The sequence below is a fragment of the Cyprinodon tularosa genome, unplaced genomic scaffold (assembly GCF_016077235.1).
Source record: "Cyprinodon tularosa strain WSP-4 unplaced genomic scaffold, ASM1607723v1 ctg889, whole genome shotgun sequence".
Classification (NCBI taxonomy): Eukaryota; Metazoa; Chordata; class Actinopteri; order Cyprinodontiformes; family Cyprinodontidae; genus Cyprinodon; species Cyprinodon tularosa.
The window spans coordinates 90,965-163,053 of record NW_024039661.1 but is presented as its reverse complement, the minus strand read 5'-3'; the positions used below and the strand labels follow the sequence as shown (position 1 = coordinate 163,053).

Below are 72,089 nucleotides of genomic sequence, written 5' to 3'. Positions count from 1 at the left end.
CAACCTAAAATGTAGTCTAAATCTAGACCTACCGCTCCCTCCACATCAGTTCAGACTAGAGACTGACACAGGAGTGGATTTTCACTCCTGTCCCGTCCCACTCCCTCAGAAAAAAATTGTGTCCTGTCCCAATCAGAGTAGAAAATAAAAGTGCTGTCCCGTCCCACTCCTGGTATAATTACTTGCACTCCCATTCACAATGACTCCCGCTCCTGCACCACTCCCATTCTTGTTGCCTTTAAGATTTCTAGCAATACACTGAACCTGATTTTCTTATTTAAGTTCCTGTTTTTTGGCTGTAGTAAAAGCCAGTTAAAGTTAGTGGAATAATGATAAATAATAATAATAATAAAAGTAAAAAAAAAACAAGGAAACAGACCATGCCTAGCTTAGTTTAATAAAAAAAGTAAATGTTGCCTTTTACTAATTTATTAAGTCATTGTTTCACATAAACAATAAAGTTACTTTTATGTTACAAATTTTTGAAACTAACTACTTAATTAATAAAGTGCATAAAGGCAATACTTTCATAATTTAGATAATGTACTTCATTAGCTCAAAAACTCAGTTTTGTAAAAGAAAAAGTTCAATATTGTACAAGCATATTAGTATTTGTACTTTTGCAAGAAATATCCACAAACTAATTAGGGTTTACTATCAGAACCAATACTTCCACCAAACATTAAACACATTCTTGGACAGACCTCTCAGCTTTTATCAAAAATTCAGAGTGAAATGAAGCTCTAGCGGAAGTTCAATTGAAGAAACTCTGACTTACCTCCATCAATCAGAAGCCGATCCGTCTCTGAAGCGAGCCAATCAGCTTCGAACTACTCCACCACGAAGCCCAATCAGCGTCCTGCTTCCACTTTATAAACTCCCTCAAATCTCACCACAGCCGCTATCCTGCAATCGCAATGTCGGATTTCGATTCAGACGACAATCCAATTTTCCCTGCTCGGAGAAGCTCCCGTCTAGCCGCTCTCATCTCCTTCTTCCGCGTTACACTCCAAGGGTATATTGCCAGGCTCCGACCTAGACTCTGCTCAGATGTCTTAACGAGCCTCCCTCTTGCCTCCTCGTGATTCATCTCCCTCGCCTTCCGCTCTTCAATCTGCTCCGATTCCTGGCCGCAAAAGACATGCAAGTCCTCCGCTCCCCTCGCCAGGCGCAGAAGGCCTCCCGGATCTGTCCCAGCAGCAGTCACCGCTGCGCCCGCTCCTTCTCATCGTTTCGATGCAGCCTTGGACCTTCTTCAGCTTCCTGATTCATAGCAGCTCCCCCGTCTAGCCCTTCTGGCGTTTAACAGCTCTCAGCCTCCCTCCGCTCCACCGGATTCTCTCACTCAATCCGTTTGACGCTGTCCGCACGCTCCAAACTTGGAAATCCCTGCACTGCCACGTCATCCCTGTCGCTGTCTGCTCAGACGGACCTCCCCCTCCCCTCATTCACATTAGGGAACGCCCGTCGGGCCAGCCTTAGGGTAAGACGTATTCAACCATGTTTTTATTCATAATTTTCTATCTATTTGAGTTCGCTCTTTATGCTTTGTCTGCCTCTTATTCAGGCATACCTTATTTTAACATGCATGCTGATATTTCCACTAGCCTCGTTCTAAATTATTCAGGGGAAATATTTTAATTTAGTCTTCTTATTCTTCCCTCCCCTGAAGTCGATCAGCAGGTCGCATCAGCAGGTGACGTCACAGTTTTCCTTAAATCATCCGATCTCCGTCTATTCAGAGATCCTCTATTGGCAATTTCCTGCCGCATTCAGCATCTATCGCATGACCATAGCTTCCGCAGGAGGCCCATTCAATATCAGTCTATCCCCGCCGTGCACGCTTCACATAATTGTACCTCAGTCTTAGCAGCCCGTCATCTACCACCCCTTATTATTTTTCTGATTATCGTCTTGTCTCCTCATAATCTGTCGTTTGATAATAATATAATAATAAGAATAATGATAATAATAATAATAATAATAATAATAATAATAATAATAATAAAAAAAAGAAAAAATACAAAAAAAAATGTTCTCCATCAGTCATTTCTAAATGCCAATTGCGCTCCTTGCTAGGTCAGCTAATTTGCCATGCGCTTATTTCTCAAGGCCGCTCTTTCATTCCCAGTTGCTTGATCCGGTAATTTCCGTCCCTCTCCTTGGTCAGATTACTGAACGTAGGCTGCCGTTCGGATCTCCTGGTCAGACTGCTTCTAAATTGGAACAAAATTTCTTTTCTATGTCGACATTATCTATCTCCTGCCATGCTTCAAAAATTTTACGGATGCTGCATCCGTAGGTTTTGGGGGGTTCTTCAGGACAGGTGGTTCACGGGTTCATGGCCTCTTTTATTCACACCCATTATGCTTGTGTGAGGTCTACCCTTAGCTAGCTTGCCATCGTGGGGCTTTGGGAAGGAATCGCGTCCGCCCACTGCGATAACTTCGTAGTAGTTGAAGCCACTAATAAGTCACTCCTCCTCCCAGTCTCTCATGCCTTCATCAGAAGCATCACTGGCAGCAGTCACTAATGTTTCATCATCTCGGCGCGTCATGATTCAGGCATTCAAGCACTTTCATTCGCCCAAGGGTTACCCTACGTCCACTCATGGTTCTTCACCACCTCAGGATACTCTTAGAATCATGTGGCCTTCCCTCTAGTAGGTAATCTGGGCATTCGTTCTGGACCGAGCAGCTGCATTGCAGCTACTCGCGGGGTTCTGAGGCTTCCCTCAGCTCTGGGCCGATGGTTCACCAGCCTATACCTCATTCATCCGCCCAGAACTCTCACCAATTCTCTCAGCTCAGTGCTCTCTCTGCCTCTAGGTAACTCTATTACAAATACTGGTGGTGGTTCAACTCATTTTCATAATTTTCTGACCTAATCACGACCATCCTCTAACTCATTTTCTACTCCCACTCCTTATCAGTTTTCTTCATTATTCCCTGCTTCATGCAGTCTTCCATGCTGTCTCCTTGCTATATTCATGCTGTCTTCATTCTGGCTCGCATTCATGCAATCTCACCTTTATGACAGGCATTTATATGCATTCTCCTGTGTGTCACGTCACGTCTGGTCTGTGTCTCGTCATGCATCCTTGACACCATTTAGCATGCATTCCCTAATGCATCAATTCTTCATATATGTTACCATCCGCAAGAATCATCCGCAAGATTCATTATCAGACTCATCCGCAAGATTCATTATCAGACTCATCCGCAAGATTCATTATCAGACTCATCCGCAAGATTCATTATCAGACTCATCCGCAAGATTCATTCCCTAATGCATCACATGCTCCCTATCTGTGTCTCGTCGTGTCTCGTCATGCATCCCTTACGCCATTTTGCTTGCATTTCCAATGCATCAATATGCACCATGTCTGCGTCTCGTCATGTGTCTGTATCCCGTCATGTTATATGTTCTATATGGACTCATCCGCAAGATTCATTATCAGACTCATCCGCAAGATTCATTATCAGACTCATCCGCAAGATTCATTATCAGACTCATCCGCAAGATTCATTATCAGACTCATCCGCAAGATTCATTATCAGACTCATCCGCAAGATTCATTATCATCGTCATCATAATGGGATGCATCATCATCATCATCATCATCATCCGCAGGATTCATCATCATCCGCAGGATTCATCATCATCATCCGCAGGATTCATCGTCATCATAATGGGATGCATCATCGTCATCATCATCATCGTCATCCGCAGTATTCATCATCATCATCGTCATCCGCAGGATTCATCACCATCATTATCGTCATCCGCAAGATTCATCGTCATCATCTTGGGTAAGTCATCATCATCATCATGGGTAAATCATCATCGTCATCATCATCATCATCATCATCATCATCATCATCGTCATCGTCATCATCATCGTCTTCATCATGGGATCGTCATCATCATGGGATTATCGTCATCATGGGATCATCATCATCATCATGGGATCATCATCATCATCATGGGTTCATCATCATCATCATCATCATGGGTAAATCATCATCTGTAAGTTTTCGGCGTCTACCGTGGTCGCCATCCTCATCAACAACCTGGCTCGGTAAGTTGTTCGCAAACCTTCTCAGCATTTCATTACGCATTCTTTATTCTGTCCCTAGCGTATGCCCTACGAGCATACGGACTCTCCGGCCTCGACCTCGGCTTTTTGGGGGGAACATCCCTATTCACATTCATCTACTCATGCATGTTAAAGCATAATTCAGCATGAATGTTCCTGCCGAGGTCTGAGCGCCAAAGACTATACTTTCTTATCAATAAATTCTTCTAATTATCTTTTCTCTCTGTGTGAGTTTTTCAGATTGAAATTAAGCTCTAGCGGAAGTTCAATTGAAGAAACTCTGACTTACCTCCATCAATCAGAAGCCGATCCGTCTCTGAAGCGAGCCAATCAGCTTCGAACTACTCCACCACGAAGCCTAATCAGCGTCCTGCATCCACTTTATAAACTCCCTCAAATCTCACCACAGCCGCTATCCTGCAATCGCAATGTCGGATTTCGATTCAGACGACAATTCACCCACCTCCATCCCCTTCTCCACCATCGCAGCTGAATCGTCCTCCATGACACAACTTCACCTCAACCTCATCAGAGAGTATTAATCCCAGTTGTCACCATCCCTCGTCTCATCGCATTGGTCCGGCAGAAGACCACCATGTTGAGCCCGGTTCTGCCAGAGGTTTCTTCCCAAAGGGGAGTTTTTCCTCTCCACTGTCGCTTCATGCTTGCTCATCATGGACAGTTCACGGTACCTGCATCACCGAGCAGGACCTCTATATCCCGAGTCTGAGTGAAGCCCCGGCGTCAGCTCCCTCAGTCTTCTAGTCCCACAATTCTGCCCAGCAGATCACCTTGTCAACCAGCTCGGATTAAACCACCACCAGTTTCAGGCCCGGGGGGAACATCCCTATTCACATTCATCTACTCATGCATGTTAAAGCATAATTCAGCATGAATGTTCCTGCCGAGGTCTGAGCGCCAAAGACTATACTTCTTATCAATAAATTCTTCTAATTATCTTTTCTCTCTGTGTGAGTTTTTCAGATTGAAATTATGTTAATTCCGGGGACTGGAAAGAGCTGGTCCAGTCAGCTCTGTCTCATTTTTATCCGACCAGACATTAAAAAGTGAAAGAGAAGTGTTAAGATGTTGTTCAGTTAGTGAGTTAAAACAGAAAAAATAACACAACTGTTCAAATAATACTGAAGAAAATAATAAAGTAGTTTTAAGTTATTGGCCGTATTATTACACTGTTGCACATTGGATAATGATTCCAGGAAACACGTTTTACAAGCAGGTACTGAATGTTAACACCGTTACATTCAACTCTAGCCAAGTTTAATATTTGCAACTTTCCAGTCAGCTCTGTGATTTAATAGATAAGTCCTTATTTCTGCGTTGCAAATCCAACTTTTCCAGGTTGAGTTCGCGCGTAGCGGTTAATCCCACCCCCCACCCCCTTTCTTTGGTATGAGCGAGCGGAAAACATAGACCGGAAGCACTGTTGGCTTCTGGGTCGTGTAGTTCTTTTGACTTGCATTATAGTTTAGGTTTCTTGGAAAAAAACTATAAAATGGCGGCGGCGACTCTACAATTTCTTTTTTTCTATTTTATTTTTAAGCATCGATCCTAGTTTATTGTACCTGCTATTGGTTTACTCCCGCTCCCGTTGATATTTAGTCCTGTACCGTCCCAATCACGTGATATTCATGTTGACTCCCATCCCATGGGAAAACACTAAATATACGACTCTGGTTAATTCACCGACCAAATCTTCGTTTCTTTGAATAAAAGTGTTCTATGAAATCGTATTTACAGAAATAACTTAGCTTACCCGAAAATCTCAAGTCCTCCAATCTTCACAAAGGCGTGGGAAAAAGGCTGCGCTCTTGCAGAAAGGGATAGGAAACCCCGTACCGTAGTAGGCGTGTCCATGAAAATGAGCAGTGCGCATGCTCATGAGTTTACAGTTGAGGGAACTCAAAAAATCTTGTATAGGCGATTTAAAACTCCTTGTTAAACCAACTTCTGAGAATTTGAGTCGGGCAACCATGTATTTATTTGTTAGATGTTAAATTTATATTTCTGAGTCAGATTACAATACAATTGTGTGTTAGGACAACAATTGCCATTTACTTTTTTAACAGTGCATCTATTTCATACTTTTCCTTCCACTTCTGCAAGAATTTTAAATTACTTGGATCAATCTGACACAAACTTTTCATCCCCTTTATGATCTTCCCTTTATTCTTTCCTGAACCCATCCTTTTTAATTCTTTTAACTCTTGCACTCTTTAGTTATTTTATCCTTAAGTTCTATTATTTTTTTGGGAATTAAGGCATCCCTCAAACCCATATTTTTTAATCCATCTATTTAAGTGTTAATTTTTGGTTAGATCCTGCGCTTCTAAAAACTTCCATTCATAGATTTTAAACTATCCCTGAATTTACTTTGACCTTTGAATTTAGTCCAGTACAAACACCTAGGGTATTCTACGCACTGGATGTTTATTCAATAGGACAGTGCCCAAAATAGTGTTATATAAGGAACTCAGACTTGCAGTCTCAGTAAACGTGTCCTCTAAATTCAGGGTTCAGTCAAAGTTTAAGCTGTTGAAGCTGTTCACCAAAGTTCAGCAGGTTTAGTGCTGCTCGTACATCAATCACAACCTCCCCAAAAGCAAATCTACAAATTACAGTATACCTCAGAAAAGGTGGCTATGAAAACATGCACATAGCACACAGCTTTATAGATGATAACACTACACAGATACATTTATATACAATTATTCTAACACTATACAAGAGAGGATTGCAGTACTGAAATAGAGCGACTGCATGAGAGCATTAACAGACAGTAAAAAAAAGCCAATGAAAAAATCAAATTTTGACAGAAAAATATAAAAATGTCGTGTTTTAACAAGCAACAACTTTTTGATAAAATTAAATAAACATTAAACATTAAAACTCTTAGCCTTTAAATAAAAAGACAAAGAGGACAGGCAACTATTTCAAAAATTCAAGGACATGCTTCTAAGTATCATACTAAGAGAAATCACACTACAACAATTGCTGTTTCTGTGAATAAGCTGTGAGAATGCTCTGAAGTACCCATCTGCTGGATCTGTCAAGTTCACAGACAAAGGAAGAATCCATTATTAGATGTTCATTAGAAACTTGTCAATAGATAACCATAAATTGGAACTTTAAAAAAAATCAAGAGCATAAACAAAGCATTTTGACCCAATTCAAACATTTGGTCAAGCTTTATTATTAATGTCTGCAAATAAACATTGTCAATCTTTTGATTTCAAAAAACGAAAGATACGAGCAAAATAGTGCAGAATAATCTTATTTATAACAGACTAAAATTTCTGGATCAGAGTTCAGCTTTGAGATTTATAAGGATTTTAAACTTGTAGTGGTTGCCCCCTGGTGGTTAACTGGCAGGTGACCATGCAGCCGATTTCATTATGTTTTGTTCTTTCTTTTAAAACTAAAATTAAGCTTTAGACACAGATTTAAAAAATCTTGTAATTCTTCAGAATTTTTATCTGTCATCAATGTTGTGGTTTTGAAATACTGAAGATGTTTGTTGCCAAAATTGTGTCTAAACAAAATTAAGCAAATAACTAGACAAATTACCAATTAAAAAATGTATTCTTCTATATCTAGTAATAATGTATACAGGGATTTCTATACGTCATCTTTGTTTTCAGCCTGTTGATACCAGGCAGGACATCTCTGACCTCAAAGAAGGAACAACAGCTCCAGTCAGTGGACTCTTTCCGAGTCCAAGTCTGTGCCCAGTGTTGTGAGCATTGGATATTAGCTGTGTCTCACTCTTCTTCTGTTCTGACTCTTGAAGGAGGTGGTTGCATTTTCCTGCTGCTCCTGCACCTCCCTGCCTCCATCAGCAGTGCTGTGTCTGTCTCCCTGCCAGCCCCCAGATCAGCTTATCTGATTGGTTGATGTGGCGCATCCAGGAGCTAAAGTTTTAACTTTTCCAACTCCGGCAGCTGCTGCTTCTGACACGTGTCTCGCGCCTCAGATGCTTCAACTGCTCAGACACGCTGCAGGGCCTTTTGCTGCTCCTTGATGCTTGTCAGCCATTGCCTTTGCATGTAAACCAGCTGCTTCTGCTGCTTGCGGTCTGAACGTAGCATTACAGCAAAGTGGCTGTCTGGCATGCATGTAAAAACGCAACTCCACACAGCTTCTGTAGGAAAGAAAATATAACATGCTGGGTCCAACACATCTACTTTTATCCACCACCTGAAAAAACACAATTAGTCACTGTGTAAGCTTTTTCGTACTTTAATGCACAGGTGTAACTCGTGTAGACATGTCCCCACCAATAATTTCCAGTTTTTTTCCCTTTTCCCGCTCATTTCCTAAGGTAACAGACGTTGGGTTCAGCTATCAGTGTCCGTGTTTTTTTTCCTCTCTTCCTGCTGCTCCCGTGTCCCGCCTCTCGGTGTGACATCATCAGATCTGTCACTTTGAGTCATCTGATTTGTGGTTGCATTTCACTGCCTAGAGAGTAGCTACATGGTTGGAGGAGAGACACAGCAGCACTCAGTGATTATTAACCAGCAGCTAGTTTGATGTTTAAGTTAAAGTTAGGAGACAAGTTGCTTAAAATAATTAGAGATGCCACCGAAAAATCTGTTGGTTAGATATAAGGAGCTTTTTCAGCTAAAAATGGCAACAGATTATAAGTTTATACAAGTTAGTATTATAATGCAGGAAGCTTGAAAACATAGTTTTTTCTTTACTAGTTAAAAATCTTGTCTTCTCAGAGGACCATGACTCCCAGTTCCAGGTTAACATGTTTTCTTATTGAACAGAGAATCAGACTGCAGAGCTTCAACAGATCTAGAAATGTAGTTTCTAGCATCATTATATTAGTAAAGTGGTTCATAAATCTTTTTAAACAGAGAGAAGCAGGGAGAGCTGCAGATTTAAAGGAGAAACAGATTTACTGGGATATGCAACATGCAATAAAATATATCTTCAATTTTACCAGAAAATTTCAAAGAAAAAATATGCTATGCTATGTGCTGATATGCAGAATGCATTCAATAGTAGTTCCGGATATGCCCACTAGATGGATCTATTGAGTTATGAATACAACGTCAACTACTGGAGTAAGGCAGTAGAACTAGAGAGGTGGAACATGTAAGACGGCAATATTGATGCTTGTTGAATAAAGTTAAGTGCCTGCTCATGGTGGATTCTGCCTTGTTTAATGAAATATGCTATATTTAAAATCCAGCATATCCATATTTTTCTAGATAGATGGAATTTAAATTGTTTTACTAGTGATGCATGATTTATCGATTTTGGCATCAGAACCGGCTGTTATTTTTTATACATTAATATTTTTGGGCTGTAAATACATCTCTAACATCTATCAGTGTATTCTGGTTCTCTTGTGTTCTCAACAATATGAAAGAATTCAATCAATAGATGTTTGAGTTCGATGTTGGAAAATACAAAAACCTGATGAAAACAATCAGGTCGAATAACTGTAGGTCTTTCTGCCCCCCAACCTTAACTCGCCCCCACACTTAGAGCACCTCCACCTTTAAAGCACCTCCACCCTTAGAGCGCCCCCAGCTTTAGAGTACCTCCCTCCTTATTGCGCCTCCACCCTTAGAGTGCCCCCACCTTAGAGCGAGTGCCTCCACCCTTAGAGCACCCCCACCCTAGAGCGATTACTTTCAAGTCTGAGGAGTTGGGATCTGTATTTGTGTTTCATGCATAACAACACATAAAATGACTCCTCAGACTTGAAAGAGATCTCTGCGTGACCGTGTCTAGCATAAGGCCAAGAATGCGGCAGCTCTGTTAAAAAAAGGTACAGAAAAACATCTCTGCTTTTGACCAGGAAGTTATTTTTTATGCTTAAGCTCATGTTTTTCTGTACCTTTTTTGAACAGAGCTGCCGCATTCTTGTCACAGTCACGCAAAGATCACTCTCAAGTCTGAGGAGTCGGGATCTGTATTTGTGTTTCATGCATGTCAACACATAAAATGACTTCTTACACAGATATGAGGATGCAAAAGGAAATGGTGCATCAGTTACATCTTTTGACAGTGCTGCGTTCCCCCTTTGCTACTGACGACCAGAACTCGTATAACTCGAACGCCAGGAAAGCAGTCTGTGATCAGAGGAGAGCTCTGATAATAGGATAGGTCAGTGGTTCCCAAAGTGTGGGGCGCGCCCCCTAGGGGGGGGCGCAATGCCATTGCAGGGGGGGCGCAGGAAGCGGTATGGATGAATGAAGAAAAAAAAAAAAAAAAAAAACAGCGCTTGCTTGACTGAGCATAATGGACAGTTGTGACACTGCAACCCAGATTTGAGAAGATCTACAGCAAAAAGCAGGCTCACTACAGCCACTGAAAAGATGGGAGGATTAAAGTACAAAGAAAAAACTCTCAGGGAGCTGTACAATGTTTTCACTCCATTTTGCACAGAGGCTTTTTTAATGTATAGATTATAGCAAAGTTAAATATTGTTACAAATAAAAAAAAAAGAAATATGTTTAAAATAACACAGACAACAAAGAATCCTCTTCTAATCTACAGTATAGAACTATGAAAAAAATACAGTTACACAAAAGTGTTCCACTGTAAAGATGGTGTAGTTGGTTTTGTTGCAACCTGAAGTGTGAAATAAACTTCAGTGGAGTTTGAAAACAAAATATGTGTAGAGATTTATTATATCTGGTTGAACGATGTGTGTGCCCAGTTGATTTTTTTTTTTTTGGGGGGTCGGGGGGTTATGGGGGGTTCGGGGGGGGGGGGGGGGGGGGGGGGGGGGGGGGGCATTTTATTGTAATCCAAAGGGGGGCCCAGAAGAAAATCTTTGGGAACCACTGGGATAGGTGATGAGGGTGATGAAAGGCCTATCCAGTCATACTTTTTAGACATGTCATAATTCAGGAAGTACTTTTGAGAAATTAAAGCAGGCTCCTAAGGTGAGAGGCAGTTTCTTTCATATTTTGAATGGTTATGTTGTAAATCTCCCTAACGTCTTCCAGCTCTGGGAACATGTGAACACTTCCTCCACCCACTCATACAGCCAAACTGCCTGGACATTCCTTCTAAAATTCCTCCCCATCACCATTACTGCAATATCCTAAATAAATACAGACTCCTCAGTTTAGATCAATCTGTTCCACAACAACAAGTGCCCCGTTCTGCTTATTGTAGTTTGTTCTCTAATGTGTTTATAATTGTGTGTACTTTCCAGGGGACTATGGATGGAAACTAAAAATAGCTAACTCTGGTACAACATCTCTTCTTTTAAGAGCATCCCTACAGTTAACATATCAGATGACTTCTTTCTAAATAAGACATCTTTATTACATTTTGCTGCTTTACTACTTGCTTAATTTCACTTCACCAGGAGGAAAAGAACAGTGATGGGACTAACGGCGTTGAAAGTAATGGCGTTACTAACGCCGTTACCTTGTTTTAGTAACGAGTAATCTAACTAATTACTTTGACTTTAACTATAACGCAGTTGCTATTGCAGACACCCCGTTACTGCACGTTACTCAGGTCGCACAATGAACCTTTTTTCATGACAGGACTCGTGCGTGCCTTGTCATGTGAGAGGGGAGGATGAGAATGGCTGATGTATAGTGAGATTCCGTCTGTCAGTTGGGTAGGTGGGTGTTTCAGCTGGCGGGTGTTAACGTACAGCACACACAGAGAGATGGAGAGTGAGGAGGACTCCAGCAGCAAAACAGCGTTTTCCAGATGGAAATACCGGCGTTACGTCGAGCTGCGTTTCCCCATCAGATACGGTTTCCCCTGCATCTCCGCACGGCGCAGGCGGCACGATTCACCGCGCAAGCGACAGGAAACGCGCATGCTAGCTAAAGGCGCGCAACAGTCGCCCTGTGCTCGCGCCACAGGAGAACTATGGAGAACGTGAACAATCAAATGATAGCCTATATGGAGAAAGGGAGAAATCTGGATGGATGGATGGATGGATGGATGGATGGATGGATGGATGGATGGATGGATGGATGATGGATGGATGGATGGATGGATGGATGGATGGATGGATGATGGATGGATGAATGGATGGATGGATGGATGGATGGATGGATGATGGATGATGGATGGATGGATGGATGGATGGATGGATGGATGGATGGATGGATGATGGATGGATGGATGGATGGATGGATGGATGGATGGATGGATGGATGGATGGATGGATGGATGGATGGATGGATGATGGATGGATGGATGGATGGATGGATGGATGGATGGATGGATGGATGGATGGATGGATGGATGGATGGATGGATGGATACTCTGCCTTTTCAACCTACTGTATTTTTTATTTTAAACATTATTTGATGGCCTTTGTGGCAGGGATGGAGATCCATATTTTATGTTACACACAGAGTATAGATCTAGATAGATAGATGATAGATAGATGTTGCAGTATCTATAACAACCCAAACACACAGAATTTCAGAATTAGACATCCCCAGTTATTAATTTCATTCACTCACCAGATCTGAATGCCCTGTTAAAAAACTTCACATGGCGTTCCCCCCTGATGTCATTTACGTTGAGTTGCAATAAATGCTAAACTCTCTGCAGGTTCTTGTCTTTGTCGTCCGCTCTATTCAGCTGGCTTTGGAAACACACGGCGAGAAGGTGGGGGCTGGGTGGGGAGGGTTACGGGGGCGAGAAATGCAAAAGTAACGCAATAGTTACTTTTACTAGTAACTAGTTACTTTTATTGTGGAGTAACTCAGTTAGTAACTCAGTTACTTTTTGGTAGAAGTAACTAGTAACTATAACTAATTACTTTTTCAAAGTAACGTGCCCAACACTGGAAAAGAACAACCAGATGATACATACCAGAGCAGGGAAAGAGAAGAGGAGACACAGAGAGAGCAGAATAGCAGGCACCTGCCTTTTGATTTAGGGGATAAGACTGCTGATCCTAAAAGTTAGAGCTGTTCTAGTACACACTAAAGTTGGCAACAAGAAGAGCCATCTGCTTCCATTTATCCCATCAGGGTGGTGGTGGGGCTGATGCCGATCTCCAGCAGTCTATTGGCAAGAGGCGTACACTCTGGACAGATTGCCAGTCAGTCACAGGGCAACACAGAGATGGGACAATTTATAAATGCCAGTTAACAGTCCTGCTTTTGGACTGTGAGAGAGTACCCGGAGAGAACCTACGCATGCATGTGTTAGGCTATATTGCCACAATGGAGCCAAATCAATTTGAGGAACCATTTCAAATCATCCCCCTTTCTTTTGCACAATGAGAACAAAGAACGTTCTGGAAAACTCCAGCCAAAGGACCAATCAGCTGACAAGAATGCAAACCTCAACAGGGAATACCCCTACGGCATTCAGGGTTTAAAACCCAGAGCGCGAGGTCAATCTCCCTCTTCCCCCTGGGTTTCCACACCTGTAAGGAGAGACCCGTTTCACTTGAAATGCTAAAGAAAGCTAACTGGAAGTAGCTTTCGTTTTCCTGCGTCAAAAGCATGGATCACAGTGTCCCATCGTGCATAGCGCCTTTGTGAGGACCTCGCTACGGAAATCACGGCCTATCAGCAGGAGAACGCTTCTGCTTTGATACCCGTAATTAAACCTTCCTCGACCTCTAAAGCCCATCAAGTTCCTCTGCTGTAGCACCAAACTGACTTAAAACTGAGTGAGATGAACCCCGCACCGAGCTGAGACCGAACCATGCTGAATGGCGCGTCCCCCTCTCTCTCCCCCGCTTCCTTCCCGGACTAGAAGACGTCTCAAAGTAAAACCCATCTACTTTTCTATTTGATGCTTTAATGAGGTGCTGCGCTCGGTCGAGAGACAAGGAGAGAGGAGGAACCTGAATTAATGCTGATGTTTAATCTGTGCTGGTTATAAGAACTCTGGTTTAATGGTTGAAATAAGTGTGTTGTGAAAAGCGGCTTATATTTCTTCCTTCCTTTCTTCCTATCCTGCTTTCATTCTTTTCTGCTTTAAGGTAATTTATGGAGATTTGCTCACATTTAACCACGTGTGGTCATGTGGTTAAGGCCCATTATTACAAGCCGCCCCCTCCCCCTTTCATCATATGAAAAGGGGGGGTCTCAAAAACACACACAGACTCATATACATTCCCCCCCACACACACACACCACCCTGCTCCTCATGTTTGCTGAAAAAATTCTGCTGCTGTCAGAGGCGTGCACAGACATTTTGTGGGGCAGGATGGGGGGGAGGGCACTTTTTAGCACACGTGGAACACTTAATTATAAAAAAAAATACACGCATGTTGAATGAAATTTGACTTTTATTTGTAACATTCTCTAAACATGAGTTTTCAATGGAAAAAAGTCACACCACCAACAAAACAGACTAAAGCGTACTTCTTTCATCTGGCTCATCTCCCTGTTTTCCCTCACCCATCTGTTCTCCCTCATCCTGGTCTTTTTCTGTCTCTCTGTCTTCCCTGAACTCTTCCTCATCTCCTGTCCTGGTAGATGTTGATGGTATAGAGCTTCCCTGCTGTGACTGGCTACAATATAATAATAATAACCATCATGACAATAATAATAATAATAATGATAATAATAATAATAATAATAATAATAATAATAATAATAATAATAATAATAATAATAATAATAATAATAATAATAATAATAATAATAATAATCATAATAGCTTTAACAAATATGCCACATTAGTTTAAATAATGGACTATTAGGGCAACATGACTGGAAGTCTTGTCACGTGGATATGACTTATGGTAGACTACAAAATAATAGCTATTTTAATACCTGCTGATTTTGTACAAACCACTTAAAAATAAAATGTGAACAGCTTTTAAGATTTTTCAATACGATTAACCCTCCTTTCTTGGCATTGTGCTGCAATTACTAAATCAATATACAATTAAGACAATAAAGAGACCAAAATGTGTTAATTTATGTTGCCTAACAAAACCTATACAACAGAAAACGTTTCTGAGTTTAATCTCTTTTTTATTGTCAGAATTCAGTCAGAATTCTGAGATTTAAGTCAGAATTCTCACTTTTTTCCCACACTAAACTGAAATAAAATTTAAAAATCAGTTAACTTATTTTTTTTTCAGTGGCCCTAATTCTCTTCCGTAGATTTGCAATTGCAAACTCTACCAAAATTATTTGTAGCCTATGTGGTCGTCCTCACGTTATCTGTCATTGACTTGGGCTACAGTGTAAAACTTTCAGAATCAGAATCAGGTTTATTGCCATTGTTAGTGAAGGAGTTCACAAACTAGGAATTTTTTGTGGTACAATCGTGCAACATAAAACATAATATGGAATAGGTAAATAAAATTATAAAAATATCTAAAAACTGTGGGTATACGTCATGCAATAAAATAGACTAATATATACAGTTAAGATAAAAATATGGATATAAAATATAAAAAGTAAAATAGCATCTTACAAGGAGACAACTAGTTTATCAGGTGACCAGTCGGCAAAAATGCGTGTTTGGTGCTGCTGAATGAGACATTTTAATGCACAACAAAATGATTCTGCTTGATCTGTATATTACCTGGCTAATGGGGCACGGGAGAAGCAGCCTGTCAGCGACCGTTCCTGCTATCTGAAAACTGCTATGATGCTGCGCATCTGGCATGCCCTGCGGGCGACCGCGCGAAGTCACGTGACAAAGGAAGAGAGAGAGAGAGAGAGAGAGAGAGAGAGAGAGAGAGAGAGAGAGAGAGAGGCTGGTCGGGTGTGAGAAAGGAGATGTCTCATTTCGGGGCATTGTTTAAGTCGTTTTTAATGGCTCAGGTTTTCAAAAGATCATTTCAAAACCGACATCAGTAAAATCTTAATAATATTAATAATAATAATAAAAAAACGAGTTTCAAAAGGGCATTTTCTTTGATAAAGGGCAAACTTCATAGTGCTTTAGCACCACCTAGTGTCTATGTATGCACGCCCCTGGCTGCTGTTGTTTATTTTAACCATTTATAGATTTAAGCTGAATGTATTTTATGTTGTTTTAATTGCACTGTTGTTATTATCATACCTGCTGCTATTCCTAACAGACATTATTGAATGTATTAACATCTGGCCTATCTTGGACAATCTAAGAAGCCAGTTAAACGGACTCTTAGGGTTTTATTCCTTTTCTTTAAACTAGTCATTTAATCTACCTCGTGTTTATTTTCTAATAGCGTGTAGTGTTTGCATAGATGTTAGATTTCTGTAAACCTGAATTATTAGAATGAAGACGTCATTGTTTAACTTGCAGTTGTTCTGTGTTTCATATAGCGGACGATTTATCACTCAGGCCAGATCCACCCTCTTTTGGTAATAGTGTGACTAAACAGAGATAAAAGGTTCTTTATTGATAATTAATAGCTCTGCTAATAACTAGCCTGGCTCACTAGATTGGTGGATACCTGGATTTTAACAGCCGGTCCAGGAACCATCCAGTGAAAGCAATAAACCCTGGTTAGTAAGCAAATTAAAGCTACAATTATTCAACTAAGAACACTAAATTGATTTTACCTCCAATTTTAAATAAGTTGAATAATTAACCAAAACTAGTTAATTATTTATTCATTATCTGCAGGATATCATTTTGCACAACACACAAGAATAACATGCAAACTCTATATAGAAAGACTCTGGACCAGGAATTAAACTTGGAACAATCTTCCTCCAAGGCAACAGCTCTGCAAACTATGCTACCGTGCAGCACTACAAAAAGAGACTTATATGAAAACTGGTTCAAAAGCTCAGAAACTTAATATTCTGCTTTTGAGGTATTTGGAAACAATGCATTAGTTTATGATGGATTGAATGATTGGCAAAAGTCACTGAGCAAGTCTCAGAAATAAAAAAAATATATATGTAGGAAACAGTGACAGTTATAATTACGGGCCAAACAGCTCTCAGCACCCTTAAACCTCTGATCCTAGAATCTCCCCTGGTATGGCTAATTCTGCATACTACAACGTTTCTGTTTTTCATAAGATTTAACTCCATTTTCATCAAAATTTACCACTTGGAACAGGATGAAATGGATAAATGTACCAAACTGCGCCCTTTTGCTTCAAACCACAATACTTTAACTGAGAAAATACCTCAATAAAGAAATAAAATCAGTAAAAGTAAGTTATAAATAAAACAATCAAGTATTTGAAAAATAAATCAAATAAGTAACTGCCAATGAAATGTGTAAATACAGTTTCCACCATTCAAAATGGCCCTTCCTGGTCAAACGCCAGCCGAATGGCAGCCCACTTCACTCGAAATCCCTGCACAATCCCCTCCAAATTCCAGCCACTGGAGTGACCCCCTCTTGTATATATCGCTCGAGAGAGGCGCACTGGACAGAACCGCATGTTGGAGGTGTCCTCACTTATGCCAGCTACGTTGGAGAGGGCCGCACATTGAGGACGATCGCGCGTTGGGGAGGATCGCGTGTTGGACAGAGGACTGCACCCTCCATTGTGCCAGCTAAGAGTGACTCGTCCATTGACTCCGCTGCTCCTGATTGCCCTGTATTTTATCTCTTTTTTTAAAGTGAACTTCTCCTTTTAAATAAGTAATTGGTTTTTTACTGACTAGTCCCTTTAAAGCTTTTTAAAGCTCTCACAGTCACCGCAGTTTTGTTTTTTATATAATTACACCTCTTGGGTGCCACACTTCTCTAGATCTTAATGTCCACAAATTAGGACAGAAAGTAGCCTAGTAAACTAGCCCCACCCACCAGCGGCCAAAATAATTTTTGCCTGCCAGTGGTCTAGCCTCAATCAATGCCCGAGGCCCTTGAACTGGTAGACCAATCACAACGCAGAGATGTGTTTTGAATTTCTGGATGCAAAGTGGGCGGGGTTTTGACGGCGTGACGACAAAGCTGTGCGACGCTGGAGAAAGCATAACAAGGAAGATGGCAAAAACTGTTGAACAGTTCTGGTTTGAATCAGCTTTGGAATCAGTTTAGTAAGGATCAGACTTGGGGTTTTTGTGGAAACGTGAGCAAGAAGAGGCTCTACGCTCATTTATTTCTAAGAAGGACGTATTCGCCATTTTACCGACAGGCTGTTTGTTTGCCCTCCCCCACCAGCTTTCTGTCGCGCTTCCTACGTCACAGTCAGTTGCGCTCATTGGTCAGAATGTTGGCCAATAGGAACAGACATGGTTTGAAAAACAACGGGTTGTTCTCATCAACAATCTTCCTATGTCTCATTCATTGGGGCCAAACTAAATTACACATTTAATCTCACATTTAGTCTGGTTTATCAGGCTAGACAGAAAGAAAATTTTAGTACAAAGACTGATATTTAAAAAGCAATTGTAGGGGACCGGCCAAGGACCAACCAAGGGCCTAGCAAGGAAAGTGGAGAAATTTTTAATGGCTACTAGATGATAGGATGGAAAACAGAATGACATACAAACCACATTTTATTGTAGAGGGGTACGATCTTAGAAAGTTGGTGCCACTGGGGCATTCATACTGGGGCAATTCTTTTTTCTATTGGTTTTCCCCATCTCCTTCCATGTTAGACAGAGAAATACACCAGAAGATTGCCTCAAACCCTTCATGGATCATGTATTCTATTCGAAATAGAAGGTTGACTGGCCACTTTGTTGTCTTGAAGTCATCACTACGTGAAATTTCAATTTAAAATAAATTTTTACTGCTGCATCCTACCAGTCCCAAAATTGTGGGATGGTCTCCATTTTAGTGGATTTGAGCAGTCATCTATTCAAGCGAGTCCAGTCTTAACCTGATGACCTATGATTAATAATCCGGTGTGCTACTGCTTGGCTGGAAAGCAAACCAACAGCCAATCTGCTCTTTCTGGAACCAGTTTGACAACCCTCCCTTAATGTAATCTACATTCTGAACAAACCAGCTAACTAATGCTGCATTATAAATCTTGTTTACTCAGGATGAATTTAACACTGAGGACTTCACCCACAGATAAAGCAGTTGAAATAAACAAAACAGACAAAGTTACTAGATGATCAAACAAATTGATCTGGCTCAAAATAAGTTGGCTCTATTGGTTCTGAAAGTTATGCAAAAAAATGTTTTAAACATTTTTATTTTCTAAAAACTATCTTCCTGAGTTGTATGAATTTCATTAGATAAAGACTTTTAAACAAATTTTGTATCATGATTTAAGGTAAATCTTGGAAACAGTTACTATTTCATCAACAATCAATTACAACAATTATTATGACCGTGGATGATCATTACTTTTCATGGTGCATTGTGGGAAATTTCAAGTCCACTCCTTTTTCATCCACTAGACATTCAGACACTCTGAATGTCTAGTGTACCCACTATACAGTGCTCTAGATAGTGATTAGGGCAGACGTTCAGACACAACCAGAAAGACCATAGAACAGCTCAGTAACTCTGGAACAGCAGTGCAACCAAAAAGACACGAGATCAGAATCGTAAATCATATAGTCAGAAATCAGGGAGAGACGCTTCAGAATAACCTCTCAGGAATAACACTCTGGTGTCAAAGGGCTGGTATCAGACACTTCTTATCCTCCTGTTAATGAGCTCATGATGGAAAACACCAGGATGCACAATCAACCACGGCTCCATTCAGTGGATAAACAGACAAACAACAAACTAGAGAGACAGACTCCCAAACGTTTTCAGTACTGTAACATAAGTGTTTCTTCTGGAAAAATACCTGAAGGTAGAGGCGGGGCAACATGCCGCAGGTAGGTATAAATTCGCTCAGTGATGCGGAACCTGTCAGAGCATCAGTACACCTGCAGAATAGATACTCCTACAGTAACCTGTTCTACATCTGGTGAGTACAACTCCTTGTATTTAGCTTCACTTTTACTTCACTTTTACTTCACACTATTGTAGTACCTTCAATAAGCAATTAGGGTTTTTTCCTAATGTATTATGACTGAAATTCTTAAAGTGGGAAGAGCCATTCAGTTATTTTTTAAGTGATGGCAATTTTGAATTTCAAGACATTTGAAACAGTTTAGAATGGGGCATCTGCTGGAGAGCTAGTTGAACTACAATTGAAGGGTATCCTAATGTCCGCATCATTTCCCGGCTGAATTCGTTTCTTCCATAATATTAGTATTGATATTATTTAAATAAATAACAAAAAAACCCCGAATATCTTAGCTGTGAAATTGCGATATGAAAAACAACTCTTCTGATGCATAACAGCTATGCTATGCCGTGGTCCTGTCACTATGGCTCTAAGTTCTAATCCATCCTTGCTTCCAGGCTAGATATTAATTAATTTGGCAGACAGGTTAACACTAAGCTTCTCATTAAGCAGATTTTGAGTTTGAATTCGGCACAGTTCCTCTATTTCATATCTGTTTGTTTGTTTGCTAATTTGTGTAAATTCGGATACTTCTCGGCCGTTCGGCCTAATATTTGACTGTGCTGCACCCGCAACTATAGAAAATACATAAATAAATTATCCTTTAAATTGTTCCGATAGATTCAATGATTGAAACCAATGTGAAATGGTTGTAAAGATTAAAAATGATGTCTGAGAGCTTTTTGCTATCCTAGGCACAACAGTTTCTTCATATTTCATTCTTTTCCTTTTTCAGATAATGTGAGCTTGACAGGTTTTGCATCTTCATAGTGGCAGAAGGCTACAATCATCACAGATTTACAGACCATAGAAAGGGGCTGCTGATAGGGCTGTAGTGTAAGCTAATGGCAGGACCCTAACTTTAAACTGGCCTTGGGAATTGATTTAGGTTAGGTTTCTAAACTTCTTTGCCATTATAGAATCAAAGTCTGTCATCATATAGTAATTTAGGATAGTCTGTAATGTTTGCAGGGGTTTTGCTGTTAAAGAAAATTGTAACTAATATGTAAAAAGTCATTATTTTTTCTAGAGCTCTTCTGTGGATGTCGCTCTCGGCAATTGCATATGTGTCCTTTGCAATGACATGGTCATCACTTCATGTAAAGATTAATACTCGCCCTCATTGTCCCTGTTCACCAAACCAGATGAAGCTTTATGTTGCCTTCATGTTTTCTACTGATTTTTGGTATATTCATTTCTTTTTTTCACCTTTAGAGATCCAAACATGTCTGGGATCCTTTCACCTACTTCCAGCATCATGGAGGATGAAAATCCAGGTAAGATGGAGATTACAGCAACGCTTGGAATTACAGAGGAACTAACCTTATTTACATAACATCCAGTTGGGCTTAGGTCTATATCAGTACCCTGTACCTCCCACAATATGGCTCTGGAGAGTCAGACACCAGTTAATAGAGTCTCTCTGTGATCTGGTAGGTTTGGGGTATTTATTGGTTTCTTTGCCTCAGTTCTGAGTGGTCTACTACTGGGAACATTTGGCTGCAGGGGCAACCTGCACTAATATTACTGGAAACACAGCTAATAATGATCAACAATGGAAAATTGTGATTATGTCATGATACGTGGTTGGTTTGCTAGCCCAAGGATGCAGAACTCCACAGACACAGAGGCAGGATTAAAGTCCAATATTTATTAGTGACACACAGGGTTCTGCCCTGGAAGGCAGAGAACACAGAGCACAGGTTAAACTCAGGGACAGATAAACAAGCTCAAACTCACTGGTTCGCTGGTTCAGACAGACTGGGTTTAACAGGCACAGATAAGCAGATTCAGGCAGGCAAGGCAATGGCATGGAAGAGCATGGGAGAACATGGCAAAGCTTGGAAACGATCCAGCTCAGAGTGAAGCTATCAAACAGTTTATATAGGGAGAGGTTAATCAGCAGAGCTGATAGGAATCAGCTGAGCGCAGAGAACCAGCTCCCAGGAGAGGATCCATGGCGCCCTCTGGTGGGCAACCCTCTGGATCCCAACAGAAACAGAAGCCCACAGGAAGGGATACAAACAGAAACAGAAGCTACAGAATGGGATCCACACCGCCCTCTGGAGGGCAAACCTTGGATCCCAACAGTACCCCCCCCTCAAGGGCGGATACCAGACGCCCAAAAACAAAAAACCAGAAACCAAAACAACCCACCTAGGGCGAACAGAGGGGGAAACAGGCACGGGGGGCCAGGCACAAAAAACAACAGGGACCAAAACTCAAAACAACCCACCTAGGGTGGGCGAGGACAGAGAAAGTCTCAGGTGACCGGCCAAGGGGCCGGTAGCAGGGCTAAATCTCAGGTGGCCTGCCGTGGAACCGGCAGCAGGATTGAGTCTCTGGTGGTCGGCCGTGGGGCCGGGGACAAGGCAGAGTCTCAGGTGGCCGGCCGTGGGACCGGGGACAGAGCAGAGTCTCAGGTGGCCGGCCGTGTGACCGGCAGCAGGACAGAGTCTCAGGTGGCCGGCCGTATGGCCGGCGTCTCAAAAGCTGCAGGGGCCTTGGAGGAGGGCGCCTTCTCTGCTGCTGTAGGAAGCTCCGAGTTGGACGCCGTCTCTGCCTCTGCGGGGAGCAACGAGGAGAACACCGTCTCAGCTGCTGCGGGGAGCGTCGAGGAGGACGCCGTCTCTGCTTCTGCGGGGAGCAACGAGTAGGACACCGTCTCAGCTGCTGCGGGGAGCGTCGAGGTGAACGCCGACTCAGCTGCTGCGGGAAGCGTCGAGGAGGACGCCGTCTCAGCTTCAGCGACACAGCAACAGGCTCGGCAGCAACCGACGACTGTGGCTCAGGGGAAAGCGTCGACTGCAGCCCAGGAGGAGGCTCAGAGGAAAGCGTCGACTGCAGCTCAGGAGAAGGGCTCAGGGGAAAGCGTCGACTGCAGCTCAGGAGGAGGCTCAGGGGAAGCCGCCGACTGCAGCTCCACCCCTGGAGCAGGGGAGACCACCGACTGTGGCTCCACAGGAACCCAGGAGGCTGCAGATTGCGGCTCCGGATCAGGAACAGAAGAGGCCGCCCATTGCGGCTTCACATCAGGAACAGGGGAGCCCGCTGGTGGCGGCCCCCGGTCAGGAACAGAGGAGCCCGCCGATTGCGGCTCCCGGTCAGGAACAGGGGAGGCCGCCCATTGCGGCTCCCGGTCAGGAACAGAAGAAGCTGCCCATTGCGGCTTCACATCAGGAACAGGGGAGCCCGCTGGTTGCGGCCCCCGGTCAGGAACAGAGGAGCCCGCCGATTGCGGCTCCCGGTCAGGAACAGGGGAGGCCGCCCATTGCGGCTCCCGGTCAGGAACAGAAGAAGCCGCCCATTGCGGCTTCACATCAGGAACAGGGGAGCCCGCTGGTTGCGGCCCCCGGTCAGGAACAGAGGAGCCCGCCGATTGCGGCTCCCGGTCAGGAACAGGGGAGGCCGCCCATTGCGGCTCCCGGTCAGGAACAGAAGAAGCCGCCCATTGCGGCTCCGCCTCCTCCGGAACCACCGATTGTGGTTCCGGAGGAGGCGGCGAACAGCGCATAGAACGCCAAAGGGTCTCCAGATTACCCATATACTCCCGATTCCAGCGATCCCGCTCCTCATCACGTTGGCGACACCACATTTCCCATTGGCGATCCAACTCCTCTTTACGTCGGCGCCGCTCCATCTCCCGTTTCCGGATCACCTCCTCCCACCGGACCGATGCTGGCGGGGGAATCCGAGCAGGCTTAGGAGTCTCTAGACGGCTCGGGGCTAACTCAGGGGCTAACTCAGGGGCAAAGGCAGCCACCAGCTCATCATAGTGACGGCGAAGCGCCTCCCACCCGGGAGGTAGCGGACGGCGCTGGGCGGGCCTCTCCAGGTGAGCGTGCTGGGAGTCTGCTGGGCTAGTCTGTTGGCCGGATCGTTCTGTCATGATACGTGGTTGGTTTGCTAGCCCAAGGATGCAGAACTCCACAGACACAGAGGCAGGATTAAAGTCCAATATTTATTAGTGACACACAGGGTTCTGCCCTGGAAGGCAGAGAACACAGAGCACAGGTTAAACTCAGGGACAGATAAACAAGCTCAAACTCACTGGTTCGCTGGTTCAGACAGACTGGGTTTAACAGGCACAGATAAGCAGATTCAGGCAGGCAAGGCAATGGCATGGAAGAGCATGGGAGAACATGGCAAAGCTTGGAAACGATCCAGCTCAGAGTGAAGCTATCAAACAGTTTATATAGGGAGAGGTTAATCAGCAGAGCTGATAGGAATCAGCTGAGCGCAGAGAACCAGCTCCCAGGAGAGGATCCATGGCGCCCTCTGGTGGGCAACCCTCTGGATCCCAACAGAAACAGAAGCCCACAGGAAGGGATACAAACAGAAACAGAAGCTACAGAATGGGATCCACACCGCCCTCTGGAGGGCAAACCTTGGATCCCAACAGATTAAGCAAGAAAAAAACTGTTGACCAGTGTTATTCTCTTGTATTATCATATAATCCACATTGTTTGTGAATTTTTAGGAGATGGGATTATGCAGGAGCAAATCCTGAACACTTTGGATGAATTAAACGAGGAAGAGTTTGAAAGATATAAGTGGTTCCTGCAGCGACCTGAGAACCTTTCTGGGCTTCCAACACTCAAGAAGAAAAACCTGGAAAAAGCAAAAACCTTTGAGATTGTAGACTTGATGGTGCAGACCTACAACCTTAGTAGGTGCCTGGATGTGACCTGCCAGATTCTAAAGAAAATTAACAGGAACCACCTGTACCCAAGATTACTCAAATTTAAGAAGCCAGAGATTAAAGTTGATCAGATAATCTGCAACACTGGAGTGAAGATTCAGGAGATCAAAGAGTCAGTGAAGATCAGTAAAAATGCTGCAGACAGAGAGAAAGCAGAAGGTGTTGAGGTCTTCACTGCTCTGAAGGAGTCTGCTGAGAGAGGCCTGAAGGAGCTCATCAAGGAGATCGAAGACAAACAGAAAACTGCAGAGAAACAGGCTGAAGACTGGATCAAATATCTGAAATATGAACTCAATGAGCTAATGATAAAGAAATCTCAATTAAACCAGCTCTCCCAGTCTGAAGACCACCTCCTCCAAAGCTTCTCCTTCTTGAAAGCTGCTCCACCCACCAAGAACTGGACAGAGGTCAGAGTCCGTCCACCATCATATGAGGGGACTGTGGTGAGAGCTGTGGCTCAGGTGAAGGAGAAGGTCAGAGAGAAGATGGAAAAAATGATGAAGGCTGAGATGAAGAGGGTCCAGCAGTCTGCAGTGGATGTGACTCTGGATCCTGATACAGCTCATCCTAGACTCATCCTGTCTGTTGATGGAAAACAGGTGAATGTTGGAGAGGTAGAGTATCATCTACCTGACAATCCAAAGAGATTTTCTGAGTCTCTGTCTGTTTTAGGAAGTCAGAGTTTCTCTTCAGGCAGATTTTACTTTGAGGTTCAGGTTAAAGGAACGACTGGCTGGGTTTTAGGAGTGGCCAGTGAGTCCATCAACAGGAAGGGAATCATCCCACTTTGTCCCAAAAATGGTTACTGGACAATCAGGTTGAAAAAACGAAATAACTACAAAGCTTGTGCTGTTCCTCCAGTCCGTCTCCATCTCCATCCTGGTCCTGAGAAGGTGGGGGTGTTTGTGGATTATGAGGAGGGTCTGGTCTCCTTCTATGATGTAGATGCTGCAGCTCTGATCTACTCCTTTACTGGCTGCTGCTTCACTGACAAACTCTACCCATTCTTCAGTCCCTATGATAAAGTCAGAGGTAAAAACTCTGCTCCTCTGATCATCTGTCCTGTTCGTCTGGCTGAATGTTCCTCCTATAGTTCTGATGAGGATGAATTGAATCTGTTGGTGGAAAACCTCCAAACTTAGTGAGTCTGGAGGTGAAGTCCTGCTGGTGGAGAGGTGAGCTTGGAAACATCATCAGCAGGAAGTTAGCTGTTCATTTGGACCTCATGTCTGCTTGTATGGTTTTTGAAAGGACTGAAGGTCTTTGGACTGGTCTCTTCTGATCTGGTTTTGCTGTGCTTTGATAAATGCTGGTTTCATCAATGGAGACGATTATCTCCCTTTGAAGGCAACTAGCACAAACCAAATTATGTTATTGTTGTTGAATTCAAACATAATTGTTTTCTTTTAAAATGTATAAAAAATGTTTTAACATCAAATTTCGAGTGGTACCTTTTATTGATATTAACCTTATTAACATAACCTTATTTGGCTTTGTTTCTAACAATAAATAAAGATTGAAAGCTTGATTATCTAAAGTGTTTCTCTTTAATCTCCTCCTGAACTCTCTTGTATCTTTTTACTCTTGAAAGAAAGTTTTTTTTTTTTTTATCTAAGACTCAGTTAACATTATTTAGTATTTCAATCTGAAAAACTCACACAAAGAGAAAAGACAATTTGAGAAATTTATTGATACAATTACTTTGTCGTTGGTGCTCAGACCTCGGCAGAAAACATAGCGCTTAATTTTGATAGATATGCATGAACAGGAGTAAAGAACAGGGCTGTTTCCCCCCCAGACCTGAAACTGGTGGTGGAGTGGAGATAGATGGAGTTGGTCAGTCTGTAGACTGCTGGTTGGAGAGACGGTCTGCTGAGCTTTATGGGGAGATCCAGTGGACTGCATGAGCTGATACTAGAGCTTCACTCAGGGACCTGGAAGATGGAAGTCCAGCTGGATAACACAGGTTGAGAGAACCTGTCCATGATGAGCAAGCATGAAGCGACAGTGGAGAGGAAAAACTCCCCGTTGGGAAGAAACCTCTGGCAGAACCAGGCTCAACATGGCGGTCTTCTGCCGGACAGGTTAAGATGAGACGGGGAACGCAGTAAGAGTCCAGGAGGAATGACGCTCTGAAGCTTTTGCTATGAAGGTGAAGGAGGTGCTGGAGGTGGGTTGAAACAGTGTCATCTGAATGAAGTCTTTTTTTTCAGAAGTTTATATCAAACCTGCACACATTATCCAATACATATAATGACAAACAATACATTTGCATGGCTTGAAAAGGGGATGGAAGAAGCAAAAGTTTATACATGTCCAATCCCCTCCCGCTCATCCCAAGGACACTCCTGCAAATGACAAGACAAAGACAAGACAAACAACCCATCCACACTCATGCATACAAGACAACACACTGGCTCAACACTCCCCGTCCCTGCAACCCCCTCCCTACATCACCCCACCCTCATAGAACATCACTCACTCTCTTCCAGGTATTTTCTCAGGACATCCCGCTTAAATATTTTTTAAACGGTTTATATTTTCACAACACTTGTGTTCCTCCTGTCATGATGGGTTCTCTAATGGAGACCCAATTATGCAGAACACCACTGACGGACACAAGGATGAAAAGTTTGACAAGTTTATTAAGCACAACACAGAGATAGTACTGATGACTGGTTCGGGCCTGGGTTCTGGTTTCACCAGAGTCTGCGTGAGAGACAGAGCAGTTATGGACTGCAGACAGGATTTGATTTCCAAGTGAGTTCTGATAGTACCTTGAGGGTTCTTGAGGTTCTCTTTGGGAGAGTCACTGTTGGTTCTGGAGAAGAGTTTATCAGCAGAGTCCATTTGCTGCTTCAGCGTCTCACGTCTAGCTTGAACAGACCTTGGCTTGGTTTTCCCAGCTCTAGTCCAGAGCTGCTTGGAGGTTCTCAGAGAATCTTCAGGGTTTGGCTCAGAGGGTCGGCTCGGCAGGTTAGCTCTTCCTGAGCTTTCACAGAGGAGACACGGGTTTCCTGGAAACACAGAGAAAGTGATTAGAATCCAACCTGGATTCAAAGTCATAGAGATAACACAGAGATCTAGGCTTTAGCGCTGACCAACTGGAACAACACTGCGGCGTTGAGGCAAGGTCTGAAGACAGCTTATATAGTGGATCCTCTGATGATCTAGATGAGCTGCAGCTGTGCAGGAGGCTCCCTCAGAGGATCCACGGCGGACTCTGCTGGAGATAGATGGAATTTTCTCCAGCTCCCAACACCTCCGCTAAATTATTCCAGAGGGCGACACCACGACTTGAGATGCACGTTGATTTCAAGGTAGTTCCTACTTTTGGTTGGTATAATCGATTTTCGCCTCCTAGATTATAAATGCGAAGTGCCTCCCGCTCCTGAAAGAGTTTTAAGACATTTTCTGGAAGAGAGCCAATTGACCCTCTGAACATTATTTGCGCAGCTCTTAAGTTTACAAGATCAAACAATTTTAAATTGGAGTATTGTAGAAACAATAAATTTGTGGGATGTAAATAATTTCCTTTATGAACGATTCGAATGGCTCTTCTTTGCAGTGTAACCAGGGGCTGAAGATTGGTCTTAAAATTGTTTTCCCAAACTTCAGAATCAGGCTCAGTCAAAGCACACATTGAAAAGTTGGAGGATTTAATCTCAGCGCTCCTCTTTCCCAATGGTAGCTGAGACCCGATCATCAGAGTTCATTCTCTAATCACACCAATACTGACCATCAGCCATCAGCTGCTCATCTAACACATGGACTTTATTTGGATTAAGAAACTAATATCAAACACTCGGATACTAAAAATGTTAATCTTACATTAAAATACAACACATTACAACACATTCCCTTCTCATTCATGTTGTATAATTAAATAATCAAGAAGCCAAAGCTGATGTCAGATATCTTCAGGTGGGCGTCTTCATCTTTCTGTTGATGTTGGTCCCTTATACAGGCGACATTTTTAATGTTATCTGCTGAACAGCTGGTCCTCAACACATCAGGTGGACTACTGATGTGTTAATTAACCAATCAGAGGGGATTATTCTGCCCCTTTATTCTGATTGTTGAAGCTTTTCCTGGTTCCTTCCAGATGAGCTCCGATGAGCTCTGATCACTTTCTTTTATTGACTCTCAGCCACACCTCCTCCTGCTGAAGGATGGAAGGATGGCTGAGATGGTCCTGCATTAGGGTCTCCAGGCACCTTGGTCCCTCTGTAAAGCCTTCTCTGACTAAGGGGAAAAAATGTCTTGTAGGTCATTTTAATGTGTCACCTGTCAGTCCCAGTCTGGCCAGAGGTCAGAGGTCTGGCCCGTTCTGTGGTCCAGGAACGGGTCGACCCGTCATGAGCTCATGGGGAGGAAAACTGGGAGTCAAAGTTACCAACATGCTGAATTAAAGGAGCTGAGGGAAGGAAAGATCAGATGTTATCTTACCCTTTCACAAACAATAGTAGATCAAAATAAGTTCATGTAGCTTAAAGAACTTTAGATTCAAATTTTAACTTTGTCACAAATTATTGAATTATTCCATAATTTCAAACTTACCCAGTAAATGTACTTCCTTAGTGTTCGGTACCCTTATCACTTCTGCACCTGCAGAAATCCAAACAAACTTCTCCTCAGCAGAGGAGGGAGGGAGGACCTGCAGCGCTGTAAACAAGGGGAGACGCTGCAGCAGAGCCTTCTCTGCTGCTTCCACCAGAGATGATGTGTGTGGAAGAAGAAAAATGGGCTTTCTATCTGATTTTAAGAACGATGTTTCCAAGGCGAAGCAAAATCAAAGAACCAGAAACAAGAGTTTCATGAGGTGAAGAAACACCAAACCAGGGGTGCAAGAAGCTGAACCATCAACAAACATCAACAACGCTGGTTGATGAGGCCATCTTATTCCCATATTATTCACTTTACTGGTTTAGTCATAATTTAGTATTTTATTTAGGTTTTTTATTTATTCTGCTCTCAATTATCAACCCAAATTCCACAGATTCCTGGAACCCTTAGCCCGCCCATCTTTACCTCCTGTAACTGGGTCAACGGTAAAATGGCAGCTTTTCAGTCTATTTATCTGCAGGTACTTTAACTCCAGTCAATAAGCAGCGAACCAGTTACTATTCTGCTGGAAGCCAACCTGGGATAATAGGGAGATCTCTCTGAAGACCTCGTCACCTTCTGACCTGACAATCAGAACATCTTATGGCGCATTCTGCTGCCGTCCCTAAACTTTAAAGCCCCCCCCCCTCTACCTAAAGCCTGTGGGGGGGGGTCTTTTGGGTTCTCAGGTGAAAACTCCTAATCTTCTTTTATGTCCCAGTCCCAGTAGAAAGCATTATCAACCGTTTATAACTTTATATCAGCTGCTATTTCAGTCCTAATTTTAAAAGTTAGGATGTTTTTTTGTTTTTTATCATCCTACATTTAAATCCATTAAGCAGGTTTTAGATTTCATTCTCTTTTAAACATAATTGTTTTGAATGTTCCAAAAATTATTATTAATATCATTTCACTCTCTCAGAAAAATATGCCCACTTTGATTCAAATCCTCAGGAATGAATTATCTATTTTTGCAAATCTATAATTTTAGTTAATATACTCATAGCTTTCATATATTTTAGTTGCATTTTCCAAACTACATCCCATATATACGGAAGAGGATTAGGGCCACTGAAAAAAAAATGTTAACTGATTTTTTTTTATTTTATTTCAGTATAGTATGGGAAAAAAGTCAGAATTCTGGCTTTTTTCTCAGAATTCTGACTTTTTTTCTCAGATTTCTGACTTTTTTATTGTCAAAATTTAGTCAGAATTCTGAGATTAAAGTCAGAATTCTGAGAAAAAAGTCAGAATTCTGACTTTAATCTCAGAATTCTGTTAAACTGAAATAAAATTTAAAAATCAGTTAACATATATTTGGTAAACTGTCAGGTTTATTTATTTTAAACACGTGATGAAAATCGCTGATTTCATTGTTCATATGTTTTAATGATATACATGTGTGTTAATATTTTTGGAGGAAAGGAAAACAAAATTATCTTAGTTTTTCATTTATTAAAATCTTATTCAGATTAAAGTGACACATAACTTTCAATTTTTTCCTATCGGATTATATTATTCATTCTTTTTCCTCTATAAGGTGCTATTTTGTTTACATTTTCATAAGTCAGAGCAACCATCACCTTTTCTGTCTTGGTCAGAACCTCAGACATTCATGGCACAGGGACAAAGCAACATACCACAAAATCATGAAGAGATGAAGCTAATCTCTCTGTGTGGCTGCTGTGGAAATAGAGAATTTGGTTTGTGACTAAAACCTGTGCACATTTCACAGCTACTGTGTCAGACCATGTTTGGACCCTTTTCTCTCTCTGGATTTGCCTCAGTTTTCATCTCCAGGTCCGTCCATAACATTATGGAACATGGTGACAGCAGGAAATGAACAAAACTTGAGTAAAAGTACAGATACTTGTGTTAAAAAAATACTCTGGTAAAAGTGGAAATACTGATTAAACTTCTTTACTCAAGTAAAAGTAACAAAGTACAGGCTTGTAAATTTACTTAAAGTATAAAAGTAAAAGTAGAAACCACTTTTTTCATGCCGTTGCCTACATTTCAAATGGATGTCTGCCAATAGGACTAGATCTCCGTTGTGTTCATTTTCAATCATCTCGTCGTCCATGCTACTATGCTAACGCCACCGCCACCAAGCTGCAATGATTTGCCGCCAATGAATACCGCCCAATCTGTCGATTCATCTTGTAGTGGTGCGTCAAATGCAACGTAGATTCCCATCCAATTAGATTGAATTTGGTATTGATGACGTGAAAAATAATAACGGTAACTCCATTGAAATGATTCAAAACTAAAGTAATGAGCCAATTTTTTTAAAATGTAAGGAGAAGAAAGTACAGATATTTGTGTAAAAATGTAAGGAGTAGAAGTAAAAAGTCGCAATAAAAATAAGTAGTAAAGTAAAAATATCAGAAAAATCTACTTGAGTACAGTGACAAAGTATTTGTACTTCGTTACTTCCCATCTCTGCTCATCACCATCCACTTCCAGAAAGACATGGCTGCTAACCTATATTTTATCTCCTCCTGCAAAGGTCCCTACCTTAGATATCAATAGTAAATAGTAGGGGGAAAGGAGTTTTAAAAGTCTCTGGGGATTGTTTTAAGGCTTTAAATTTTAAGTGGGTCCCCGTCCATAAGGTTTTAAGGCCATTGTCTATGTGGTTGACTGTAACTGCGGCTTTAAGGTCTGCGGTGCCTGTCGTGTCAGCAACCACTGGACCTGGTGGTTGACAACGGCAGTAATTGATGTTGTCAAGCCAAAGGAGTCCTACAATGTAGCTTGAAACCATCAGTGAGTGTGTGATTGGGTGACTGTCTTCATAGATGTGATTTTAAGTGCTTCAATCAAGTCTCCTGACTTGATAAGAGCCATACAGACAAAAGGCATTTGTCATTTATGGGCAGAATTTCTAGGTGTAGCCTCGGCACGGACGGGTCTGGTTCAGGGACCATCTGATTTCATTCCTGCTTTTTGAAGATGACGTGGTCCTGCTGGCTACTTCCTGCCAAGACCAACCTTTTGCCCTTTGCCTCGAGGCGCCTGTCTCTGAGGTGGCACGTCCCACTGGGAGGAGGCCTGAAGGATGACCCAGGACAAGCTTTAGGGATTGTGTCTCTCTGCTGGCCCTCAGAACACCTCAGGAAAGGGAAGTCTGGGAGTCCCTGCTGAGACTGCTGCCCCAGCGACCCAGTCCCAGATGAAATGTAGATAAGGAGTCACTATAACTGTAGCTGTAGTTAAAATGATTATTGCTTATAATATGATTATTAGCTGTAGTTAAAATGATCTAAAATACCAAATAGATTGTGAGCATGCCCGTCAAAAGCCCTTTCTCTTGTCAGTTAGTCGTGAAGACTAAATCACACATCAAATATGACAGTTCAAAGGAGTTTGAAATCAGATTTTTTTGTATTATTTCATTCATATATCTTCTTTGAATTGTTTTTAAAATTCTTTTTCACAGACATTCTATATGTTAGTAATTATGGTCTAAAGTTATGTCCGTCAATATACCTGAAATGCTGTTAATAAAATATTTACTTAATAAAATACTATTAAATAAACATTAAATGACATTCTAAGATAACAAGACTTTCTCTCCAGAGTAAAAAGATACATAGGGGTTCAGGCGGATATTAAAGAGAAACACTTCATATAATCAAGCTTTCAATCTTTATTTTAAGTTACAAACACAAATAATGAATAAAGCTTTGTTGATAAGGGGAATATTTTTAATGCCATGATTGACAACAGGAAAAAGGAGCATTACAGCCTGTATTTTATATATAGTTTGTATATATGCCAGTAACACAGTACAATGTACAAGACTTTAAAATGGATGTTAAAACATTTTTCATACATTTTAAAAGACAACAATGATGTTTGAATTCAGCAACAATAACATAGTTTGGTTTTTGTTAGATGCCTTCATGCAGCTTTCATCAATTCTGTTGCTTTTAAATCTCCTTTAGTTTGTTGTTTTTTGGGATCTTTGTCTGCAGGTGAAGATCAAAGGGAGTTATATGTTTCTATGATTAGTAGAACCAGAATTTATTTTTTTTTTATTAATTTATCAAAGCCCAGCAAAACCAGACCAGGAGAGACCAGGAGAGACCACTCTAAACACTTTTAGTCCTTTTAAAAACTACGGAAGAAGAGATATAAAGATAAACTGAACCATTAACTTCCTGCTGAGGATGTTTCCAAGCTCACCTCTCCACCAGCAGGACTTCACCTCCAGACACTCTGAGGTTGGAGGTTCTTCACGAAAAGATTAATTCTTCATCAGAGGAACAATCAGAGGAACAATCAGCCTGATTAACAGGACAGATGATCAGAGGAGCAGAGTTTTCACCTCCAACATTATCATAGTGGCTGAAGTATGGGTAGAGTTTCTCAGTGAAGCAGCAGCCAGTAAAGGAGTAGATAAGACCATCTACATCATAGAAGGAGACCTGACCCTCCTCATAATCCACAAACACCCCCACCTTCTCAGGACCAGGATGGAGATGCAGACGGACTGGAGGATCAGCACAAGCTTTGTAGTTATTTCTGTTTTTCAACCTGACAGTCCAGTAACCATTTTTGGGACTCAGTTTGATCTCTCCCTTCCTGTCGATGGACTCACTGGCCACTCCTAAAACCCAGCCAGTCTTTCCTTTAACCTGAACCTCAAAGTAAAATCTGCCTGAAGAGAAACTCTGACGTCCTAAAACAGCCAGAGACTCAGAAAATCTCTTTGGATTTCCGGGTAGATGATACTCTACCTCTCCAACATTCACCTGTTTTCCATCAACAGACAGGATGAGGTAAGGATGAGCTGTATCAGGATCCAGACTGACATCCACTGCAAACTTCTGGACCCTCTTCATCTCAGCATCCATAATTTCTTGAATACTCTTTCTGAGTTTATTCTCCAGCTGAGCCACAGCTCTCACCACAGTCCCCTTATATGTTGGTGGACGGACTCTGACCTCGGTCAAGTCCTTGGTGGGCGGAGCAGCTTTCAGGGAGGGGAAGCTTTGGAGGAGGTTGGATGGGGAGAACAGGTTTGTCCCAGATAGCTCATGGATTTCCTGTTGCAGATATTTGATCCAGTCTTTAGTCTTTTTCTCCTCAGTTTTCTGTTTGTCTTCGATCTCCTTGATGAGCTCCTTCAGGCCTCTCTCAGCAGACTCCTTCAGAGCAGTGAAGACCTCAACACCTTCTGCTTTCTCTCTGTCTGCAGCATCTTTACTGATCTTCACCGACTCTTTAATCTCCCGAATCTGCACGCCTGTGTCGTGGATCATCTGATCAACTTCAGCCTCTATCCTCTTTAGCTCCTCCTTCTGAGCATCTATTAATTTCTGCCGCAGGTCCTTTCTCTTAATTTTCTTTAGAATCTGGTAGGTCACTTCCAGGCATCGATTATGGGTATAGGTCTGCAACATCAGGTCTGCAACGTCAATTGATTTGACTTTTTCCAGGTTTTTCTTCCCAATTGTTTTGGCTTTTTCCAGGTTTGTCTTCTCAATTGTTTTGGCTTTTTCCAGGTTTGTCTTCTTAATTGTTTTGCGTTTTTTCAGGTTTTTCCACTTGAGTGTTGGAAGCCTACGTATGTCCGTTGGCTGCTGTAGGATCGACTTGAATCTTTTCAACTCTTTCTTATTTAATTCATCCAAAGTGTTCAGGATTTGCTCTGGCATAATTTCAGCTCCTATAAAAACCACAAACAATCTGGGTTATATGATAATACAAGAGAATAACACTGGTCAACAGTTTTTTCTTGCTTAATCACAATTTTCCATTGTTGATCATTATTAGCTCTGTTTCCATTAATGCAGGTTGCCCCTGCAGCCAAATGTTCCCAGTAGTAGACCACTCAGAAATGAGGGAAATAAACCAATAAATACCCCAAACCTACCAGATCAGTACAGAGAGACTCTATTAACTGGTGTCTGACTCTCCAGAGCCATATTGTGGGAGGTACAGGGTACTGATATAGACCTAAGCCCAACTGGATGTTATGTAAATAAGGTTAGTTCCTCTGTAATTCTAAGCGTTGCTGTAATCTCCATCTTACCTGGATTTTCATCCTCCATGATGCTGGAAGTAGGTGAAAGGATCCCAGACATGTTTGGATCTCTAAGGGTGAAAAAAAGAAATGAATATACCAAAAATCAGTAGAAAACATGAAGGCAACATAAAGCCTCATCTGGTTTGGTGAACAGGGACAATGAGGGCGAGTATAGACTTTGGTTCTATAATGCCAAAGAGTCTAGAAACATATACTAAATCGATTCCCAAGGCCAGTTTACACTTATACAATTCCTAATCTGCTGCACCCCTACTACCAATGCTTTCAAGATCACTTTATCCAAACAAACAAAACAAGAGAAATAGAAGTGTGAAAATTATCAAAGGCATTTGATACCAATGATTTTTAAATTCTATTTGGAAAATTGGAGCATTATGTTGTGAGAGAGCTGCATTCAGGTGGTTCAGAAGTTACATTTATGAAAGGGAGCAATAACTACAAAAAATAACGTAAATCTCTAAGCAAAATAATTACGTGGAGTTCCAAAGGGCTTCATTTTGAGACCACTTCTCTTTATAGTATATATAAATGACTTTGTAAAATTAACAACTCTCCTCCACAAAGTAATCTTTGCAGATCACACCAATCTATTTCTGTCTTAAAAATCTTAACAACCTCTAATCTATTGAAAATGTTGAATTACTCAAAGTTGACAATTGGTTTAAAAGTAATAAATTATCCATAAATGGAAATAAAACAAACTATATTACATTTCGTTCAAAAATAAATCCTGAAAAAACAGAAAAGATAAACAATGATATAACTGGTAAAGCAACTCAGAGAGTCGAGACCACCAAATTATTTGCAGTATTTTTATTTTGAAAAACACATTGAATAAATTATCTAAATATTTCACTCTATTTTTTTAAGATGAGACACTTTCTTCCTTCTGAAATTCTCCTAACTATGTATCTATCTGTATTTAAACCACATAGAAATGATTGCAATATCTTATGGTATAACACATAACCTAGTTATCTTGAAAAGCTGGAAATTCTTCAGAGAAAGGATACAAGTTTTATATTATGGGCGAATTATAACACCCCCTCAGATCCCCTTTTATGGGTTCAAGCTTCTGCAGCTCACTGAAGCAACAAATTTCATAATCCTTGTATTGTGTAGAAAGAGGTACATAAATGATGCTCATTCCAGTGGCCACTCCTTCTCATAGACATTAGACGAGAAGGAAACCTTTAATAAGAGGAAAACGCCGTCATCTAAGTGTACCAGCTTCAGTGAAGCATGTAGAGGCCCGGAGATCTGGAATGAGATTGATAGTTCTATAAAAGAATCACACTCTTTATTCATAGAAAAAATTTTAGGAGGCGTGCTTTGGTAGCGCAGTGGTTGGTGCATACAACCCATATACAGAGGCCTTAGTCCTCGCCGTGGCCGAGCTGGAATTCATATCCAGCCTCTGGTCCTTTCAGCCTACTGTACATAAAAAATTAGCCACTAGTGCTGCAAAAAATATAACATATTTTAAGCAAAATGTATTGATATGCTTTTCTTAAAAACCCAGACTTTGGTAGCATGTTGGTCTGCATGAATGCATAAAATATCTTAAATAAAATCTAAACCTGAATTGGATGTTAGAATATGTACAGACTGGATGTACAGACTTAATCTCTAGTGTGATCCTGTTTGGTGGGATGCAGGTTGTGGCTGGTTGAGGGTGGGTTTTTGTTTTCTGTTCTGTTTGTTGCTTTATTTTTTGTTTGTTGTTGTGTTTATTGTAATTTCTGCTTTCTTCATGATTCTGCTACTGACGTTTCTGCATTTGGTTGTTTGTTGTTTCTTTAACTGTGGGTCCCTGTCCATAAGCATTGCGCTTCTGGGACCTCAATATCAACCAAAATGATGATTTAAACTGTTAAGTTTTGTAAATAAATAAACAGAAAAGTGAGAATATAAAGAAACTGTTGTGCCTTGGGTGGCAAAAAGGCAGCAAATGGCTCTGCTCCCAGACATCGTTTTTAATATTTAGTGTTTTCACAAACTTCTTATTCCTTGTAAGTGAGAAAGCTGCTAAGACTAAAGCTGCAACCAATTTTTCTGCTAGTTTAAGTCTCTAAGAGACGAAAACGATCTTTCTGTCTCCCAGGTCAACAATGAAAATGTTCAACTTAGAAAAACAAACCTCTTTAAAGATCTTCCAGAGCTTTTAGAGCAGAGAGAAAATAGTTAAAGGCAAATATTCCTGATGTGATTCTGTTCTGACAATGAAAAGATGAAAACTTGAAGCAGTAGAGAGAACAAAACACATTTAAACATGATTCCTTCAAGATTAACAGTATTAAAAGAAAAAATCATTTCAATGTGTCACTTTATGTCCAGGATTAGTCCCACATGTTGTATTTAAAAGTGGCTGTGGAGAATGGATGGAGAGATGATCGACTATTTTTCAAAAAACTAAATAACTGAATGACTCATTCAATGTTAAGAATGTCAGTCTAATTACTCATTACATTACCATATAATAATAACTTCCAGGATCATATTACTTTGTTCGGTTCTGTGGTAATGCTAAATATGAGGAGTTGTACTCACCAGAGATAAAACAGTTTGCTGTAAGAATTGATCTATTCTGCAGCTGTGCTGATGCTCTGACAGGTTCCTCATCACTGAGCAAATTTATACCTACCTGCAGCATGTTGCCCCGCCTCTACCCTCAGGTGGGAAATTGTTTTAATGTGTTTATAGCACAGAGACAGAAGTGAAAAGAATCTGATCATCAGATCTGCTCACCCTGCCTAGCAGAGGCTGTCTACATGGAGTTAGTGTGACCTGGAAAAAAATTGGATAGAAGATTAAAAAGTCGTACAGAAACATTATGCTCAAGCCTTTAAACTGAAATATTATACTATAGATTTGGGTGCAAAGATTAGAGAATATTATGGTGCTGTAAAGTCTTTTACCTTTTAGATCTGCTGGTGTGGGGGAGGGGTGTTTACTAGCGTACCTGAGCTGGGAAAAACTCAAAACATTTCAGAATCATTTTGGGAAAATACAGATGTGCAAAATTAAAGTAGCTTCTCACTGGGCATTAGTTTAGTTTATTTAACAGGGACAGTGTGCAAAATATGTCAATGTTAAAAGAAGAGATGTGTTGTACCAGAGTTAACTATTGCTAGCTTCCATTCATAGTCCCCAGGCAGAATCACACATTTAAAAACCCATTACAGAACAAACTACATTTAGGCTAAAATACTAAGAAATGATGTAAATGTAAATAAAGGCGCAGTCAGCAATAATATTGTTTACAGATTAGCTGCACTGATGCTGACACAGTTTGTGAGCAAGGTGTTAATTTTTTGTTAATTTTAGTGGTGAACAGTTTTCTGTCTGCAGCCAATTTCAGACTCTAGAAGTTGTTTCTACTGTCTGATGGTCTTTAAAGAAAAACCTATTTGTGCAAAGGCAGGTGATCTTTGTGGAACGGCACTGTTTCTGTGAGACATGGAGCGAGAAATTTGGGTTGATTGATTATAAAAATGTGAACTAAATAGTTTCAGTGTCGCTGGAGCAGTGCTATCGACTATGTCAAAGACTTGCTAAACTTGTGAGACAGATTAAATAATCAAAACTGAGGATTCTGTAGTTATTTAGGGCTAAACAGTGATGTAATGAGGTGTTTTTTTAAGAAGGAATATCGCGGTGGTTGGTCTGTTTAAGTGGAAGGGGAAGTGTTGACATGTTCATAGAGCTGGAGGACTAAACTAAAACCATATAAAGTATGAAAGGAACTAATGCCTCTAACCTCAGGAGCCTGCTGGAAAGTTTCATTAAGTACCTACTGAATGATGACATGCCAGAAAGGTATGACTGGATTCTCCAGCTTTTCAGCACCTTCCTATTATCAGAGGTCTATATCTCCTCTGATCTCATATTACAGGCAAAGTGGGAATGCAACACTGTGTGAAAAGTGCCTTTATGTCCTGACATGCATGAAAAATAAATAAAGATCATGTCTCCTCAGACTGAATGCGGAAGCTTTATTTAAAAATGGTAGAGAAAAACATCTTTGGTTTCAGGAAGTTATTTTTCATGTTTAAAATCCCCAAAACAGAAATGTTTAAAATGAAACATGGGATCTTTTCTAGCATGTTTTGTTAAGATTCAGAATATGCTGGTATCATTTTATTTCATTAAAAACAGTTAGCATTATTTGTTTAACTTTTAACAATGTCATGATATCACCACCATTGTGAGTCTGTTTGGCATCTTAGCCTCCTGATGCTGCTTTATAATTTAAAGAAAATCCAACTGGTTTCAAAATAAAATAATAAAGACACGAATAGATGCATTAGATAAAAAAAATGGTTGTCTGATTATTTAAATGGAACATATAATTATACTGATCAGGCATGGGGGTCGTGGACAGCGGTGCATGTCAAACTGGGGGTCGCTTCCTAAAAAAGGTTGAGAACCTCTGCATTATAGTGCCTTGCTTATGAACCTGTCACCACGGACAGGTCAGGATAGAAGCATCACTATGGCTTCTCTCGTCTCCCCCCACTCTTTTCTGACTCTCTCTAAATCTCCCTCTCCTCTCTGCTCCTCTCTGTGTTCAGTAACTCATTTGCCTCAGTTAGTTATAATGGTCATTTGTCATAAGTGTAATAAATGCTTTGGAGGTGAGGGTGTCAGAGTTAGAGTCCCTGCTTCAGGCTCTTGAAGAGGCCCAGCAGCTATAACACCGAGAACAGCAATTCATTAAAAGGCATTGTTGGGTCATAAACCATGCTAATAATTTTGGACACTGGGGTCCAAAGTTCCTGGGTTAGTAATTCCTCTTCAGGGATTGTGACCGCTTTGTCTGGATCATAATCTGACACCACTAGCTAACCGCTGTAACAGTAGGATGGATTTTTCTGCTCTTACCTCCTAGACAGCGTTGGAAACCGGTACAATGATGAACCTGTGTCCCATTGGCCTCTGTCCTGCTGCCTCTGTGGAAATCTGAGTTAGGTCAGGAACCTGCGCTGCTCTGTAACCTGAACCAGGTGTGCCAGTCAGGTCTGTCATCCTCTGTGGTCTGAAGCTGTTCTGCTTAGTGGACGTTCACACTGCTAAATCATCAGCAAGCTGTCAGCTCTGTGGTCACCTGAGGAGGAACTCCTTTAGCACCCTTTTCATCTAACTTCTTTAATGCAGGAACAGTTTCACTCTCTTCCTCTGACTCTTCATCCTGAGAACATGAGGCCTCCTTTCTACACTCATCCACCTTTCTAGCTCTTTCTTCAGGCTTCAGATACAGTCCTGTTTCCAAATGTGACTTTTTCTGTTCCAGCAACAAGCCTGGTTCTGAAATGCCCAACGTCATTATTTAGACTTGGTTTTTCTGGAGATCTGGACCTTGGACCTGGCTTTCCATGCTGGCTTCCTCTCTGAATTCCCCAGGGCCGTTTTATTAAAAGAGAAAGAAATCATGTGTGTTGTGGTGTTTTCCTGTCCTAAACCACTGTGGGGGTCCAGCACTACCCCCGCAAAATTGGTTGAAAACGCCTAAAAATCTGATATATAATTTCACACAGAAACCTCTAAAACCCTCTTGGCTTAAGGAAAAAAGGGATCTTAATAGTGTCAATTCCAGACAAACTCGACAGTTTCCTTATTCATTTCAATAATAGACTACCTGAGGTTGGGGAATTTTTAACTACTTTGTTTCCCTGATTTTTTCTGTCTGGGTAAAAGTCAAATGGTTGTTCCAAAACTAAATATCTGGGTCGCTACATCACTGACAAATTCTGTGATGATGATGATGATGATGATGATGATGATGATGATGATGATGATGATGATGATGATGATGATGATGATAACATTAAAGTTTTATTATTCTTTAAAGCTTATTTTTTTTTTTCAAACATTTATTTATTGATTTTAACAGGAGAACAAGAAACATACATATATACACTTACAAATAATTAAACTTGACCAGACTAAAATCCAAAGTACATATACACAAGGTGGAGGGGAAAAAGAAAAAAAAAGGAATAAATAAATAAGTAAATAAATAAATAAAAAAAAAAAAAAATAAAATAAAAAAGGGGGGGTGCAGCAGACCCTCAATAGACTAACCTACATAAACATCAGTTTGCCTCACCATGAGGCCTTATAACCAATCTTTTTTCCAACCATCAATTTGGATATCATTTTGACACAGCCAAGTGTAAAAGACAGACCAGACCACCCAGAATTTATCAAGCTTATTCTTAGTAAAATAACTGATTTTCTCAAGTGCAAAGTAGAACGTCATTTGCGTGGTCCATTGAGAAATTCCACATAAAGACTCCTTCTTCCAAGAGAGTGCAATGCAACGTTTGGCTTCCAAAAAGGAGACATTAAGTAAGGATCTCAAGTTGTTTGGGATAACAAAGTCTTCAGGATAAATATTCAAGATGCACATTTTAGGATTCAAAGGAACCTTTTTACCTATCATCTGACCTATCACAGTCAATACATCCTTCCAAAACGCCAACACTCGAGGACACGCCCACATGCAATGGAATAAAGAACCCCTTTGGGAAGAACATTTAATGCAAGTGTCAGGAATATTAGGGTTAAAATGATGCAATTTAACTGGAGTGATGTATTGCCTAGTCAGCCATTTGTATTGTAACAATTTGGAATTTGTGTTAGCAGATTGTGTATGAATAGAATTGCAGGCTTCTGACCACTCCTCACTCGACAAGTTACCACCCAAGTCCGCTTCCCATGCTTTTAGGATGTTGGCCGGAGATTCTTTACATTTGTCAACAAACAAGGAATAAATTAGAGACACCTGTCCTCTGTTATATATGTGATTTACAATAATGTCTTCTAGTGAAGACAAGGGGGGCAGATCAAGATTATTTTGTTGCTTGGATAAAATGAAACTCCTAATTTGCAGATATTTATAGAAATGTTTAGTGGGAATGTCATGTTTATTTTTAAGTTCTGTGAATGACATAAAAACTCTTCCTATAAAAAGATCAGATACCTTGGCTAACCCCTTAGCAGACCAGAGTTTAAAACCTAGGTCTGCTCTACCTTGACCAAATTCCCTGTTTCCAAAAATGGGTGAGAACTGGGATAGTTGTTGCCCTTCTCCCAAATATTCAAATACTTTTTGCCAGATAAGCAATGTATTTTTCAAAAACGGGTTTTTTGTTTGTTTAATAAGTTTTTTCCTGTCTGATGAGTACAAGTATAAGTTTAAAGGAATAGAGATATGCTGGGACTCCATTGTGACCCACGCTGGGGACTCTTTGGAAACAAAATAAAACATAGCTGCCCTGATCTGGGCTGCCCAGAAATACCATAATAAATTAGGCAGTTGTAGACCACCTCTGTCATAAGGTAGATACAAAAGGGACAGTCTCATTCTAGGACGCTTACCGTTCCAAATGAAATTGGAAAAAGTTTTATTTATCTCCTTAAAGAAGGAGGGGGGAGGGGAAAGTGGAACTGATTGGAAAAGGTATAAAAATTTTGGCAAAATTGTCATTTTAATAATATTGACCCGACCTATTAAGGAAATGGGTAGTCTAGACCATCCTTCTATTAATTGCATAACTGATTCTGTAAGGTGGTTATAATTAGTTGGAATGATATTATTTATTGTAGGGGTAACTTTAACACCTAGATAAGTAAATCCATGTTTAGACGCTACATAAGGAGTTGAAACTGGGGGATTGAGGCGTTCGTTTTCTGATAGGTACAGTATTTCAGATTTAGCATCATTTACCTTATATCCTGAGAAAACTCCAAAGGACTTAATTAAATCAGCTATCGTGGAGATGGTGCTATCCAACTTGGAGCAAAACAGGATTATGTCGTCTGCATACAAGGCTATACGATGCTCTAAGCTCCCTAATCTTATACCAGTTATATTATCGTGTTTGCGAATTGCCATAGCCAAAGGTTCGATGGCCAATGTGAACAACAGGGGAGAAAGGGGGCAGCCCTGCCTTGTTCCACGTTTTAGTTTGAAAGGAGAGGAAGTTAAACCATTGGTTAAAATTTCAGCTTGTGGGTTCGAGTAAATCAACTTTATCCAGCTAAGAAAATTCCCTCCTATACCAAAGCGTTCCATAACAGCAAACATATATTGCCATTCTATCCTGTCAAAGGCCTTCTCTGCGTCTAGTGACAGGATGGCATTGTCTGGAGCTTCAGATTTTTCAAAAATTACATTAAACACCCTTCTGATGTTGTGAAAACCCTGTCTTCCTTGTACAAAACCATTTTGATCAGGGTGGACCATCTTGGGTAAAAGTAGCTCCAACTTCCCAGCTAACACCTTACACAGAATTTTAACATCATTATTAATAAGAGAAATTGGCCTATATGAGCTACATTGAGTTGCAGGTTTACCTGGCTTCAGGAGAAGGGAGATGATTGCTGTATTAAGTGAGGGAGGGAGAGATCCTTTACTAAAGGATTCTTGATACATGTTTAGCATAGGAGGTATCAGTTTGGAATGAAAAATTTTATATATTTCAATTGGAATTCCATCAGGCCCCGACCTCTTACCACCTTTCATACTGGATATAGCCTCAGATAACAACTGTGCATTGAGCTCAAAATCAAGCGATTTTAAGGATTCACTATCTAGGGGAGTAAATTCTAATGAATCCAAGAAAATAGTTTGTGCCTGGGGAGCTAAGTCTGAATAGTCTGAGCTGTACAATTTGTAATAGAATTTTGAAAACGTGCTGTTTATTTCTTTTAGGTCAGATGTAAACTCCCCTTCAGCTGTTTGAATTGAATTTATTGCTTTATCTGTTTGTTCCTGTTTGATACGCCAAGCCAACAACTTACTAGCCTTTTCACCTTGTTCAAAATATGATTGTTTTAGTCTCATTAAACTTTTAATTGCTTTATTTGTAGACAGCATGTTGTATTTAGCTCTTAACCTAAGAAGTTCTGTGTTTAGTTGGGTTGAAGGATTCTGAAATAGTTGTATTTCTATGTTTTTAATAGAATTATCTCGTTGTTCCAACTCTTGTTTGTTAGTTTTATGTTTAAAGCTGGTAAAACTAATCATTTGGCCTCTTAAGAATGCCTTAAAGGCCTCCCATCTCACAGTAGCCGAGGTTTGGTGGGTGTTCAATTCAAAATACATATCTATTTTTGTTCCAATAAATTGTATGAAATCTGGGTCCCTAAGCCAAATTGATTGTAGACGCCACTTAGATGAAAAGGAGAGATTAGGAACCTCAAGGCAGAATGACACCGGAGCATGATCGGATATTACTATACTGTCATGCCAACTATTACTAATGAGTGGAACTAGATCAGCTGAGACTAAATAGAAATCAATTCTTGAAAATGTTTGGCAAGTACCAGAACAGCATGAGAAAGAAAGCTGATTAGGATGCATATTTCTCCAAATGTCTACCAAATTGAGTTCTTTCATAAAGTTAAGTAATTCTTTCCTTGTTTGAGCATGAGAGACGTCTTTGCCTGTAGATCTGTCTAACGTTGGAATGAGTGTACAGTTAAAATCGCCTCCTATGATGTACCCTCCAGGAAGCAACGCTAGAGAAAGAAACAGGTGTCTAAAAAAAGCGGGGTTATCATTATTTGCCCCGTAAATATTGACCAAATTAAGTTTCATAGACAGAATCACACATTGCACAATTAAATATCTGCCATATCGATCCTCAGTTACATTGATGAGCTGGAATGGCACCGAGCTGTGGATTAGTGTGATTACGCCCCTCGAATGTGAGCTAAAGGAAGTAGAAAAAACCCGACCATGCCATCTTCTCCTCACTCTATTAATATTATCAGGGGTCAAATGAGTCTCCTGGAGGAAAACTATCTTAGCCTTTAACTGTTGAATCCTGTTCATCACCTGTTTAAGTTTGACAAGTTTATTTAGACCTCTTACATTCCAAGAGGTGAATTGAAGGTCAGAGGCCATCAGAAAAAAGGAAAAATTACTTCAGCCACGGTATGTATATTTAAGAGTGAGCTGCCGAGGGAAAAAAAGACGGATAAAGACAAAAAAGTATAGACACAACAAACAACAATTAGACAATAGAGTATAAATCCCCAAACGAAGTATACCCACCCAACCCACTGAGAACACTTCCCAAGGAGCCATCCAGGCTCGGTCATGAAGCCCTGCTGGTCCACCCCAGCAATCAAGACGAAGAGGAACAGCATATAGAAAAACGCCATCGAACCACAGCCCCCAAATAATCAGTAGTGAAATTAACAACCCATAAACTGTAATGAAAGTAAACACACATTTGCATTACTTAACCTTGGTTACTCTAACATATTGTAAATTGACCATATTAATTAAACACAAAATAGAGCTGCATTAATAACCATTATAAACCATCAAAACACAGAATTGAAAAGATATGAATATAGAAGTGCACTTACAAATATGTGATCATAGTTGCAAATATAGTGAGATATAATTTGACAAAGTCACATAAATGTTCACCTTTATTGGACCTCTACCTGGTTCGCAACCAGATTTCGCTCCCGCTGGAGCTGCAGGACGAAGGACTCCGCATCTGCTGCCTTGTCAAAAGCGTGACGTTTCTTCTTGTAAGTCACCAAAAGTGTGGCCGGGTGAACAACACCGTAGCGCAGCTCCGGTAACTCCAGAGAAATAGAAGATAGATCCTTTTTCACTCGGTCAAATATCTTGCGCTTTTTCAGAAGTTCGGCAGAAACGTCTGGGAAAAACATGACTCTGTTATTCTTCAATCGTATTTCTCCCTTCGTCCTGGCGGCCTTCATGATCCGGACTTTGTCAGCGTAGTTCAGCAGCTTCATGATCACCGCTCTGGACCGCGTCCCCGCAGCGTCAACTCGCCCGACTCTGTATGCACTCTCTATTATCAGCGGGATCGGGAACGTTTCCGCACCAAGCACTTCAGGCAGCCATTTCTCCAGAAATGCACACATGTCAGAACCTTCAGTCCCCTCAGGGAGACCGATAAGACGGAGGTTGGAACGGCGACTACGATTTTCCAGGTCGTCTATCTTTAGTTGCAGAGCTTCAATGGTAGTTTTCGTAGCAGTGTTATCGGCTTGCAGAGAAGCAACAGAATCCTCGTTAGCGCTGATTCGGTCCTCCGCTTGAGTAACACGTGCGGCAACACTTTTTATATCCGATTGCACCCCCTGGATAGCCGTCAGCAGGCCATCAAATCTCTTTCCAAAATCATCCTTCATCGAGTTAATAGCCGCCACGAGATCATTGGTGCTACCTGCTTCGACGGCAGCCAGACCATCTCCCCCCGCGGCTGCGGATTCATTGTTGACGAGAGGCATATCCGAAGAGTTACTGCCAACAGGGGGAGAAGCTTCCCCGTCGCTGCAGGCTATGCTAGTGCTAGCTAGCTTGCTACTACTTGACTGTTGCACTGGGCTCAGCATAGACGTTATTAAAGCCTTTTTAGAGTTCGGTTTTGTGATCTTTGGTGCCATCTGGTCAGCGATAACTGGTACAGTTAACCAAAGAGGCAAGAAGCAAAAAAAACCAAAAAAAAAACAGATTGTTAATTTAGTATTTAGAAGGAAATTGGAGAGGGCTCCACCGCACGTCCGTTCAGCACCACGACATGACCGGAAGTCTCTTTAAAGCTTATTTTATTTTAGATTTTTAAAAGCTAGCATGCAGAAGCTTAAAGTTGCTTACTATGACTCATTGACAATTCTTCTTAAAAAAGCAAGGCTCAGCAGAAGAAGTGAGATGTTTTATAACGCACTTGTCAGAACCTTCCAGGCACTTGTGAGAAATCTAATATACAAGTTAACGTGTCGTTTGAGCAGCTTGTTGAACTGTCTGATAGTAATGCTTTTACATCCATTTTTCAGTGAGCTAAGTTACCAGTCGGCTCAAAACATTGGTATGCAAGCCTCTTATAAGATTTATTTAATTTTTTGTGTCATGTTGTTGTATGTTAACTCTTTGTGGACCATGGGTCTATTGATTAAAGCAATCAATCGTTTCTGTTCTGACTCTTGAAGGAGGCGGTCACATTTTCCTGCTGCTCCTGCCCCTCCCTGCCTGTCCCTGCTTTGCTGTGTCTTGTCTTTTCTGAGATCTCTCTTCATACCAGCCAAACTCAAAAAAATGGATCTGGTCAGCTGTTCTTTTAATGCAATTGTTCAAATTTATTCAACTGGAAGACAGGGAAAAGGAGACCCGTCCTGTCCTGCTGGGACTTACGTCGTGGGATAAACCATGGATTCCTGGAAGGCCTGGTGGATGGTGTGTTTCACAACGTTGTCACTGGAGGATATTGAAGATGTATGGATTTCTGGTTTTATGATACTGGATTTGGAGGATACCTGATTTATCTTCAATTACAGAGGATGTCGGCGGCAATTTGGACATTGATCAGGCTGCCGGAAGCAGTTGACACCCTCACAAAGGCTGTGAACGAGTAGGACCGGGAGATGACCTGCATGCTAGGTGCGATTGAACGCAGGCTGGCTGCAGTGGTTGAACTCAAAGGTGAGATGGGATAACATCTTGGATGGACACGCTCGCTTCAAGGTGGAAAATCCCAAGACATTTGGAATATTGGATTTCGCCACGAAAAAGCCAGCAAGACAAAGACTCAAGGCTGAAGGAAATTCCTGTGCAGCCTGCTCTCAAAACATTAAATGTTATTCTGGATTCAACGTCCCCCCTTTATCTAATCTCCCCTGGACATTATGGCCAAAGGGCACAGAAGACTGCCTCCCCCACCCCACCCACCCACTAACATCTTTGGATGCTCTCAGTGACTGTTGATAAACTTCCATTATCAAGGACATTGCCTGTAGTCAGCGTTCATGGACAAATTGAATGCCCTCATCATACACACACAACTAATGTCTCAATATGTTAGATTGACTTCATGAGACTACGCCTCCGATGTGACCCTCTGCTGAAATGTCTGTCTTGTGTTTACACGTGCTTTATTGTGCTGAGGTTTTTGATATCTCAAACTGTATCCTGTCATGGATAAAGTGTGACATATGCTTTTTTCTACCCTCTTCCCCAATGTGGCTCCTATCTTTCCACAGAGACCATGGCAGCGCTAGGTAATCACCAAGACCTGTGCAGTCAGGTAACCGGTGGGAACCTGGCAGCTTGGCCCCAGTTAATCCGTCCCCCCCACCCCCTCTCAGCCCCCCAACCTAATGTATGTGATGTATTGTACTGAACGTATAGAATGGTTTGTACTGAAACTGTAATTTACCTCTGGGATTATTAACGTATGTCTGATTCTGATTCTTAATCAATCAACAGCTGAGGTCGTATCCATGCTTCCATGGCTTCCAGGTTCGATCCAGAGTCTGACCCAGAGTGGGAGAACATGAAGAGGACTTACCCACGAAACCACGCCTCCATAGGAATGTAGCGCAATGTAGAGTTCTCCCTGTTCAATTCAATTCAGTTTATTTCTATAGCGCCAATTCACAACACGTCACTCAAGGCACTTTACAGTTCAGCAGATCATCCAGTCAGATTGATTCAAACTGTTCAGAAACAATCCTTCCTATCCTTGAAGTGTTCCAGTGTTGGTTACAGCAGGGGGAGCCAATTAAAAACCAGCAGGGTTCAAATAAATAAAATAATCAACTAGTAAAGGTCAAGAGACATTTTTAATTATATATATATATTCTCTAAACAGAATTTAACACTGAAATGAAATAAGGTTTTTATGCATCCATGTTATACATTGAATAAAAAAAAAGTATTTAAAAAATAAAACATTTGGTATATACACAATTTCCTGACTCATTTTTTTTCCAAAACACCTCAACTGATGGTTTGTTATTTTCTTTCTTTTTTCTGTCTTAATGTTGGCAGTGGGCTTTAGGCTGCCCTGCAAGGCTTTAAACCTGGGTTTAACCAGAGACTAAGCCATTCTCAAGCACATATCAAGGAGCTCATTTTGAGCCTGGATCCAGATTTATTGTTGATTCTGTTCATGGTGGAGAATCCTGCTTCACAGCAGCAGGTTCAAGCACGCATTTAGTGCACCTGGAAAACTGAGGGACCTATTAGTTATCTATTCTGTTTTGTTGATCTATGGTTTATTTTCCATCATATTCAAACCGTCTTCAGTTACTCTCTGCTGACCCCTTGTGCTGGTTTCCTTTCCCCTTGGCTTCCTTCTTAGTTCCACTCACACCGGCTCCATATCCAGCTCATTAGCCCATCCTTTGTTCTGTTTTCTGCTTCCTTGTATTTTTTGTACTTTGGATTTTTGCCTCAGTTGCCTTATTAAACATTTAAGACTCCCTTTTGCCTCCTGATCTCTGCATGTGCATCCTCAAAAACCTCCACCCAATCATGACAAATTTATTTTAATCTAGACACATGCCAGTCCTGTTTTAGCCAAATATTTGAGTGTGCAGCATCTATAACTATATAAATACATTCATAAATGATCCTTTAAATAGTTCTGTTCATCTAAGTGATTTGGTCCAATCGCAGTTCCCACGGATTCTCCATGTTCCTCTGGTGATTCTGACTGATGAAGATGATCTCATTAAAAATAACTAAATAATGCAGCAGTTTATCTATGGCTCTGGCTCTCCATCCATGTCCCTTCCTCCCTTTACTCACTCAGTTACACACATTTCACTACAACACAACTTTTTTTTCTTTATGTAAACTAACCTAATCTTTTATTTGTTTATTTTTGTTTGAAAATAACCTAATCTGAGCTGTAATCTAGAGCATAACTGTTTAGTGTCATGATCTCTGCCCTATTTGCTCACTTTAATTGTTCATTTCACTCACCTGCCTAACTCTTCCTCATTTTTTAATTATCACTCATCTCATCCATCTGCGTCGGGTCCTTTATATTAGGTTCAGCCCGAGCGACCGGGGCCAGATCATTATTTGTTTTCCGTTTGTCTGTTTGGTATAGTTTAGTTTATTCCCTGGTTCATGCCCTGGTTCCTGGCAGCCAGTGGGTTGCATTTCGATCCTCAAAACCTATACATGCCTCATCCGTATACATTTTTCTCATCATTGGCCTCATGTAGGACCTTTAATTCTGCCTGACAAATACTGTTTTGCCACAGTTCCTTAACAGCAGCTGTCAGAGCATGTTAAGGCGTTTAAGCAACCTAGCTTTTTGACAATTATTAGGCCTGCTGTCTGGGATACCATCCAGGTTTATGTTAGTTAACTCTTACTGTATATTCCATGGCTGAGTTATTGTGCTCTAAATTTCTTTTTACAGATTATGATCAACTAAAACAATATGATAACCTTCAGTCTTTTACAGCAAAGCATATATGATTGTCTCTATGAAACTTGTTAATGTTGATTTTTGGGGAAAGAAAATTCCCTTTGCCCGATATACTAACTATTTTTACAGTTATCTATGAAAGGAACAACAGAAAGGAGAGAGCATTTAATAAATGTATGTAAAATATGTAAAAACGGCCTACCGCCTGCAGCGGGCGCCTTCTGTTGCCTGTTGTCATGGTGACTCAATGAATCAGAGCTCCACTAACTAATGCTGTCTTTTCACATTAGTTAGGCAAGTGTGAAAAAACTGTGAAAAGCTGTGAAACTGTAATCTAAAGTTTCCAATCTAGATTAATTCAGAGTCGAGGATTTGAGTCTGAATTTGTTAAACCTCTTTGTGAAACGGACCCCTGATAATCAGCTTTGTAGCATCACTTATCAGGTTATAAAATGCATTGCTAGATATCCCAGATTGTATTCCCACTTCATAGACTAATGTTACCTAGATTCCAAAATAGATTAAATTCTTCTTTCCAGGCCACATAAGATTTCCACATACAACAGAATTTTTAAAGAGCTGCAGGCCAGAGAATTTATTATTGAGGACACAGATGTCAACAGTCATGAGAGACTAAATACTTTATTACATGTTTCCACTGTTCCAATGTTCAGATCAGGAGGCATTTATGATATCCTTTGATGAAATCTGTACACTGCAATGTGCATTGATTTTTTTCCTGTATCATTTTACAGCCTAATAATCACGTTTAAAACCATGACTGCTCTGTAATGTATCTCCATTTATCAGGGTTTAATGATGATATTCTGTCTTCATAGTTAAATTTTTCTATGCTTTGCTGAGGGTGCACATACTTTTTGTCTTTTCAATTCAATTCAGTTTATTTCTATAGCGCTAATTTACAACACATGTCATCTCAAGGCACTTTACAGTTCACCAGATTACACAGTCAAATTGATTAATTTATATTTATGCAGCACAGATTCATTAATAAAAATCACCTTTGCATTGAAGGCAGCTTTCAGCATCTTCACCTTTACTGTCCCTAAATTAACAATATTCAGAATATAAGGAACCACATTAGAGACCTTTAAAGTTTTAATCATGCGTTAATAAACAAGATAAGAACTAAGGTACCGCCAAGTTTTATAGCCGATTTCACAGCATTGACTCACAGGCTCCAGGATTCAGCACCAGACAGCTCCTGAAACACGCACTTTTTGACGGCACACAGGTTCTGGAAGGTATCTCTGATTCCAGTGAGAGCTGTAGATCACGCCCTGATGAAGCCAACAGAACCACATCATCTGCAAATAACAGATATGCAATCCTAAGACCACCAAGACACATCCCCTCAACACCTTGGCTGCGCCTAGAAATTCTGTCCATAAAAGTTATAAACAGAATCGGTGACAAAGGGCAACCTTGGTGGAGTCCAACCCTCACTGGAAACAAGTCTGGCTTACTGCCGGCAATGCGGACCAGGCTGTGACACCATTCGTACGAATGCCTTCCTCAGATCCACAAAACACATGTAGACTGGTTGGGCAAACTCCAATGCACCCTCCAGGATCCTGCTGAGGGTGTAGAGCTGATCCAGTGTTCCACTGTCAAGACGAAAACCACACTGCTCCTCCTGAATCCGAGATTCGACTGTCCGACGGACCCTCCTTTCTAGAACCCCGGAATAGACCTTACCAGGGAGGCTTAAGAGTCTGATTCCTCTATAGTGGGAAAACACCCTCCAGTCCCCTTTTTTAAATAGAGGGATCACCACCCCAGTCTGCCAATTCAGGGGAACTGCCCCTGATGTCCATGTAATGTTGCAGAGTCGCATGAACCAACACAGCCCCACAACATCCAGAGCCTTAAGGTACTCAGGGCGAATCTCATCCACCCCCCCGGGGCCAAGGAGCTTTTTAATCACCTCAGTGACCTCAGCACCAGAGATGGGAGAACCCGACCCGGAGCCCCCAGGCTCTGCTTTCTCAATGGAAGACGTGTTGGTGGGATTAAGGAGGTCTTCGAAGAACTCCGCCCACCAACATAAGACATACCGAGTCAAGGTCAGCAGCACACCACCCCCACCATCGGAGCCAACTCACCACCAGGTAGTGTTCGGTTGAGAGCTCCGCCCCTCTCTTCACCCAAGTATCCAAGACATGCGGCCGCAGGTCAGATGAAGCAACAACGAAGTCGATCATTGAACTATGGCCTAGGGTGTCCTGGTGCCAAGAGCACTTATGGACACCCTTATGCTAGAACATGGTGTTGATTATGGACGAGCACAGACGTCCAACAACAGAACACCACTCCAGTTCAGGTCAGGTGGGCCATTCCTTCCAGCCACGCCTCCCCAGGTCTCACTGTCGGTCTCCTTGAGAGGGGCTGGACATTCTTGCCCCTGGTGGAGTCCTTAGGGGGGGCACTCTCCAGAACCCCCCTAAAGACTCCAAAAAGGGGGGGTAATCTGAACTGCTGTTTGGCGCATAAGCACAAATAACAGTCAGAACCCCCACCCCTAACCAACCAAACCCTCCACCAGGATAACGTGGCAGCCCAGGGAGGGATATAGGCCATCATTTCTGATGTATTTATTAGCTGTGAGGTTTTTAATTCTCCATTCTGATAAATGTTCATCACATTTTACTCTGAGGGATGCTCTTGCTTTCTTGACATTTCTTAACACCCACCTAATTTCAAGTGATTCTCACCTATTCTACATACCCAAATGGAAAAGCAAATAATTGAGGCACTGTAAGGCCAAATTACATGTGTGATGCATCAATTGAAAGCTAACACCTTCTAGTTTCTGAAAATATTTAATGATAGTGTGAGTATAACAGAGCTTAAACTGCATCAGTTCAAACATGATTCAAAGTTGATGTTTTTTTCTTCTCGAAAATAATAGGTCTTTTTTAACACCAGTAATAAGGCCATGCTTGAGAATAGAATAGTAATATAGAGTATTACATTATGTATTACATCACATTTGTCCAACATCATGTCAACCACAAACACAGACAATTTCTGACCTTTAGCTTTAACAGTTCCAGAGCTGTGGAGTTTTTAACTTTTTGAGTCATCATCTCCAAACCTCTCCAAATGTGCCAAATGTTTTCTCTATGCTGTGCTTTGCTATTTGACCCATAGAATAACACTGAAGCATTTTGATGGCCACAAAACATTTATGAGGCAAGTATTTTCCCATTTTTTTTCCACTTTCATCTGATGATTGACTGTTGAGGTCACCACCCATTTCAACTGACCGTATGGTTCCTTGATTCAGATACATTTTAGGACATAAAATGAAAAAAATGACAAACTTTGAACTAAATGAAAGTTAAACTATTTAGTAGCTATGACCAGCTAACTTTTCTGATGTAGAAAAACAGGATATTATGTGGCGATTTTTCTCACCGTGGAATATTTTTATCACTAATATGCTGGATTACTTTTAATCTGTGGACCCTTATGGACGAATGGAGTATAAACAATTGAAGATTGGATTTATAAAACGGCTTCTGGACGCCTTCAAAGGGATGTTGTCATGGCTCCTTTTCATGTTTACATTTTGACATGCTGCTATATTTGTGTTAATTGTGCTTTGGTGCTCGCTGTGTCCATAAAATGATCTTGGTGGGGGAATTGTGGAGAATCTAAGCTAATGATGTCCAACGTGTCTGTAGTGGTAAAACTTTTAGCAGTGGAATTTTCATGTTTTCTGTGTTGTTAGTTGTAAACACTTTAATAACGGTGACCAGATACCAGGTGGATGTTGACAGGTTAAGGGGATATAAAGTATCAGTGGAATCTGTGACGTGTCCATTTAGTGAGAATTAGTGAAATAATTAGACACACAAATAATATTAAACTCTTCTATTACTGTAACTATAATCTCATAATTATGACTTCCTGTTAAGCTTTTTGTTTTTATTTTATGGTGAAATGGGTTTACAAAGAATTTATGTACAATGTAAATATAATAAAGAGGATCTTTAATATATTTTTACTGTAGATAAATCCAACCATTTTGAAATAGGTTGCCTAGACTATCCCAAATTATTCAACCTTAATATTTCATATAACATAAAAGCTTTTGTCCTTCATGGCACTTTTCCGCCTTTATATTACTTTCATTTTCATTAGTTTTGAAACTTTGATACTTCTACATGAGCTAAAACTTTAACTTCTTCAAACATATACTTTAATCCTGGAATGTTAGTTCTAATTGAATAAGGATGCTGATAAATAGTGATGGATCCAGTAACACTGATGGGTCGGTGCTTGTGTGGAGCCCATAGATGCTGGTGAAGGTTGTCAGTCATCCAGGTTGCAGTCATTCAAAAAAAAACAAAATAAAAATTAATCCACTGGACTTTGTTTCCAAGTTTGAAGACGTTTGGCTTCCCATCCAGGAAGCTTTTTCATTTTGGTTTTTTAAGCACATTTTGAATCGAAAAAGCTTCCTGGAAGGGAAGCGAAACATCTTCAAAGTTGGAAACAAAGTCCAGTGGATTGATTCTAATTTTCTTTTTTGGAGCCCATAGAGCCACACAGTGTATCAGTCCTAGTGTTGTTTCCAGAAAGTCATGTGACCGATCCAAGAGCTGTTTCTAACTGACTGACTCACTAAACTGGGGTTAAGATCCTATCTGTCAACATGATGCATCTCCTAAAATAATGTCTCATCTTTTGCAGTTTGTCATTGAAATGATGCAACATTATAAAGCCTAAAAGGAATAGGAACGTTTCAGCCGTTTTTTTTATTTTCTTGTTGGTCATCCTTTTCCTCTCAGTTATAACTCAGCTTATCTGAATTAAAGTTAATTTCAAATTGACAGTTTATTTGCTGTTTTTATTGTAATATGATTTAAATTCCAGTCCACAAGCATCCTCATTCACATTTTCCCCTAAATTATCACCTCATGATAAATGTTTACTTTATTTATTGGCTTCATCTAAAAATATCAAAGATATTTTAAATTTAAACATAGATATGAAATAATACAATATAACCTCCAATAATTTCAATGTTATCATTGTTCTAGATCATCAAATCAATTCAGTTTATTCTGTCCAAACAGCTGCCTGTAGTGTCGTTAAATGTCCAGCAGGTGTCAGTATTCAGTGAGACAGAATCAACGCAGCATGGCTTCATCACTACTGACACCTCTGTTCTTTAATTTAAGAAATAAGAAGCGATGTATAATCCTCTGTGATTAAAATTGAAATAAATAATCCTGTGTGAGAGAATAGATTTATTGTAGATTAAGTTGCCAGTTTATACAGGAAATTATTATTCTTCAGGGATAATCTCTAAATAAATCAGATGAAACTGTTCTTAGATCATTTCTTTGACGTCATCGGGGTGAGGACGGCTCGCCTGAGGATCCGAGCATCTCATTGGTCCGCTGCATCACGGTGAAGCCAGTCGACCAATCACAGAGCAGGATGTTGACACGCGGCAGGGTAGTTCACTACTCAACAGGAAGAAGCGGAGGTCCGGCCTGAGAAAAGGGAAATAACCCAAAACGAAGAGGTTCCGACTTCATCCGGACCTAAAGAACCGGTACCGGAACCTACAGGAGATAACAGCTGGCAGAACCGGACCGGAGAGCTGGTTCCGGTACCGGTGATCGCTACAGGTGAGTTAGCATAGTTAGCACCTAGCAGAAGCCAGAACTGCTGACTGGGACAGTTGTTCAGGATCAGAACCGCAGTCAGGCTGAACCCTGCTGGGTCTGAAAGGTTCTGATGGAGGGACTGGTTTCCCCAACAGAACCCTGAAAATAAAACAGCTGTAAGACGGACAGATTTGACCGGGATCCAGGAAGAAATAGGTCCAGTTAGATCCACAGGCGGAACCAGCAGGTCCAATTGGTTCTGATGAGAAAGAAAAGTCTTGATTTAGAGGAGAGAATGAGGGCGTGGCCTCCAGATCACTTCCGCTGACCATTCAAGGCCACTTCCGGTCCGGTTCCAGGGAGACACCCAGAAGAATCGGTGGTGGATGAAATAACATGGCAGATGATGAGGATGATGAGGATGAGGAAGATGATGAAGGCTGGACAGCAGGTTGAAATGGGAGAGAGAGGCAGGGGCGGATTTAGGAAATGTGGGGCCCAAGGCAAAGACAGACAGGGGCCCTCTGAACTGATCTGTTATCCAGATAGAGAAATGTTAGTAGAATAGCCATCCATTATCTGTTCTAGGTTGTGTCCCTCTCTTCTTGTCCCTTTTCTTCTTGTTTTCCTCTCTATGTTTTGTACTCAGCTGACTTTTCATGCTGTCTCTAAAGGAATGAAAGATTTTTTCCAAGCACTAAGCTCACTTAGCTGATTGCTCCTTCCTGTGTTTCCAAAAAGGCCAAAGTAAATAACCCAGTCCTTCTTTTCACTGTAGACAAGCCATGATCTGCTTATCTGTTCTCCATTTTTCATTTGGATGAAATAATAGCTGCATGAATCATGACAGCAGACAAGATAGAGGAGAGCAGGAGGCGGGGTTACCAATCTACTCGCTCTGGAGAGCAGAGTTCGCTGCTTTTAGATGTTGGCGCCAAAGTCTCCAGTAGAAGGGAACAATAAAACAAACAGTATGATAAAATCCGCCCCTCTCATCCAGACACCGAGCCGCCTGCAGCTCTGAGACGGCCTGTTGTTCATCAAAGCAAACAATACCAGCTGACTATAGAGTCTGAGCTGAATTATCCCATCACACTGTCAAGGTTTTTAATCATTATTTTGCTATTCAATTAATCTGTCAATTAGTTTTTCAATTAATCGATTGATAAAAGATTTAAAGGAGATATTTTCTAGAATGAAACTAAAACTTTTCCACCTGAGGAGTTCTGGATAGAGCATATTGATGAACGGAAAGGCAATAAAATCTTAAAACCTACATTTTTACGCCTGTGGTTAAATAAAGCTAAAGGTTTATTGCTCTGTCAACTAAAAGCATGTTTTCGAGTCTCTATAAGGCAGTCAAGGATTAATCGATTACTGAAACAGTTGACCATAATGTCAATAGTGGATAAATCTAATTAATTATTTCAGGCCCAGTTTCCTTCTTCACTAAATACACAGACTTTCAATTTTGATTTCCATGTGAGAGAAGCTTTAGCCTTCACATAAACCTTTTAAACAGAAAAAAGGTAAATGAACACAGATATAAACAAACTTTATATTATTTATAAAGTACAGGAAAACCTGTTAACCCTGCAGGACAGCGGCCCTGAAGGCCCCACCTTTGATAGTAGTAGTAGCATAAAGTAGTTTTTGCTCAGTAGCAGAGCTCAACACTTTAAATGTACATTTCTTTATTAGGTAGCTTAAAATCAAAATAGTTACACACTAAGTAGCGCTGCCTTGATTTTTGCTCCATGAAATGATCCAAATACTCTGAATATCCAGAAACCAGCTGATATTGACGTATAATGCGTGTAGAAAGGGGACATGAACTAAACCTTCAAAGCTCCGCTTCTCACCTCGCCGCAGTCAGCTGAGTTGATCTGAATGAAGCAGGTGTCAAACGTCATTGGTGACATCATGCAAAGGAAGCTCCGCCCACTGCCTCATCGTCCAGTTTGAAGCATGCGGTGTTGGAAGCAGCATCCCTACTGCTGAGGAGTCTGAATCATCTGAATCAGGCGACCTGCAGCAGAGAGGAGGGGGAGTCTATCTAATATTTCTCCCTGACTGAACTTTCAGGAATGATGGAAACCTTTAGCTTGGATCAGAGATTCGCTTTCACGTCTTTTATGGCATCTAGAGACGTTAGCATCTTTCTCTGATGATCCTCGGCCTCAGAAAACGCTTTATCATTTATATTCTGTTTCATTCTTGGTTTTTGCTGTTTGTTGGTGAACAAAGTTCTCTGGGTGTGTTTTCCATAACTAGAGGAAAGATCTCACACAGGCGCAGCATGAGTTACAGCTGCCATGTTGATGGATGCTTTAACACCTACTGCCAGCAGATGGCAGCAGCGTGTTAAAGCGTTTAGTCTGATAGCTGCCAGGGCAAACTTTATTATCAGGCTGGAAAAGGACAAAGGTTTGGAGCATATTGATTTATTTGAAGGAAGGACTGTTAAATGTTTTCATAGTTTCCCTTTTTTTAATACCTGCACTGAATTTTATCTTCTGCCTCAGATTTTTTTCTCTCCCGCTGTTCAGTTTAACTTGAAATGTTTATTTGATAGGGGGAGACACTGAACAGAGCAGCAGGCCCATGTTTGCAGTAGCATCAGATAGTTCGCAGTAGCATCAGATAGTGTCGCAGTAGCATCAGATAGTTCGCAGTAGCATCAGATAGTTTGCAGTAGCATCAGATAGTTCGCAGTAGCATCAGATAGTGTCGCAGTAGCATCAGATAGTTCGCAGTAGCATCAGATAGTTCGCAGTAGCATCAGATAGTTCGCAGCACTGGAACCTAGATGGACTTTTAAAAAGTACCTCTAAAAATGAAAGTAATAGTCATTTAAAATAGCAAAACATAATATTGACAACATTTAAACAAACAGTGAAACATAAAAACATCAAAAATGGTCCAGTTCTGTTTTTGACACAATCAGAGTTTTGTTTGTTTAAATGTTGTTGTATTTTCTCATAGTTTAGTTTGTAAGATTTTTCTGCCTCCTTGTTTTTTACCCTTCAGACAGAAATGTTTCCCAAATCTGCGACAATAAAATGTTCTGTTTTATAGTTTCTCTGATACCAGTGCAGAGTTTCTAGAAAACACAAGAGCCCAGCAACACTGAACCAGCGGTCCCATCCGTTTATCAGCGGTACCGTCTACAAATCAGTGGTACCGTCTATGAACCATTGGTACCGTCTATGAACCAGCGGTGCTGTCTATGAACCAGCGGTACTGTCTATGATCCAGCAGTACTGTCTATGATCCAGCGGTACTATCTATGATCCAGCGGTACTGTCTATGAACCAGCGGTACTGTCTATGATCCAGCGGTGCTGTCTATGATCCAACGGTACTGTCTATGATCCAGCGGTGCTGTCTATGATCCAGCGGTACTGTCTATGAACCAGCGGTGCTGTCTATGATCCAGCGGTACTGTCTATGATCCAGCGGTGCTGTCTATGACCCAGCGGTACTGTCTATGAACCAGCGGTGCTGTCTATGATCCAGCGGTACTGTCTATGATCCAGCGGTGCTGTCTATGATCCAGCGGTACTGTCTATGATCCAGCGGTACTGTCTATGATCCAGCGGTGCTGTCTATGATCCAGCAGTGCTGTCTATGATCCAGCGGTACTGTCTATGATCCAGCAGTACTGTCTATGATCCAGCGGTACTGTCTATGATCCAGCGGTGCTGTCTATGATCCAGCAGTGCTGTCTATGATCCAGCGGTACTGTCTATGAACCAGCGGTACTGTCTATGATCCAGCGGTGCTGTCTATGATCCAGCAGTACTGTCTATGAACCAGCGGTACTGTCTATGATCCAGCGGTGCTGTCTATGATCCAACGGTACTGTCTATGATCCAGCGGTGCTGTCTATGATCCAGCGGTACTGTCTATGAACCAGCGGTGCTGTCTATGATCCAGCGGTACTGTCTATGATCCAGCGGTGCTGTCTATGACCCAGCGGTACTGTCTATGAACCAGCGGTGCTGTCTATGATCCAGCGGTACTGTCTATGATCCAGCGGTGCTGTCTATGATCCAGCGGTACTGTCTATGATCCAGCGGTACTGTCTATGATCCAGCGGTGCTGTCTATGATCCAGCAGTGCTGTCTATGATCCAGCGGTACTGTCTATGATCCAGCAGTACTGTCTATGATCCAGCGGTACTGTCTATGATCCAGCGGTGCTGTCTATGATCCAGCAGTGCTGTCTATGATCCAGCGGTACTGTCTATGAACCAGCGGTACTGTCTATGATCCAGCGGTGCTGTCTATGATCCAGCAGTGCTGTCTATGATCCAGCGGTACTGTCTATGATCCAGCAGTACTGTCTATGATCCAGCGGTACTGTCTATGATCCAGCGGTGCTGTCTATGATCCAGCAGTGCTGTCTATGATCCAGCAGTGCTGTCTATGATCCAGCGGTACTGTCTATGATCCAGCGGTACTGTCTATGATCCAGCGGTGCTGTCTATGATCCAGCGGTGCTGTCTATGATCCAGCGGTACTGTCTATGATCCAGCGGTACTGTCTATGATCCAGCAGTACTGTCTATGATCCAGCGGTACTGTCTATGATCCAGCGGTGCTGTCTATGATCCAGCGGTACTGTCTATGATCCAGCGGTACTGTCTATGATCCAGCAGTACTGTCTATGATCCAGCGGTACTATCTATGATCCAGCAGTACTGTCTATGATCCAGCGGTACTGTCTATGATCCAGCAGTACTGTCTATGATCCAGCGGTACTGTCTATGACCCAGCGGTACTGTCTATGATCCAGCGGTACTGTCTATGATCCAGCAGTACTGTCTATGATCCAGCGGTACTATCTATGATCCAGCAGTACTGTCTATGATCCAGCGGTACTGTCTATGATCCAGCAGTACTGTCTATGATCCAGCGGTACTGTCTATGACCCAGCGGTACTGTCTATGATCCAGCGGTGCTGTCTATGATCCAGCGGTACTGTCTATGATCCAGCGGTACTGTCTATGATCCAGCAGTACTGTCTATGATCCAGCGGTACTATCTATGATCCAGCAGTACTGTCTATGATCCAGCGGTACTGTCTATGATCCAGCAGTACTGTCTATGAACCAGCGGTACTGTCTATGATCCAGCGGTACTGTCTATGACCCAGCGGTACTATCTATGATCCAGCAGTACTGTCTATTATCCAGCGGTACTGTCTATGATCCAGCGGTACTGTCTATGACCCAGCGGTACTGTCTATGATCCAGCGGTACTGTCTATGATCCAGCGGTACTGTCTATGATCCAGCGGTGCTGTCTATGATCCAGCGGTACTGTCTATGATCCAGCGGTGCTGTCTATGATCCAGCGGTACTGTCTATGATCCAGCGGTACTGTCTATGATCCAGCAGTACTGTCTATGATCCAGCGGTGCTGTCTATGATCCAGCAGTGCTGTCTATGATCCAGCGGTACTGTCTATGATCCAGCAGTACTGTCTATGATCCAGCGGTACTGTCTATGATCCAGCGGTGCTGTCTATGATCCAGCGGTACTATCTATGATCCAGCAGTACTGTCTATGATCCAGCGGTACTGTCTATGATCCAGCAGTACTGTCTATGATCCAGCGGTACTGTCTATGATCCAGCGGTGCTGTCTATGATCCAGCGGTACTGTCTATGATCCAGCGGTGCTGTCTATGATCCAGCAGTACTGTCTATGAACCAGCGGTACTGTCTATGATCCAGCGGTGCTGTCTATGATCCAGCGGTACTGTCTATGAACCAGCGGTACTGTCTATGAACCAGCGGTACTGTCTATGATCCAGCAGTACTGTCTATGAACCAGCGGTGCTGTCTATGATCCAGCGGTACTGTCTATGATCCAGCAGTACTGTCTATGAACCAGCGGTGCTGTCTATGATCCAGCAGTACTGTCTATGATCCAGCGGTACTGTCTATGATCCAGCGGTGCTGTCTATGATCCAGCGGTACTGTCTATGATCCAGCGGTGCTGTCTATGATCCAGCGGTGCTGTCTATGATCCAGCGGTGCTGTCTATGATCCAGCGGTGCTGTCTATGAACCAGCGGTGCTGTCTATGATCCAGCGGTACTGTCTATGATCCAGCGGTGCTGTCTATGATCCAGCGGTGCTGTCTATGATCCAGCGGTGCTGTCTATGATCCAGCGGTACTGTCTATGATCCAGCGGTGCTGTCTATGATCCAGCGGTGCTGTCTATGATCCAGCGGTGCTGTCTATGACCCAGCGGTGCTGTCTATGACCCAGCGGTACTGTCTATGATCCAGCGGTACTGTCTATGATCCAGCGGTACTGTCTATGATCCAGCGGTACTGTCTATGACCCAGCGGTACTGTCTATGATCCAGCGGTGCTGTCTATGATCCAGCGGTGCTGTCTATGATCCAGCGGTACTGTCTATGATCCAGCGGTACTGTCTATGATCCAGCGGTACTGTCTATGATCCAGCGGTACTGTCTATGATCCAGCGGTACTGTCTATGAACCAGCGGTACTGTCTATGATCCAGCGGTACTGTCTATGATCCAGCGGTACTGTCTATGACCCAGCGGTACTGTCTATGATCCAGCGGTACTGTCTATGATCCAGCGGTACTGTCTATGATCCAGCGGTACTGTCTATGAACCAGCGGTACTGTCTATGAACCAGCGGTACTGTCTATGAACCAGCGGTACTGTCTATGAACCAGCGGTACTGTCTATGAACCATCGGTACTGTCTATGAACCATCGGTACTGTCTATGAACCAGCGGTGCTGTCTATGAACCATCGGTGCTGTCTATGATCCAGCGGTGCTGTCTATGATCCAGCGGTGCTGTCTATGACCCATCGGTGCTGTCTGTGAACCATTGGTACTGTCTGTGAACCATTGGTACTGTCAGTGAACCAGTGGTACTGTCTGTGAACCAGTGGTACTGTCTATGAACCATTGGTACTGTCTGTGAACCATTGGTACTGTCTATGACCCAGCGGTACTGTCTATGATCCAGCGGTACTGTCTATGATCCAGCGGTACTGTCTATGAACCATCGGTACTGTCTATGAACCAGCGGTACTGTCTATGATCCAACGGTACTGTCTATGATCCAGCGGTACTGTCTATGATCCAACGGTACTGTCTATGATCCAGCGGTACTGTCTATGATCCAACGGTACTGTCTATGATCCAGCGGTACTGTCTATGATCCAACGGTACTGTCTATGATCCAGCGGTACTGTCTATGATCCAGCGGTACTGTCTATGATCCAACGGTACTGTCTATGATCCAGCTGTACTGTCTGTGAACCATTGGTACCGTCTATGAACCATTGGTACCGTCTATGAACCATTGGTACCGTCTATGAACCATTGGTACTGTCTGTGAACCATTGGTACCGTCTATGAACCATTGGTACCGTCTATGAACCATTGGTACCGTCTATGAACCATTGGTACCGTCTATGAACCATTGGTACTGTCTATGAACCATTGGTACTGTCTATGAACCATTGGTACTGTCTTTGGACAAACAGAGAACATAGCGCAGAATTAGAAGCAGCTGGAGACAGACTGGTCTGAGCGCCGAATCACCAGGAGAACCAGAAACTCTCTTTGTGTGACCCGGATCAGTAGAGTCTGGGTGTTCATGGTTCTGATCCAGGAACCCTCTGTTCCTCTTCCAGGTTTCCTTTGGATGGCTGATTAACCCCCCCACCATCACCACCACCACCTCTGTCAGGAGCCATGAGTGCTGAGCCGGACCCGCTGGCCGTGGTGAACCAGCTGAGAGACCTGGCCTCGGACCCCATGAACCGCAGAGCCATCGTGGAGGACCATGGCTGCCTGCCGGGCCTCATTCTGTTCTTGGACCACCCTAACCCTCAGGTGGTCTACTCCGCCCTGCTGGTGAGTCCTCCTCAGTCCTGATGGGAGTTTCTACTCCTTCCTGTAGCTCAGGTTTGCTAACGTCAGTGTTGGGCACGTTACTTTGAAAAAGTAATTAGTTATTGTTACTAGTTATTCCTCCCAAAAAGTAACTGAGTTACTGAGTTATTACACAATAAAAGTATCTAGTTACTAGTAAAAGTAACGGTGTAAATATCGGTGTAAATATCATCAGGCTGCATCACCTCTTTTTAACAGGGCGTTCACATCTGGTGAGTGAATGAAATTAAAGGAATAGTACACCCAAAACATGATTAGCCTTCATTTTCTACTCACCCCCATGCTGAACAACACTCTGGAGTACTTTTTTGATATCTCAAATGCATCTGGAGATCTGGGAGGCTTCTTGCTGTCTGCTGACATTCAAATAATGGAGGTCTATGGCGCCCGAGGCAGAAAGGTCCATAAAAGTCCACAAAAAACGTGTCAATATTCCTCCATACTGCTCGTCCAATGTATTCCAAGTGTCCTGAGTGGGTAGCGTCCAGAATTTACTCGAAACGAAGTCATTTAGAATGTTTTTAGAGCATAAACAGTAGTGTACAGGATTTCCTGAAAGCGCGTTCACGAGCCTACGGAAACCGGGGCAGACCAAACCAGATGAAAGTGCGCATTCAGCTCGGCAAAGAACTCATGCTCTTCCTCAACACTGAAGTCCTCAGACATTTTTCTTTCGTTGTTTCTTTCTTTGCACAGGTAAACAGCACATTTCTTCTTCTACGCTTGCATTATTGGCAGAGCAGACGCTGAATGCGCACTTTCATCTGGTTTGGTCTGCCGGCTTCCGTAGACTCGTGAACGCGCATGTGCGCGCTTTCAGGAAATCCTGTACACTACTGTTTATGCTCTAAAAACATTCTAAATGACTTCGTTTCGAGTAAATTCTGGACGCTACCCACTCAGGACACTTGGAATACATTGGACGAGCAGTATGGAGGAATATTGACACGTTTTTTGTGGACTTTTATGGACCTTTCTGCCTCGGGCGCCATAGACCTCCATTATTTGAATGTCAGCAGACAGCAAGAAGCCTCCCAGATCTCCAGATGCATTTGAGATATCAAAAAAGTACTCCAGAGTGTTGTTCAGCATGGAGGTGAGTAGAAAATGAAGGCTAATCATGTTTTGGGTGTACTATTCCTTTAATAACTGGGGATGTCTAATTCTGAAATCCTGTGTGTTTGGGTTGTTATAGATACTGCAACATCTATCTATCCATCCATCCATCCATCCATCCATCCATCCATCCATCCATCCATCCATCATCCATCCATCATCCTTCCATCTCTTTTTGCTTCACTCTCACATCAGTCCTTCCTCTCTGTCCATCCCTATCTTATAGTATCCTCTTAACTACAAGCTGAGCTAGCATCTCCTCAGGTCAAAGTTAAAAAGGTCTGTTAGCATTTCTCAGGTTGTCATAGTAACAAGTATTACCAACGTTACGGTTATGGTGACTGACTTTGCTAGTTCCTAATAACAGCTTAAACTGCAGCTTTACCTGAATGAGTTTCCCAGACCAGACGAATGATCTCTAAACACCAGAAGCTCGTGGCTTTTAGGTCGGCCTAAAACACAGCAGCCAGCAGGATGGAGGATTTTAGAAGTGAGTAATCAGCTCGGTGGTTCTGATCCAGCTCAGACTGACTCTCATTATTTATTTCAGTTTTTTAGGTTTCCTGCAAACAACTTCTATTCATCCAATATCTTTGGTTGTAGAGTTTTACTCCTTGTAGAACTAGATGTTCTGTTCGGATCTCAGTATCCTGAGAACTCTAAACAGAACCAGAGAATCTCTTCTCTGATTGGCCAATCACTTTCCAATCAGTCTGAGCTGTGTGGATGGTGTCCATACCTGCAGCAGGAGGATCAGTTTCACCCACAGCTATCTATGATCTAAGGAAGCCTGAGTGGTCCAGAGTATTATAGGATCTGATGGATTGCTTCTCTCTGTGTCTCCAGGCGATTCGATACCTTGCAGAATGTGGACCCAACAGGGAGAAGCTGAAGACAGAGCTTGGAATGATGCTGAGCCTGCAGAACGTTATGCAGAAGTGAGTGACAGATCCCACATGTTGAGATTATTTAGTCTGACATGAAGGACGGAGATTCTACTGTAGAACCTGAGAGGTCCAGTCTAGCTGAGAGGATCCCTGCTCTCAGCCATATGCCGCTATTAATGTCTGTTATCATATTTAGTGTTAGAATTCGACATCAGCTCTATTAAGGCCGATTAAGGTCTGATCCAACTGTTGGACCCGGTGGGTTCAGGTCTAATGAATCTGAACCTTACTGCAGGTCCACCACTCCAGGAGAGACCAAACTGCTGGCCTCAGAGATCTATGAGCTCCTGCAGGCGGCGGGCAGCACGGAGGCCGCAGCGGCGCCTGTTAGTGGCCGACGAAAAGCTCAGTTCTTCTTGGGCTCCAGCAACAAGAAAGCCAAGACGGTGATCTTGCAGATTGACGGCCTGGATGACCCGGTCGGTTCCAGAACCTTCAGAGATAAACGCTGCAGAGAAAGCTGCCGGTTTCTGACGCTCTGCCTCTCTGCAGGGTCGGCGGAGTCTCTGTGAGGAGGCCCTGCTGAAGATCCGTGGAGTCATAAGTTTCACCTTCCAGATGGCTGTGAAGAGATGCATTGTCCGGATCCGGTCCGACCTCAAGGCCGAGGTGAGGCGGGTTCTATACAGTCCACTCTGACCAAGTTTCTCCATAAAGGAATCAGGCTTTACAGTAAATGATTAGAGAAGTTAAATCCTCAGAATAAATGGAAATTACATTAAAAACAGAAACAAAACCAGATTTTCCTCCCATGTTGCTCCGAATGAGCAGGGGATGGTTCCTCTGGGTCCTAATGCCAGGCATATTTACTCTGTGCCTGAAAATCACAGTATTTTTGTGAAATACATTTTTCTACCTTGTAAACTAAAATGTTTGACGATGTCATTTATGTGCATCAATAGATACAATATAGCTTGATTTTTTGGCTTCTGGTTCTTGTTTTTTTTTTATCTGATTGGTCCCAATGTGAAAGGGTCCCCTGACGATGTGTGTCTCTTGGTGTTCCAGGCGCTGGCGTCTGCCATCGCCGCCACTGAGGTCATGACTGCTCAGCAGGTGGTGAAGGCGGAGAACGGAGAAGAGGTCAGGTCACCTGATAAATTACTATTTCCTATTTCTTTCGTACCAGTGGGGGCTTATCAAAATGTATGTTGACCTACTCGCCCTGGTCATCATAATCTGGACCATGTCCTGATGGCCTCTCATAACTCTGTCCTTTCTAATCATATTTTAATAAACTCTGAGTTTAATCTAACAGAGCCCTCCAACCAAGGATATGTTTTCATTACAGTAGATCATTATCAGACAAACGTGTTACATCTTTTAAAGATGCTCTTCCATATTTAATGCCCGCTCTACCTCAGAACCACCAGCAGAGGGCAGCGATTTAAATTCTACCCTTTCAACAATTGATGCCCCTTTAGACGGTGGTACTTCCTCGTGTTTGGAAGAAGCTGACAGGGCAGAAATCTATTTACTCAATTTATCAAATTTTCTGTTTTCAGATATTTAATTTTTGAAAAATCAGTATTTATTTAACAATAAAACACAATTGAACATTGACTTTCTTTGATACAGGTGAAGATTTCTTGTTTGAAGCAACCTTTAAACTGAAGTAACGTTGAAAAACATTTTTCTATGATTGAGAAACTTTTTATTGTCATTGAAGGATTTTTAATTAATTTAAGTAATTTTTTGTTTAAAGAGATTTATTCTGTGATTGAATAATAAATATCCTACCCATTATGTGATCCAAATAAAAAGAAAACATGACTTCAATCAACAATTTGCTTCAAACTAAAAATCTTCACTTCTATCCAAAGAAAAACATTTTCAAAGAAAGCGTTCAAATGTGTTTTTCCTTTTCTTGATTATATTTTTGCCTTCAAACACCTTTTTAGCTTTGATTGTAAAGTATTTTTTTATTGAAAAATATTTTTCTTTTTGATTGAATAATAAAGAAACAAATCTAACATGTTTTAGAAGCAGCTTCACGTCATGGATTGAGTTGAACTTTAAATTCAGGTCATCTCCCTGAACAGATGTTTAAAATAAAAGTTAGCTTTACAAAGTTAAGCTAAGTTTTTGTTATCATGAAACCAAAGCAGGAAAAAAGAAAAAAAACCTTAAATTAGATTTTGAATGTAAAATTCAAAAGAGGCTCCCTCTCTGGTTTGGTTCAGAGCTGTTTCAGGATAAGAACAGATCTTCTATAGATGCTTTTATAGATAAACTGAAGTCCAGCCTTAGTTCTATAATGTTTGAGAAAGTTGATTCCAGTTGTGATTAGAGACCAGGTCTGTCTCATTATTCCTCCATTAAACCTGAGCTACAGAGATGTTGTTATATTAAAGACCAGCAGGTATGTGGACCTCTGCCCTGTGTGAGGGCAGTGGGGCTGAACAGACTCGGGTCCAGCTTTAATCCTAGTTGATCTATTTTTGTTTCCAGGTTCTGATCCACTTCCCTGAGGGCAGTTCTGTGCAGGTGGAGCAGAACATGGACCTGCCAGAGTACCTCCCGGAGGAGGAGAGTCCGTCTCCAGAACCCGACAAGGCAGTTAGCCGGATGGGAACGGGCCAAGAGGGAACCAGCTGGCTCGGAGCCGCCGCCAACTTCCTGTCCCGCTCCTTCTACTGGTGATCCGACAGAACCCGCCTCGTCCAACCGCCGTCCCCTTCCTCCGTTCAAACCATCCGTTGCCTCTCAGAACCAGAACCAGCGGCAAACCTTCCAGCTGAACCAGAATAAAACTCTCAGCTGTTGGACTCACACCAGAGTGTCTTAATGAGCAGGAAAAGTTCTGCTGGAACCAGAACAAACGAGTCAGAACAAAAAGCCCAAAGGTTTTCCCAGTTTTCCTTTTAACTCCTATGAGGGACCCAGTGATAAAACTGATGTTTGCAGCAGGTTCTGATCAGGAACGATGAGACCAGAACGTCCTGCTGAGTGTTTAACCATTTTCCCAGGTTCAGGTCCTGTTTCTCTCTGTTTGCCTCAGGAGAGTTCTGCGGTTTTCCTCCCTGGAGTCGTCCGGCTGGGATCAGAACCACCTCTATCTGATGTTAGCTGAGAACTTAGAGACGTGACCCACCTCAGAGACCCGGTTTATCACCTGTTTGCAAAATGTCGTCATGTTTACATGTTTCCTGACTGAATGCCTTGAAGTTTACTGGAACAGATGTTACCTGTCCACTGGTTCCCAGTCCTGGAGCCCAGACTGGGAGCCAGTTGGACCAGACGGTTCCTGTTGAGCATACTGAACATCAGAGAGCTGCCAAGAATTTAAAGGTTAAATCCGTCTGTCAGATTTGAAGAGGAAACGATCCAAGTTGTTCCTGGAAAACATTTCAGTAAAGTTTAAAAAACTTCCCAGTTTTCCAGAATCGAACAGAAACTTTTCCTTGGAGCTTCGACTGATTTCCTGACCTGATGTGGCTTTTCCTGCTGTCTGCTTCTAGACCCGTAACCCCTAACGATTATTGTTGCTCTGCCACCAACATTCTTCTGGCTCCGCCCCCTTTGTTACTCCTTTGATCAGAACCGGTCCAGATCAGCTCTTCTGGCCCATTTTCAGTTCTGGTTTCCAACTAATCCTTATTGTGGTTTAATGTTGGTTCCAGACCAAAACCTGAAATTCTTGAAGTAAAACTTTGGACCTGATCAAAACTCTAGAACCAAAGTTCTACAGTTTGACGGTTTCCATGGAGACCAGCTTTGACCAAAGGGTTAGGAGCGATCCAGTGGTGGGTCCAGTGAAACTCAGGCCAACAGGATCCAGTTCCAGAACCATCAGACTCCGTTTTCTGCTGTGTTCTTTGTTCAGTCCCGGTCCTGTCAGGTTCTAACCGGACTGTTCCGGTTCTTTCTTCTGATTCCGACTGGACCATGTTAACCCTTCCTCCTCTTCTTCCTCAGCGTGCAGCGTGTGAATAAAGTCGTTCAGTCTGAAACCCGTCTCTTCTTCTTTATTCATGTAAACCGGGTCCGTCGGTACCAGTGAGCTGCTGCTGAAACTGGGTGGACTGGTGAGATGGTTCTGTCAGAACCTTAATAGAATGTGAGGGCTACGGTTCTGTTGGATCTGAAGTCCATCTGGTCTTCATGATGAGGGCTGTGGTTGGAGAACATCTAGAAAACCATCTAGAAGTGGAGGATCTAGTGGGGAACTTTGGTCTTGGACCTTAAAAATGGAGCAGTGATACCTGGCAGAACCTCCTGGTCCAAAAACAGTCACATGCTGAATCCAGAACCTTTAGCCTCCTTCTGGGGGTTCTACTTAGAAAGAAAAAAAACTAGTGAAGGAGGTAAAGATCAGATTCTAATGGTGGCCCATCTGGACCCCAAATGGTTCCTCATTTTATTAAAGTGTTCATCTCTATTTGGTCTGTCAGGTTCTGATATCCAGGACCAGGAGATCATGGAGAACCTCTGGGTTCTCCATGATCTCCTGGTGGGAGTGAGAGTAGATGAATTTGGCCTTATTAGATTTATAGGCTCAGGTTACCTAGTCTAAGGTAAATTAATATAATGTGCGCATAGGGAACTAAAACAGCTTTCCTTTTATTAGATGACACCCAAATTGTAGTTAAATGCTGAAACTGTGGTCTTGAGTGAGAACATTTGGTCTGTGAAGCTTTGATTGTGATTACTTTGATCTCTAATTAATGATAGATCATCAATTCTAGATGCTCTCTGAGTCACCTGGTCCTTCAAAGATGTGCCGCTTTCTGTGTTTAAAGTTACCTGTAAAAACGGTAACTTATCAGGGGGAGTTGTTAGGTTAATTCTTTATACATCATGTGCACTGGTATTTTGTTAGTCAGATTAGACAGAGCAGAAGGCCTTCCTTCACATTGTGGATGTCACGGTGTGTACGGAGGTCATCTAATCAGGACAGCCTTCCTGTCTTTAGAAACACACAGGATATGGGCACATCTTGGAGCCGGACAGATAAAGGAGAGCTATGTGTAATCCTGAGGCATAGAGACAAGATGCATGAAGGTCAGGGCATGGATGGCGTGTCAGTTTCTGATATGGACAGCTGAGCATCCACCTGATGCAACACATAGACTCATGAGCTATAAGAAGCAGGAGATGACCTTGTTCGGGGCTCAAACTTTGCCGGACGCTCGCGGACGTGATTTTTGAGCTCACAGCTGTGCAGCTCCAAGCATTTTTCTCTGTCCTGTAACGACCTGATCTGGAATAAACTCTGTTACTTTTTACTCCTGTTTTTATTGTCCTTTTTTAATCTTTTTTATGGTTTTACCCAGTTTGAGTTAAGAGTAGTAAATAACTTGCTCCCAGGAAAAGAACCGTGAGGAAGCCCTGAGGCGCATCAGCTTTTTAGGGGACATAACTTCCATATTGAACTTTACAATAGGCCCAGAACTTTCCAACAGGAGGAACCAGAACCACATCAGAACTTGGCCTGGTGCGTCCCCGTCCTGAGAGCTCTGCTGTCCCTCATGGTTCTGATCCAGCCTCACCTCCTTAGGATGTCCTCTGGTTTTACAGAAGCCTGTTTATCAGCAGCAGGATGGGGGAGAACCATGGAAGGTTCTATACCCAACCTCCACCAGCAGGGGGCGCCTCAGAACCGAGCTGATCTGACTTCTTGATTCTATGGAAATATTTGGACTGTAAAGGCGATGGGTATGGGAATAATTCTGGGCCTAACAGGTTCCTCACCCTCGGTCCAAGAACTACTGGCCTATTTCACAGCAGAACCTTCAGGTTCAGTTCTAGTGGCTGTTTTGGGTCAGTGGTGTTCAGAACCTAGAGGCCCCTCATCATTTGGACCCCTCTTTCAGCTCTGACTCGGGACCAGCTGCCTTCTGAACCGGTCCATTCTGGTGAGACTGAGAACAGACCCGCCTGTGTTCTGTGAGACCGAGGCGGTCCGATTGGATCAATGCTGCTG

The 72,089-nt window shown here is 42.0% G+C and overlaps 3 protein-coding genes across 3 annotated transcripts; 2 read left to right on the top strand and 1 right to left on the bottom strand.

The window, feature by feature from the left end:
* Positions 1–19,789: 19,789 nt before the first annotated feature.
* Positions 19,790–26,069, top strand: LOC119775659 (pyrin-like). Its single transcript, XM_038273714.1, has 3 exons — positions 19,790–19,871; positions 21,129–21,190; positions 24,394–26,069. The coding sequence occupies exons 2-3, from the start codon at positions 21,139–21,141 to the stop codon at positions 25,755–25,757; spliced, it is 1,416 nt and encodes a 471-aa protein (XP_038129642.1). The 5' UTR covers positions 19,790–19,871; positions 21,129–21,138; the 3' UTR covers positions 25,758–26,069.
* Positions 26,070–33,272: 7,203 nt separating this feature from the next.
* On the bottom strand, positions 33,273–37,879 carry LOC119775665 (E3 ubiquitin-protein ligase TRIM21-like). The gene is made up of 3 exons (XM_038273723.1): positions 37,829–37,879; positions 35,264–35,325; positions 33,273–34,897 (listed from the first exon to the last, which is right to left on the bottom strand). Exons 2-3 carry the CDS (start codon positions 35,313–35,315, stop codon positions 33,462–33,464), a joined length of 1,488 nt encoding a protein of 495 aa, XP_038129651.1. The 5' UTR covers positions 35,316–35,325; positions 37,829–37,879; the 3' UTR covers positions 33,273–33,461.
* An 18,087-nt stretch (positions 37,880–55,966) lies between these two features.
* On the top strand, positions 55,967–70,116 carry LOC119775664 (armadillo repeat-containing protein 1-like). Its single transcript, XM_038273722.1, has 7 exons — positions 55,967–56,168; positions 63,839–64,061; positions 66,063–66,154; positions 66,399–66,582; positions 66,656–66,772; positions 67,172–67,246; positions 68,615–70,116. The coding sequence occupies exons 2-7, from the start codon at positions 63,900–63,902 to the stop codon at positions 68,804–68,806; spliced, it is 822 nt and encodes a 273-aa protein (XP_038129650.1). The 5' UTR covers positions 55,967–56,168; positions 63,839–63,899; the 3' UTR covers positions 68,807–70,116.
* Positions 70,117–72,089: the final 1,973 nt, after the last annotated feature.

What these genes read in the sequence shown, in the direction of transcription:
- LOC119775664 (XM_038273722.1), top strand. Translation starts at nt 63,900, where the DNA reads ATGAGTGCTGAGCCGGACCCGCTGGCCGTGGTGAACCAGCTGAGAGAC. An exon ending in CTGCAGAACGTTATGCAGAA is followed by an intron (nt 66,155 to 66,398) that starts GTGAGTGACAGA and finishes ACCTTACTGCAG; the next exon opens with GTCCACCACTCCAGGAGAGA. An exon ending in TTGACGGCCTGGATGACCCG is followed by an intron (nt 66,583 to 66,655) that starts GTCGGTTCCAGA and finishes GCCTCTCTGCAG; the next exon opens with GGTCGGCGGAGTCTCTGTGA.
- LOC119775659 (XM_038273714.1), top strand. Translation starts at nt 21,139, where the DNA reads ATGTCTGGGATCCTTTCACCTACTTCCAGCATCATGGAGGATGAAAAT. An exon ending in CATGGAGGATGAAAATCCAG is followed by an intron (nt 21,191 to 24,393) that starts GTAAGATGGAGA and finishes GTGAATTTTTAG; the next exon opens with GAGATGGGATTATGCAGGAG.
- LOC119775665 (XM_038273723.1), bottom strand. Translation starts at nt 35,315, where the DNA reads ATGTCTGGGATCCTTTCACCTACTTCCAGCATCATGGAGGATGAAAAT. An exon ending in CATGGAGGATGAAAATCCAG is followed by an intron (nt 34,898 to 35,263) that starts GTAAGATGGAGA and finishes TGGTTTTTATAG; the next exon opens with GAGCTGAAATTATGCCAGAG.